The sequence below is a fragment of the Malus sylvestris genome, chromosome 5 (genome assembly GCF_916048215.2).
Source record: "Malus sylvestris chromosome 5, drMalSylv7.2, whole genome shotgun sequence".
NCBI classification, from domain to species: domain Eukaryota; kingdom Viridiplantae; phylum Streptophyta; class Magnoliopsida; order Rosales; family Rosaceae; genus Malus; species Malus sylvestris.
The window spans coordinates 8,823,939-8,893,322 of record NC_062264.1 but is presented as its reverse complement, the minus strand read 5'-3'; the positions used below and the strand labels follow the sequence as shown (position 1 = coordinate 8,893,322).

Here is a 69,384-nt window from a genome sequence, read left to right as displayed (position 1 = left end):
CTTAATATTTATTCATTAAGAATAAAACTCCATGTTAAATTCTGATAATTTAATTGTAATTACAAAATAAAACACAACATTACAAACAAGCATAATTAATTAAAGATAAAGAATTTTTTTTTAGAATTATTTGGTATTTTATTTATATTTTTTAATGTTGAAAATCCAACAATCTAGATGTGTACAATGACTACATCACCTTGAAGAAAACCCTTGTGTTTGACGTTTGTTTTTTTTAATTTTTTTTAATAATTAATTGACTTAATTAGTTGGGTGTAAAGAGAAATTTCGATAAATTGGGTTGAATTTTCAATAATGATAGATAAATAAAATAAAACATGGGTATATATTGAGATATGATACCTTCAAGGCAAGTTTTATCAGCAACATTCAGATCTCATAATAGAATTCTTCTGCAAGTACTTAAAAGAGAAAGAAAGCGATTCATTTGGCTGAAATCCTTCTCCTTCATTCTCGCATGAATAATGAATGCCATAATTCTAAAAGCGTTAGACGCTAGACGGATGGCGAGTAGAGGCCAAGCCCTTTGGAACTAGGCAAGGCTAGGTGGTTTTTTTTTCTTTCCCTTTTGGGGTGTATTCAATTAAGATTTTAAGTGATTATCTGAAATTCAAGGTGTAACAGTCCGTCTTGAATGTGTATATTATTTTGTCCTCGATAGCGTGAAATGACCATTTTGCCCTTGAGCGTTGGATTGTGTTTTGTATTAGTGGGCTAAGGAAAGTGACCAATTAATTTCTTTCCTAGCTAATTGGACCCAATTAGAACTTAGGACTTTGTTTGTTTTTGGTTGGTGACCCAACTAGGACCACACACCCATACATAAACTCCCGTTGACAATCTCTCTCTCCTCCCTCTCGAACCCCATTCCATTTCCGTACAATTGTATGGATAGATTTCAAACCAACCTTTGCAGGCACGGATCGAGATTGGTTGAGAAATGGAAGAGATATTAAGTTTAAAGTTTTTCCAGTTTCCGGCGACACAGATGGCGATGGCGACGGAATCCGGTGACTCGCCGAAGAAGAAGGCGAATATTCCGTCACTTTGATGGAATATTCTAACGGCGTCAGGTATCTTTAACGACATATGCTTTTATTTAACGGAATATTCCCTAACGCCGTTAGGGAATCCATCAGTGTGCTAGGCATGTGCCTACGTGTGGGACGTTGGAAAAATTTTCTAAAAATATGGGGATGTTCGTGGGGTTGAGTAGGTCACGTTGGTATATTCAAACACCCCAATTGAGCAATGTATGAGAAATTATTACCTAGTTTTGGTTATGTGTTTTAAATAACATTTACATAGTTGTTTCATATATAGGTGAGATCTATCCTGAGGACGAGCGCAGTCAAGCAATGCTCGGGGGTTACAACCCTTCCACATATCAGTGAGTGGGCTTTTGGTTTTCAATGTATACTTATATACTTGGTATTTTTCCCAGAAAATGTGTTTAAATGAAATTATATTTTGAAATGCCATGCCAATTGATTTATACTTAGACTATGAAATTGTATGGTATGTACATATGTGATTCGACGCGGTGGACGCTCAGGTAAGTATCAGGTGAGTTGTAGATTATTATTGTGAATTGATGATCTTGTGAGATGTGTTGAGAGCTAATAAACTTGCACTCCGGTGTTAGTGCTCCCACTCGTGGTTAGGGCACAATCCTTCACGTGATGTTCAGCTTCCGCACCATACGCTTACCTTGAATCCAAGTTAGGTGCATAGTCCTGTCGTACATACCACTATAGATGGTTCCACTCGTAGGTGACCTGCGATTATTCGCACAGTCTTCATGTGATCGTAGCACTAGAGCGTATTTATTTACACCCAGTCCTGACGTCTAGACCACATTAGGTGGTTCCGACTCGTGTGCATACATACTTTTTGAGCTATAGATTCAGCCATACAGGCCACTTTAGGTGGATCCGGCTGATATGTTATATTTCATGAGATTATTTCACCTTAATTACTTATTTTGTTACTTTGAGATATATGACATGGTATACTATGATTTTCACTATTTTGAGTGTAGTTTTGAGATATGTCTATATATTTTATTTTATGGGAATTTATACAGGTTTTACGGCGAGGGATTAGAACTTTTGATAAATGAAATGGTTTTGAAAAACTTTGTTTTTGCTCACTCACACTTTTTGTTTTGCGCCATTCCAGGTTTTATGTAGGAGTGCTTGTTGGTGGCCCACGAGGAATTCACAGCAGCTCTGACAGATTATCACTAGTGTAGGACCATCTTTAGTACTTTATAATTAGTATTTGTCTTGCTAGACTGCACTTAGGCTACTTATGCTCTGGTTATGTGTAATCACACTTATTATCGTCTTGCACCTTACCTTATCTAGTACTCTAGTTGGTTTGGTTTTTATTTATTCGCATTTCTGTATATCATTATTGCTTTCGCACTGTGCACATGGCTACGTCACCCTCATGTGACGCCCAGCATGCCTTGATCTAGGTCGGGGTGTGTCACAAGGTGTATTCAATTAGAATTTTAAGATAGTTTATTAAAGTCCTTAGAAATCCAGATGTATTTAATTAGGATTTTAAAGAAGTTTATAACATTCCAGGTGTATTCAATTAGAAATTGATTTTAAAGAATTTGAGAAAGTTGAGAAATTTGAGAGAATTTGAGAGATTTCATAGTGTATTTTAAGCATCCACAAATCTCACATCTTCCCATGAGATTTCGAGGGAATTGAATCAAAATTTTATATGAAATCTCTACAAATCAATTAAACTTCATAAAAATCCATGGATTTATAAATCCATTAAAGTCTTTCAAATTCTCAATTGAATACTCCCTTAGAGCAACTTCAGCGTTGCTGGTTGCTCGGGGGACAGGCGAGGAGAAAGGGCCTGAGCAACAGGCCTGACGGGGATTACCAGCTTGAGAGCCTGAGGGCTGTGTGACGTATGGCTGATGTGCGGCATCGGTGCATGCACTCGGTGTCTTCTGCGTCCTCCTTCCTCCTTCTTCCTCGTCATTCTTCCCCTCTTCGTCCTCCTTCCCTTCCAGCTTTGACGAGGATAATAACGAATCTGGGCCGTTCGATGGAGAGCACAAAATCGCGAGGGTTGTAGACAGAGATCGGAAACCCTTTCTCGGCGATGTTGAAGGCGAGATTTTGCCCCATGACGGCAAGGCCTGCCAAGCCTATGTGCGACAGAGCTGGTGAAGCTTCCATGGCTGCTGCTGTGAGAGAGAGAGAGGACCGGTCAAAATTAGGGAAAAATAATAATATTTTATGGATTGGGTGAGAAAAAAAATATTAATATTTTATTACTAATTTCCATGGAGAAGGGTTCCAAGGGTGGAGATGCAAATGACAATTACTGTTTATTAAGGGCAGTTACTGTTCACTAGGTGGATTGAATAGTGGATCGTCAGGGGGAGGGCTCTAAGGGTGGAGTTGCTCTTAGTATACTTATACTTAAAACTACCTCAACTATTGGGTCAATCATAATTTCATACATCATCTTTAAAAAATGTCAATGTCATACCTCATATACGAATTTGTTACAATTTCATACATTCCGTCAATTTGTCTATCAATTCTTCTGTTAAACAGTGACGTGGCTTGAGAAGGGGCCCACCTTCAATTCCAACTAGATTAAAAAATTAACTAAATATTACAATATTAAAAAAAAATGAAAACCAAACCAAACCCACACCTAGATCCTATTCCTTCCTGCTCACCTCTCTGCAACTCCCGCCTTCTCTTCCTCAATTTGCACCTCTTTCCCATGGCGCTCCTCCCCTCCTCCCCTCTTCCCTTCCTACACACCCATCACCCTCACCACTACCCATCACCCTTTCCACAACGTCTTTGATTGGGCCAACCACCATCCCGGCGGTGAGTTTATGAAAATGGGGCTCTTCAAAAACAGTGGACACGACGTCCATTTCTCTCTGTTTCTGGTGGCAATGTTGTTTACTCTGAGCATCTACAGTGTCTTGTGCTCCGATAGTGGCTGGGTTCATTAGGGTTTCGGTGTATTGATGGGTTTTCTCTAGATTCAAAGCGGGTGGCTCAGCCACGATTCGGGTCACTCCCAGATCATCATAAGCAAAAAGGTGAACATATTCGCCTAGATCCTCACCGGAAACTGCCTCACCGGCATCAGTATTGCGTGGTGGAAGCATAACCTCGAATTCGATCTAGATCTCCAGCCCATGGGTAGTAGGCGTACATGGATAGGGTGATGGGTGTCTAGGAGGGGAAGGGGGAGGAGCGCCATGGGAGGGAGGTGGAGATGGAGGAAGGGAGGGCGGGAGTTGCAGAGATGTGAGGGGGAAGGAATGGGATCTGGGTGTGGGTGTGGGTTTTTATTTTTTATTTTTTTAATATTTAGTTAATTTTTTAATCTAGTTGGAATTGAAAGTGGACCTCGTCTCAAGTCACGTCACTATTTAACGAAAAAATTAACAGACAAATTGACGGAATGTACGAAATTGTAACAAATTTGTAAATGAGGTATGACATTGCCATTTTTTAAAGATGGGGTATGAAACTGTGATTGATCCAATAATTGAGGTAGTTTTATGTAATTTACTCTAAAAATATATATAATTACATCCGAAAAACACACAAATTGTTGTAGTCATAATTTATTAAACAATTATGGAGGCCATAGAGAGAGAAATGTGCGGCAATAATAGAGAGAAGAGAGAGATGTGTAATTGTGAGGTGTGTGTTATTCCACCCCATTGTGCCTTTATTTATAGTAGTAGGATAGGTAAAAACCTTTCCCTTTAGGATTACAACATTTAATAGGTAATCAACTCATAATAGGAATATAAGAGATATTCCAAGATATACTACGATTTACACAATCACATTTATAATCTAATAGGACTGCAACACTCCCCCTTGAGTGTGTAAATACTCAAGTAAATGGCACATCAGGTCTTCAGTGATGAAGCAAGTATAGTTGATGAAGTCGTTGGCACAATGAGTGAATGCGAGTCTTAGATCAACAGAAGAATGCATAAAAAGTAAAATTCACAAAACCTCACTATGGTAAAACCCAAGGCGGGAGAAAACCCCATAGACTAAAGAGAAAAGTGAGAAGTTGCATTAAGTCAAAACTATACGTCTTTTGGATGCAAGTAGAATAGCTCACAAGGGTATGATCAGCCCATGATGGGTGCCTCGTTAAATCTAGTTAGGTAGCAAAAACCTAGTGGGAAAAAATGCTCCTAATTGTAGGAAAAAAGAGTACATTAAGATCAAGTGAGTATACTTCTGGATACTCCCCCCGAGTTTGACATAACTTCCAAATGAGAATTACAAACATTTGCATATGAATAGTTAGGCATACCAATTCCTCGGACAAGCTTCTAGAAGGTTGACTTCTGCAGTGACATCGTGTAGAGGTCGGCAAGGTTGTCTGGATCGGCTTGCATGACTTCAATCTCCTGATGCTTTGCTGATGTAGACATAATATGTCTTGGTGTTGACTTTGTTGATGTATCATGGCTTGGTTGGGTGGATACATGCAGCGTAATCTTCATGGATCGTTGTTGGGACTCAACAATAGATGAAAGCACAGCAAATACTTCGAATATGCTTAACAATAACTCCTAACCATGTCTCACTTATGGCGTAGTGAAGTGAGGTGAGTCTTGGAACGATTCGAAGATTTCGCAACTAAGGTCATTGTAGACATCGAAATTTTGGTGAAATAAATGTTGACCAATAGTTACAATTTCAATGCTCACGTGTCACATAAATTTTACATGTAGCATGTGACTAAACAAAAAATCAAAATAAATCGGAAAAATCATCAAATAGGACACATGTCAACACCTGGCAGAAAACGATTTATTTCATCTGCATATTATATTCAAAATTAGGCCTTGGAAAATTCTATAAATAGAAGCCATTTCATTCATTTTGGAAGGGATTCAAGACCAATTCATAACCAATTGATATTACACCAAAACCTTGAAGCTTTGAAACTCTAAAGCTCTCAAGCAAATTGCGAAGGATCGAGAAAACTCTCTTCGTTCTTCGCCAAATTCGCCTTCAAGCCCAAGCCATAACAGCCCCTTGAAGAAAGTGTTCATCGTTCATCAACTGTTCATCATCAAGGATCAAGCCCCAACGGCCCCTTTGGATCGACAACATCAACGAATCCGTTCATCAACTGTTCATCAAGCTCAAGCCCCAACGGCCCCTTGAAGATCCGCTCATCCGCTGTTCATCAAGCTCAAGCCCTGACGGCCCCTTGAAGAACTTCTACCAATTCAAGATCAAGCCTCGACGGCCCTTGAAGAAAGTGTTCATCGTTCATCATCCGTTCATCCTAAGATCAAGCCCCAACGACCCTTTGGATCAACAACGTCGACAAATCCACACATCCAACCGTCCTTCAAGATCAAGCCCAAAAGCCCTTGAAGATCCGTTCATCATTGTTCTTCAAGATCAAGCCCAAGCCCAAAAGCCCTTGAGGATCTGTTCATCACTGTTCTTCAAGATCAAGCCCAAAAGCCCCTTGAAGATCCGTTCATCACCGTCATTCAAGATCAAGCCTCAACAACCCTTGAAGAAACTTTCAACCGTTCATCCAAGATCAAGCCTCGACGGCCCTTGGATCAATCGCACATCCATAAATACACACCTTACGAAGATCGAATCTGAGGATCAAATTTGAGAGAGATTGTAACCCAAAATCATTAAATACAAAATATTATTTTGTGCACGTTGTTCTTGTCTCTTTCGTTTCAAGAATTTTTCATGTTCACAAATTTGGCACGCCCAGTGGGACTATCTCTACCTCTCATCTTTTTCTCCGTTCAAGGAATCCAAACACACCTCAAAATCAATGACATCAAGCAAGGGACAAGCCGTTCTCGCAACCACCAAGGGAAGGATCCTGAGCACTTCTGCCGCGAACGGACAATCCATTGGCGCCACAACCGCTCCTCAACATGCCACTTCAAAGTTGGTGCTGCTAAAGGAGCAAGGGGAGCATCAAAGATTTGAGTCTGTCATCAACCTGACCTCGCTGGGGGCACCGAAGCATGCTGCTGAGGCACACAAGATGACATCCCAAAGCAGCCAACGACGTTCTTCATCAGCATCCTGGATGTCTAAAGGAAAGTCACGTCTATTGGTTGCATAAGTCATGACTATCAGCGTTACCTCTATCGAAGAACAACTGGCTCAAATGAATGAAGCGATCGCAAGGCTAACACGGATTGTTGAAGAAAAAGACTTGCAAATCGCTGCACTTGTCAGCCGATTGGAGCCATAGGATGGCGAGAACCCCGACCCAGAGGATGATCCACTAAAGAGAGGAGCTGGCGAAGAAGAGGAGCCTTCGGTGGAGAAGATCGATGTGAAGCCGGAGCCAGACTAAGCAGCGGCACTCATGGGATCTCTTTCTATCCAGCAGCTGCAAGAGATGATCACCAACACCATCAAGGCGCAGTACGAAGGGAGCTCACATACCTCCTTGTTCTACTCAAAGCCTTACTCGAAGAAGATTGATGCCCTAAAGATGCCAAGGGGTTATCAACCACCAAAGTTCATGCAGTTTGATGGAAAAGGAAACCCAAAGCAGCACGTTGTACATTTCGTCGAAACTTGCAACAATGCGGGGACGGAGGGAGATTACCTCGCCAAGCAGTTTGTACGCTCGCTGAAAGGAAACGCCTTTGAGTGGTATACGGACTTAGAGCCTGAGTCTATCAACAACTGGGAGCAATTGGAAAGAGAATTCCTTAATTGCTTCTACATCACCCGCCGTACTGTAAGCATGCGGGAGCTGACAAGTACAAAGCAATGGAAAGATGAGCCAGTCGTGGATTACATCAATCGATGGCGCACTCTAAGTCTCGACTGCAAAGACAGACTTTCGGAGACCTCATCGATCGAGATGTGTGTTCAAGGCATGCAGTGGGGATTACACTACATCATTCAAGGCATCAAACCCACAAACCTCTGATGATCAAGTAAAATCTGACCATCAGATTCCTGCATCTGGTCAATTTTCCTCTTCATGTTTGTAGTATAGTTATGTGCGAGCCTGTGCAACTGTTTATTCTCATGCTTGAGCCCTCTAATCTCCTGTTTGAGACTCATCACTTCAGCCGCCAATGATTTAACTTGACGGATTCGAGCAAATAGACGTTAGGCCATATTAGACACAGAACCTGCACACTGCACACTGAGAGCCAGAGAATCCTTAACAGCCAACTCATCAGACCGTTTGGAAAGTAGTCTGCTATCTTTGGGAGTGACAAGGTTCCGGGCCACCACCGCAGCGGTTATATCATTCTTCATCACCGAATCCCTAATGGTAAGAGGACCAGTAAGGGATATGAAGGATGGGCGCCATATGTTGTCTGGAGAAGGCGGGACTGCCTCTTCACCAAGGTTCAAGTCAAAACGATGGTCGGAGGGTCCAGACATTTTCAAAGGTGTTGAAGAAAGAAGAGGTCGGACAAATCAAGATCTTAGAAGTGCAAGAATGGAGTTTCTACAAGCGAAAATTCAAGTGTGCTTTGAAACGAACTGCGTGCCTCTATAAAAATCAGCACTGGACGGGATTTCAAAGATCGAAGAGGTGAGCTCAGAATTCGAAGAGGCCAATTCAAAAATCGAAGAGGTGCTAGCTTTCTCAAAAGCTGGGCTTGCTCAGAAACCACAGGCCAATCTTCATTTCCAGACTTGTCCGCACTTGTCACATGCAACCTCTGCACTCGACGGAGCTCAAAAATTAAAGAGGCCAATTCAAAAATTGAAGAGGCAAGCTCAGAAATCGGAAAGGTATCAGCTTTGCGGAAATCACGGGCAATTTGTCGAAGCGCCGATCCCAGATATCGAAGAGGCGCCAGTCTTTTTCAGCCTCGTTAACACCTGTCACATGCACATTCAGCTTGGCGGAAATTATGGACAATTTGTCGAAGATTTCTGATGAAGAAGAAACCACGTGAAGCCATACTGATCAATCACTCAATGGTTGCCGACACGAGTGAAAGAATAGTACCTCTACAGGTATTAAAGAACTTCCTATAACTGTCCACATTCACCCTCCATAGCAAGGCAGACATACAGAACCTTTCTTCATCTCCGAGAATGCCTTCCCAATGAAGCCTCTCGAGTCACTCAGTGTTCCCTATTCCTTGGGGTACCTCTGCAAACAAATGACACCAAAGTAAAAGTATCTCATATCACCAGGGTAGAAAGCAAGAATATATCATATCATGCTTTCTCCATGTCCTTTCCTTTGTCCTTGTTTTTACCTGCAAAGACAAGGATAAAGAAAGTAATATGCCAGAACCTCCACTCAAACTCGGGTAAGGAATCGACCACATGGAACCTTTGCCTGGTTGCTTACCTGGCATTGCTCTCGAGTACTCGTCTTCAACTGCTGATGTACTTCCGAAGAAGATGCCACATTTGCCTGGAGAACAGATAAGGCAAGTGAAAATGATACCTTGCAGCATGTAGTGACAATGTGCAGAAGAAACAAGCAGAGAAGAATGCAGCCTGCACAGTCAACTCAGCAGAAGGAGTCTGAGTTGAGAAACTCAAGAAGCTGCCATATCTGCCTAGAGAACAAATAAGGAAATGCAGCATGCACAATCAACTTAGCAAAAGGAGTCCGAGTTGAAGAATTAGAGTGAAAAAAGGGTCTGAGTTGAATCCAAGAGCTCGAGAAGCTTCAACAACATATTGACGGCACCATCGCCGAAGAGCAAATCCTCGATGTGCAACGCTGTCAAATCGCCACCACTTCTTCGAAAGCAAGAGTATTTCATATCATGCTTTCTCCTTGTCCTTTTTTTTGTCCTTGTTCTTACCTGCGAGACAAGGAGAAAGAAAGCAATCAGCCATCACTTGGTATCAATCTTCCGATCTGGAACTGACTGCCTGGAACCCCTTCCTGATTGCTTACCTAGCCGTGCTCTCGAATACTCATCTTCAACATCTTATACTTCCTCTTTGTCTACCACATCTACCTGGGGAACAGATAAGGGAAATGAAAATGATACATTGAAGCATGTGGAGACAAGCACAACAAAGCACGTGCCGATTCATCTGCTACTTCTTCAAAATCAAAAGTATCTCATATCATCAGGGTTGCAATCACTCTGGGTGGAGGACTCGTTTCGACCCTCAAATTCTTGGGTCGACTCGCTAGGCGTTGTGGGTTGCACGTGCCGATTCACCACCCTTGAATCAAATCCTTAAAGATCAAGTCACCAACTAGAAGAAGAGCCCATCAATCTTGAAGATCATACCATTGACCAAACTGCTCAGGTGTGAATTAGAAAGATTGAACAAAGCAATAAGTCGTCACTTTCACCTTGTGCCTGCTTGCCATGTGTTCGAGTCAACCTTCAAGAATCAAGCCTCAACGGCCCTTGAAGAAGCTTCCAGCCAAATTCAAGATCAAGCCTCGATGGCCCTTGAGGAAATCATAAATCCGATTCAAGATCAAGCGTCCACCATCCTTGAATCAAATCCAGTTCAAGAATAAGTTGTGGAAAGTCAACAATTGGAGGAATCTAGAAAATCCTCCAACCCAGTTCAAGATCAAAGCTGTGGAAAGTCAACAAGCGCAAAAACAAATACGTGCCAATTCATCCAAAGCCAAAGATCATCTACCACATGAAGCTCCTTATGGTCCAATTTCAACCTTCAAGATCAAGCCTCGACGGCTCTTGAAGAAATTTTCAGCCTAATTCAAGATCAAGCCTCAATGGCCCTTGAAGAAATCTCAAGCCCAATTCAAGATCAAGCCTCGATGGCCTTTGGATCGACATCTACACTAAGAGACTTCAAAACGCATCTCTTGCACGTGACAAGCACATGTATACGACGCGCCTTGAAGTGGGGGCATTTGTAGACATCGAAATTTTGGTGAAATAAATGTTGACCAATAGTTACAATTTCAACTCTCACGTGTCACATAAATTTTACACGTAGCGTGTGACTAAACGAAAAATCAAAATAAATTGGAAAAGTCATCAAATAGGACACATGTCAACACTTGGCAGAAAACGATTTATTTCATCTGCATATTATATTCAAAATTAGGCCTTGGAAAATTCTATAAATAGAAGCCATTTCATTCATTTTGGAAGGGATTCAAGACCAATTCATAACCAATTGATATTACACCAAAACCTTGAAGCTTTGAAACTCTAAAGCTCTCAAGCAAATTCCGAAGGATTGAGAAAACTCTCTTCGTTCTTCGCCAAATCCGCCTTCAAGCCCAAGCCCCAACAGCCCCTTGAAGAAAGTGTTCATCGTTCATCAACTGTTCATCCTCAAGGATCAAGCCCTAACGGCCCATTTGGATCAACAACATCAACGAATCCGTTCATCAACTGTTCATCAAGCTCAAGCCCCAACAACCCCTTGAAGATCCGCTCATCCACTGTTCATCAAGCTCAAGCCCCGACGGCCATTTGAAGAACTTCCACCAACTCAAGATCAAGCCCCGACGACCCTTGAAGAAAGTGTTCATCGTTCATCATCCGTTCATCCTAAGATCAAGCCCCAACGACCCTTTGGATCAACAACGTCGACAAATCCACACATCCAACCGTCCTTCAAGATCAAGCCCAAAAGCCCTTGAAGATCTGTTCATCACTGTTCTTCAAGATCAAGCCCAAAAGCCCCTTGAAGATCCGTTCATCACCATCATTCAAGATCAAGCCTCAACGACCCTTGAAGAAACTTTCAACCATTCATCTAAGATCAAGCCTCGACGACCCTTGGATCAATCGCACATCCACAAATACACACCTTACAGAGATCAAATCAGAGGATCAAATTTGAGAGAGATTGTAACCCAAAATCATCAAATACAAAATATTATTTTGTGCACGTTGTTCTTGTCTCTTTCGTTTCAAGAATTTTCCGTGTTCACAGTCATATCGTGGACCTTCAAGATATTGCGATATCCCTAACGGTAAAGACATAACCATTTGAGGATTTTGCCTTGTGCGGGTTTGATAAGTAACCTGCGTCAGCATAACAAACAAGGTAAGCATCATTCTGAGGATCAGGGGGGTTGGATCCACTCGAGATGCGTTGGGATTTACCCTCGTAGTACCTTTAGGGTACATCTTTAATACCAATTCAGTGGTTGCATGTAAGCGCGATGCTGCATCTTTACCAAGATCAACAACGAGTGAGATGTCCTGTCTAAATGCAATGAGCTAAGTACAACGAAGCACAAAGTTGAACTCAGATATGGAATTTTGGATTCCATAACCTCTTCAAGGGTCTCATTTGCATATAACGTATGGACGATCAAAGGTATACTCAAAGGTGATACATTCGGGGTGTAGTTCGATTGGTAAACCAAAATATCATCAAAACAATGCTTGAACTTCAGGTCAAAGCATAAACGAGTTTTTCCAAGATCCTTCATCTCAAATTCCATCTTCAGGTGAGAGGCAGTTTTCTCAAGCTCTTCTGGAGTCTTAGTAAGATTCGTGTTAAAGACGTAAACTGTAACTCTAGCAATTTTGAATAAGACTTTGTTTGTACCATACTTGACCAATCCTGAAACTACTGAGCACTGGTCAACGTTATACCGTCAAGGACACAGAAGAGTTTCCCTCCAACCATGGAGGCCAATCATAGTGCGACATGTGTCAACATCAGAAGCCAATCACAGCGTGACACGTGTCAACATCAGAAGCCAATCATAATACGACACATGTCAATGTCAGAACAAAACTAGAAACTCTTCTATAAAAGGAGATCATTCTCCCACAATATTTCCTAATGTCATTTGTACTAAATCATTCACTTGTACTTACTAAAGGAGAGCTTGAACCTATGTACTTGTGTAAACCCTTCACAATTAATAAGAACTCATCTACTCCATGGACGTAGCCAATCTGGGTGAACCATGTACATCTTGTGTTTGCTTCCCTATCTTTATCCATTTACATACTTATCCATACTAGTGACCGGAACAATCTAGCGAAGGTCATAAACTTAACATTTTCTGTTGTACCAAAGTCCTCACTGATTTTGGGCATCAACAGACTTCATCGTTTAACACGCAAGGGCATAATTCATATCCCTGACTGATCAAATAATCGCTTAGATGGGTATATCACATATGTAAGATTGTAAGTGAATGCCTTAAACAAGTTAAGAGGGTGTTCCATGGTTTTGGAACTATTTGAAACAGTCCATGTAATTCTTCGGGAATTTACATGTAAATCTTCGTATCTATATCCCTATGGAGAAAACACTAACCACATTTCATAATGCTGCTATCAATCACATGACGTTTTAAGAGAAACCTTGCGCCGTAAGGCGTGCATCATATCGCACTATTTCATTCATCTCAATACGTTTCCTTTCCCACTTGTAATACAATAGGGTTATCTTGGGCAGTGTAGGGACAACAGGTCAAATACACACTTTGGTAAGGAATTTGACCTAGATTGTAATTTCAGTTGTCCAATCAGTTCTACATTGTCACTTAATCAACGGAACACGGTTCGATATCGTCGCTTTTCATTTATGTTGGTAACTACCATATAAGTGAAAACATCATCGATGGTAATCTCATTTCAATTCCATTTAGCTCATCCAAACTAGTATACTGGACTAAGAACTTTAAGTCTCAGGAGTAATCCGGATTAATCTCATGAGATGGAAATGATTTGAGATAGCGATCGTGTTTAGATTCATTGTTGTGCCGTATCTTCCTTTTCTAGGGAAGTGAATCCTAAGAACTGAACGATTTGTCATGCTCCAGGCCAAGATAAATTGATTGGCTATCCACTGGTTTACCGGATCGTCCAACAAGGGCGGCACACCTTCCAGGGATGTTGACTCGACGTCCGTTAAGTACGTCTATCCTTGCAGGCATGTTTGCAGCTGGTATATTATCTCGTCACTTTAGCTAGATCAGAGGAATGCATTTGGAGCAGCATTCTGAAATCTAGAATTCATCGCACTTGTTTATCATACTTGTGCGGTATGGGGATCGAGATGAGACATAGTGGGCAACGTCCACGCAAATTTGCGTCGTTCTACAGGAACGTTAATGTTTTTATCTCCCCCTAACGCAAATTCGCATGCAATGGCTCGAAGAGAGCTAGTGTGAAGGAGAATCATAATCGACAAAGATTCACATCTTTCTTTGAGGACCCATGGTGGCACGTTGCGGCGGTGCAACTTGGCAAATGGAATGCACACCCAAATGCGTAAATACGAAAATCGTCAAGTTCGTACCTAGTAACCAATTGTAACGTTATATAGGTTGGGTGGCAATGGGCCTCAAGGTGGGCCAAAATAATTGCGTACAAGGATTGCATAGCCCTAGGTAGAAACCGAAAACTTGGTACGTTTACCAAATTTTGGGCGATCATTTAAATTGCAATTTATGATCACTAGGCGAGGCTATTTGGGGTGAATCATGGGAATTCGATGTTCAATTATAAACCCAAAATACATGCAATACTTTATCGAAAAACTGTAGATATAAACTCTCCGGCATTATCCAGTCTCCCAAACCTTGAGGGATAAGTAGGGTGGTGAACCCTTAATCGGCCATGAGGTTTAGCAGGAATGTGGGTGGACAAACATGTGACCAGTTTGTTGATTCATCAACCAAAACCTTAAGTATTTATATGGTCCACATTTTGGTTGGATTAGTCCACATATATTCCCTTGAATCCATTGTGAAAAAGGAGTCGTGTCGTATCTTTGCAAGGAATGATATAGAAATCAATTTCCCAAATGAGCGGGCTTTGGCTAAGTGTGCTTGTAGGCACAAGATCCTTACTTCGGGTAAGGAGATGCGTCATAGCATCATTGTTTGACCTAAGTGTCCCAAATGGTCGTGCCAAAACAAGTAAACTGCTCAATCACCGAACTCTAGGCCGGCCACCTGTGGCGTGTTCCCAGTTGGGAAACAACCCATTGGCCCCAAATCAAAGCTTCAGGCTCATTTTTGGAGGTAGTGCAAAGATATTCCACTCTATTTTCTTCAGTGGTTCATTTATGATCATTGTCATCTCGAATATCCTTAAAAACTCAACGACAGGGAGAATTTAAGGTCTCTTAAATGGTGATTTAGTACCATTCATACAACGAGGAGCATGCCAATGCTCTTAATCAGGTTGGATAGACTTGAAGTCGTTGTTAGAAATGTGATTTAGGTGTAAAGTTAGTGTGCGTAGTACGCATTCATCCAGACAACTAACTTTCCCACATTCCTACCTAATCATGTGTTTAATTGAATTGGTCACATGTATGAAGAAACAAGATTCAATTAACTTATATTCGAGGACAATATCAATAAGATTATCCATAAGTAAAACATACACCAAACTTGAATCCAAGAACATGGAAAAATGTTCACAAAGTAAATGGTTTACCAAGGGGATTCGGCCAACAAGGCCATCCATGTCAAAATTCTGCTTTTCCAATGATGTTTGGTGAAGCAAAATTAGTCTTACATATTGACTACTAAAATGGCACTCCTCAACAACATTGGTAGGGGCACAAACAGGTGCATAACTAATGATCTATTCCATCAAGACGGAAGTAGATTCTGCAGGGTTGAGGTTTGGGAATATTTTCCCTTATTCTTGAAGTTTTAGATCTTATGTACCAAAGATCATGCTTCGGGTATGATGCCACACCTTGGTAGGCCCTGATTCTACCATATGTTGTAAAAACAAACTTGAAATTGGATTGTGAGAGAATATGTCATTCGGTGTATCCCTGCTGAAGCAGTGCATCACCATTCGGTAGGTTTTGACTGAACTAGGTCGAGCTATTCGGTAGACTCCAGTCGAACTGGGTCCATACCTTTCTCTCACGTTTGTGGTAGTAATTAGATCCGAGAATCTGGTAAACTTCCGCTTTCTACACTGCTGTTTCAGGGGTGAGTTAGAAACAAGGAACGACGAGAAAAGTATTCTCTAGTCAAAATTCGATCGGATTTATAAACTTCATAATTGTACTTATTCATGGACGTAATCATGGTGTGCTTCAGGCAATGTCTTTCATGATTAGACAATCTGTATAAGTGAGCCAAAGAGCCATGGAATCCTCGATCGGGAGGTATTTCCATTTGTAATGCTTTGAGCATAAGTCTTCGAATAAAGATCATGACGGAGGCTTATTCAGCTCTTCCATGCCATTGTTGGCTTCGATGGTTTCTCAGCTTCTTGATAGTCAAGTGGAGATTCACGTCTTGTACCCCACATAAAGTGGTTTCTAATAGAAAACGTCCAAATCAGGAAAATCAAACTTGTGACGGTTCGACAATCCACTGAATTGGAGGGAACAAGATTGTTATTGTTGCTATAAGAAAGAATCATCCATAAGCATCAAAGTTAGAACATTTGAGTTCTAATACATGGTTTTCATGGGTGTATTGTTTTATGAAAACTTCGGGTTTCAAAGGCATTAAATTTGAAACTACAGGTTCGATTTAGTTTATGAACGTTTAGTTCATAAAAGAGAGGTTCCTGCAAGAATGCAGAATGCAATATACAACTAAGTGTAGTGGATTTGAGGTTTTTCGGGAACTCAAGTGTGAGAGCTTCGGGACTACGAAAGTAAGTCAACGGTTTAAAGTATAAAAATAAATTATTGAATCATTAATGTCCAAAAGTGATTTTCAGGTCAATAATTTTGGATTCATTATCAGATTAATGGACTGTAGGTCACTTTTAATTAATTTAATAGATCGGGACCATTCGGGGTCGATCGTAGAAGCAAAATATTACAAAGTTTCAGGCCATATTTATGGGCTAGATAGCTGTAGGTTAAACAAAAGAAACAACCTAAAATCGGTTAAGGCCGTGAAATCGGACACCAAAAATAAAAAATTTATGAGTGCGAGCTGAAAAAATAAAAAATAAAAAAATAAACAAGCAAAAAAAAAGGCTTTGGGCCGAGAACTAAAGGCAGCCTAGCAAAGGATTGCTGGCTGCTATCCAAAATAGGGTCCTGGAGGCATGTTGGGCTCATGACCAGGCTGCACAGAACAGCCCATGCAAGTTAGGCGATCTGTAATTGCAGCAGGGAGTGAGCCAGTCAGCTGCTGGCTGATAGAAGACGGGCCGAGAAGGCCCAGTAATGTAAAAAGGGTTGCTGGTATGCGGACTGAGACCTAAATGCGGTCAGATGCAGAAGCCCATATTGTTTTGGGTACGCCCCTTGGCTTGGCTTCAGGCCAGTGAGGCGTAGCACAACGACTTTCCCCTTATTTTTATTTATTTATTTTTTTTAGATTTCTAGGGTTTTCAGAACCCAAAAAAAAATCATGCTTCTATTTTATTTCAATTCTTTGACTCACAAATTTCACATAGCGATTTTATAATGGTGTAATGCATGAAACAAATATCTATATATATATATATCGGAAGGAAAATATAAACATAGGGAGGTTCATGTATCATGGGGAATGTTTTCATGCTTCAAGGTCGTTTCAAATATCTTACTTTATTTTAAGCGTACTTGATTGGCAGAAAACAACAAAAGCCTTTGAATTTGTAGAAGATCCTTATCAGAAAGCCGGAATTGCATCTCCAATGCGTTGTATCACGTCAACACAGAAAAATTCAATTGAATCAATAACATGTAGATCAATTCAAAACAATTAATTAATCATAAAAATAATGATTAAAACGTAATACTCCCCTGATTGAAGATTAAACTCTCTTTAGCGCAGTGTCAAAAACGTGCTGATAGCGTGTTGTAGGCATAATTTATTAAACAATTATGGAGGCCATAGAGAGAGAAAGGTGCGGCAATAGTAGAGAGAAGAGAGAGATGTGTAATTGTGAGGTGTGTGTTATTACACCCCATTGTGCCTTTATTTATAGTAGTAGGATAGGTAAAAATCTTTCTCTTTAGGATTACAACATTTAATAGGTAATCAACTCCTAATAGGAATATAAGAGATATTCCAAGATATACTAGGATTTACACAATCACATTCCTAATCTAATAGGACTGCAACACAAATTACAAAATAAAATGATATATAAATTACTAAATATTAGTACATATTGAAAAATGGAAAACAAGTATATATTAAATGAGTATCTTTTACAATTTATTGAAAACATAAAAAATGCAAAATGCAAATTGAGAGTGGCGACTCTAAGGCATTCCTTAAATGAAAATAATAACAAAAAATGTCACTAAACCACCACCAACATATGTCCACCTAGCGGATAGGTGGCACTTAGATGAGTTTAGAAGGCTAGGGGGGCGCCTAGACTAGTCTAGATGCTCGTTGTTATTTTTTAAAAGCATAAAAATTAATCACGACGATGACCAACTGCTTAAGCATGGCCTTTTAGAACATTGGTGGGTGTTTAGAGTCATACCCCCAATGAATACCATAACTTGTTATCACATAAAGCTCACATCTTGAATTTTTTCTAAAATATAAGCTGTTATTTTTTTTTGTTGGGCACAGGCACAGATTTAAATATCGATATTATCGGCGATATTTCGCCGATAATATCGATTTTTCGGGACATGGATATTTAAACTGGTTTCCGTGGGGTTTTCGGCCAAATATCGCGATATTATCGATAATATCGCGATATTTTGGAAATATCGAGAAATGTCGGCAAACGCGGCAATCGGACTCCGATATCGGACGCCGGAGAAGAACGCCGGAGATGTGTGCCTGTTCCCGAGCCCATTTCGTCCCAAAAACCTTGCAAAAACACGAATTTTAACTTAAATTTCACATATAAGCCTCAAATTTCATGCATGCATCAACGATTCAACACATCTAAGTTAGGGTTTCAATGGAATCTTATCTGAGACGACTGAGCCATGTTCCACTTCGCCAGACCCACGATCAACGGCAGCGAATGATCGAGAGAGTGGGAGAAGGGGGAGATCTGTGTGTGTGTGGGTCGAATGGAGAAGGGGGAGAAGAGAGGTCAGGCCTCAGAGAAGAAGAGAGAAGGATCGAGGGCAGAGAAGAAGAGAGAAGGATCGAGAAGGGGGAGATCTGTGTGTGTGTGGGTCGAAAGGCGAAGGGGGAGAAGAGAGGTCATGCGCCTCAGAGAAGAAGAGAGAAGGATGGAGATATGTGTGTGGGTGTGTGTGGGTCGAATGGAGAAGGGGGAGAAGAGAGGTCCGGCGCGACTCAGAGAAGATGAGAGAAGGATCGAGAATGAGAGAGAGAGAGAGAGTGCGGTATGCGTGTGTGATATGTGTGCGTGTGTGATGGCACGTCTGTGTGCGTGTGTGCCTCTGTGATTGAGTGACCCATCTGACTCACCTCATGAATTATTCAATTACTTTTTACATTTGTAGACAATGGACAACGAATAATAGCATGTCTGTGTGTGTGCCTCTGTGGTTGATTGACCCCATCTGACTCACCTCACTAATTTTTCAATCACTTTTTACAATTGCAGACAATGGACAACGAATATTAGAACTTTAATAATGAAACCGTGTATCACTGTGAGTCTGTGATATGCTTTCACAGGCAAAACCATGTTCCACTCTCTGTTATATACTTATATTCCCTCAGAGGATGTGCAAAACCTTATGAGAGTTGGAGTATCAGAGGCATTCCCTCAGAGCAATTTCGTTTATTCTTCTTCCCTTACCATTTTCAAAGTCATTCCAGATCCATTCCAAAGCTTGAACACAAAGGGTTCCATATTTAAGGTAAGTTTACAAATTTATATTTATATTATTGTAATGTATACAACAACAAATAAATTTGTATGGACTCGTATGTTAATTTTTTTAACTAATTAATACTTGCATGTTAATTTTTGTAGGTAATTAAGTAATGTTAACAATTACATGTTAATTTTTTTTAAGTAATTAAGTAATGTTGTATAATTATTCCCTAGGATTATTTTAATATGTTTAATGTTATTTATTATTTTATTTCCCTTACCATTTTCAAAGCCATTCCAGATCTATTCCAAAGCTTGAACACAAAGGGTTCCATATTTAAGGTAAGTTTACAAACTTATATTTATATTATTGTAATTTATACAATAACAAATAAATTGGATTATTGTTAAATTGGATTATTAATCATTAAATTGGATTATTCATTAAATTGGCTTATTATCAAATTGGACTATTCATTAAATTGGATTATTATTAAATTGGATTATTATCAAATTGGATTATTATTCATCACTATGTTTTATATTAGGATTAATTTTTTTTCAATTTGGATTATTATTCATTAATATTAGGTTTTTTATTATTCATTAATATTAAGTTAAGACCAAAAAAATAAAATAAAAAGTAAAATAGAACATGGGGATCTCAGTTGCATGTTTGTGAATTTAATATGAAATATATTAGTTAGCCTGGTCGGAGGTTAGATTAGAAAGCATGTGTACAACTTTTTATTAAGCCCTTCCTAACTTATATTTATATTATTGTTATTCTCAAATTGGATTATTCATTAAATTGGATTATTATTCATCACTATGTTTTATATTAGGATTATTTTTTTTATCAATTTGGATTATTATTCATTAATATTAGGTTTTTTATTATTCTCAAATTGGATTATTCATTAAATTGGATTATTATCAAATTGGATTATTCATTAAATTAGATTATTATTCATCACTATGTTTTATATTAGGATTATTTTTTTATCAAATTGGATTATTATTCATTAATATTAGGTTTTTTATTATTATCAAATTGGATTATTATTCATCACTATGTTTTATATTAGGATTATTTTTTTATCAATTTGGATTATTATTCATTAATATTAGGTTTTTTTATTATTATCAAATTGGATTATTCATTAAATTGGATTATTATCAAATTGGATTATTCATTAAATTGGATTATTATCAAATTGGATTATTATTCATCAGTGATTATTTTTTTATCAAATTGGATTATTATTCATTAATATTAGGTTTTATCAAATTAAATGTAGGTACGTTTAAGATGTCTAGTGGAGCTAGTAAACGTGATCCAGCTTGGGAACATGGCGACCCAATAGACGGAAACAAACATGGCACAATTTGCAAATATTGTGGTCGGGTAATGAAGAGTGGTGGAGTGACACGACTTAAGTACCATCTTAGTGGATTAGATCCAGCAAAAAATGTCCAACGATGCGATAATGTCCCCCCAGAAGTGAAGGCATTCATCAGCACATTATTAAAAAATAAAAAACAGCAGAAGGAAAAGATGACACAAGGAATGGAAAATATTCGAGCTGGGCTACGGGGAGAAGTCTATGGCCAAGCGGTTGACAGTGATGATGATGACGATGAGGACGAATGTGATGATGACATGGGACCTGAAGAACGACGCAGTTTGAAACAAGCATTACGTGCCTCCAAACAGTCAGCATGGGAAAGAGAACACCTTCATAAAATTCCTAATAGGGGACAAGGTTCCGGGACAAGTGGTGGTGCACAAATGAGACGGGGAGGCAGTCTTAGAGAATCACAACCAACACCACCAATAGCCCCAAGTTTATATAAGTCATCCAACGCACGTCAAAAGAGTGTTTGGAGTTATTTCAAGGGAGGTAATGTGAAGGAGGGAATGGGGCGTCTAATTAGCAAGTTCTTTATCTATGAAAATGTCCCTGTTGCGAAGGCTTCATCACATCATTTCAAAAATATGGTAGTGGGATGTCAACAGGCCGGTGTTGGAGTACAACCTCCCACTCCCTATGAGATAAGAAACAAATATTTGGATATGGAGTATAAAGACATTGGCGAGTATGTTAACAAGTTGAGGTCAAAGTGGGAAACTAATGGTTACACAATCATGTGTGACGGATGGACCGGCCCGACCAGATTATCTATCATCAACTTCATGGTATATTCCAAGGGCAAGACAATTTTTTTGAAGTCTGTTGATGCTTCAGACCATATAAAGAATTAAAAGTATATTTACAAATTATTGAGGGATGTAATCATGGAGGTGGGAGAGCATAATGTTGTCCAAGTCGTGACCGACAACGGTTCTGCATTTGTCAAAGCTGGAAAAAAGTTAATGAAGCATCATAATGTGTTTTGGACATCATGTGCAGCACATTGTATTGATCTTATGTTTGAGGCAATGGGGAAGAGAGAGAATGTTGCTACTATGGTCAAAAGAGCTAGAACGATCACTAATTATATTTACAATCACGGTTGGTTGTTGGCAAAGATGCGTGAATTTTGCAGAGGAGAAATTATTCGTCCAGCTACCACTCGATTCGCCACCAACTATATTGCATTAAACAGCCTACTCAAGAAGAAAACAGGGTTGAAGCAACTATTCACTAGTGACGATTGGGCCAACCACAATTTCAGCCGCTCAAATACAGGTCGTATGGTGGAAAGTATAGTGCTTGATCATGTTTTTTGGAGTCAAACAGAACATGTGTGTCAAGTGTTTGAACCTCTTTACAAAGTTTTACGGATCGTTGACACAGAAGTGTATCCTACTATGGGGGCTGTATATGAGTTGATGTGTGTAGTGAAGGATGAATTGGAAAGAAAACATGGTGCAAGGTGGGTCGTAAAAATAATTGAAGACCGATGGTATAAAACATTATACCACGATTTGCATGCAGCAGGTATAAATTATGTCATAATTTGCAATTCATTTCTTTAGTTGCATAAGTATTATTTATCTTATTAGAGTATGTGTTTCTTTGAACAGCATATTATTTGAATCCCCGATACCAATACAGACCCGGTGTTGGAGATGATGGTAACCTTATACGTGCTGTACATAATGTATACTCTAAATTAGACCCTGCATCACCAGCAGTTGGCCAATTTGGAAATGAGGTACACAATTACTTAAATTATAATAATTACTTTGTTGGATTAAACTAACACAATTTATTGTATTCAGCTAACATGGTGTAAAGATGCAAGAAGAACATTTGGAGAACCAACATCAGTTGCTGCTCGAACAAATATGTCTCCTAGTGAGTATAAACATATTTCACTATAAGTTTATAATAGAATTTGTTGGAGTTATTAGGCTTATCAACATTATTTTTCATTGTAGCTGAATGGTGGATCATGTATGGGACCGATGCACCAACTGTGAGAAAGTTAGCAATAAAAGTATTATCACAAACAGCTTCCTCATCTGCTTGTGAAAGAAATTGGAGCACATTTGCACTCATCCACACAAAGCAAAGAAATAAGTTGGCTCATAGTAGCTTGGAAAAATTAGTTTATTGCTACTACAACATGAAGCTTCAAATTCGAGATAAGGAAGCAGAAATCGATCATGTCGACCATGGTGACCCATTAGATGTGTTTGATATTGTTGGTGAAGATGATGATACGGAGGGTAACCAACTTTTTCAATGGATTAGACCTCTTCATTTAGATGATGATGAAGGCAACCCAGCTCCCAGAGTTGCTGAAGAAGCACGTAATGAAGGGATAAATGTAGAAAGAGTATTAGAGGAGGAGGTGGGATCTAGCAGCGCTGACTCTTTCGAAGAACTTTTGCACCCAAGACCAAGCAACACTGGAATTCCACCTTTTTCCAATCCTACACAACCACAACATCGTGCTGATACTAATGATAGCTCTAGTACAAGATCAGGAGACTCACCTACCACCGGAGGTGGGAATGATGAAGGACATAGTGGAGCTGGAGGTAGTGGTGGTGGATATGGAAACTATTATGGACCACCACCTCCCGGATATATGAGCCCCTTCACTGGTGAGGCAAACTTCACGCATGCAACCCAGGATGATGACCATGGCAGTAGGCGGGCAGGACCAGGAATTGGTGCCATAGGGAATGACTATACTCGCAGAGAAAGAGGCAAAGGGATTTTGTCAAGTCAAGAAGATGACTCGTTGTCTAGAACTTCAGACTCTGTTGGATTGGGAAGTACTAACTATGGTTTTACTCATAATCAACCATTTCCCTACCCTTCATATCCCATTCCTGTTGGGATGGAATCGAGCGACTCATGGAATCAATCCCAGCCTCAATCTTCAAATGATTTTTCTTATGGACAACCTCAACCAATCTCGGATCCATATGGGTGGCATATTAACAATTACATGCAAAACTATTTTGGGGATTTATCATTTGATAACTACTCTTCACAATACACTCATTCTACACATAGAGATGATGAAGATAGTGACAAATTTGAACCTCATAGGAACTCTATGTGGTTCTAAAGTGTAAAATATTGTACTAATTCATTATATATAAATGATTATGGTGTGTTTAGACTTCTTTCATTAATTACTACATATTTTCTACACTCATAATGTTTGTCAGATCGCTATATAATCAACTTGATAATGTTAAATCCATCATGCAATGCATTTCCTTCCAATTTTTTGTGATAAACTAATAGATAATTGACTAAATAAACATCCTACAAAGTTTCAATAAAAATTTCCAAGTTTTTCTTACAATTTCCGTGGTTTCCATGTAATTTTTATCGATATCGATATTTTACCGATATTTCCATCGATATTTCCGTGTTTTCGGACTACCGATATTTCCGCTATCACCGATATTTTCTTCCTTGGGCACAGGTAAATGCATTACCAACAAAGCAAGATTGCAAAAACATGAGGCCTAAATACAAAAGTAAGCACAAGGCATAAGAATGAACCTTCCTTACAATCAAAAGTCAGAGCCTAATACAAGAGATTTTTTTTTTATTGTGGCCGGAATACGGGTGATACACCACGTGTTTTTATATAAGTGGTGAGAAATTTTTATTTTTTAAATGATTAACTTTTTAACATACATATGCCACCATGTGTACCGGTCACACTGAAAAATCTCATACTATACAAACTGGAGCCCACAACTGAAAAAACAAAACACAAAGAACCCTAGGAACTTGTGCTCTCCCTACCTGGTTTGGTATTGTTGTGCTTTGAAAAAAAAATTGTTTCTGCTGTGCTGTGAGAATAAGCAGCTGTGAAATAAAGCAGCATAGTGTTTGGTAAACTTTTTTGTAAAAGTGCTTTAGAAAAAAAAAAACAGTATTATAGTGTTTGATAAACTTTTATGTAAAACAAATGTGAAAAAAAACTGGTTTTTTAAAGCTGGGTTTTGCAGCTTTGTGTTTTTGACTTTTTTTTCATCCAAAATTGTGAAAAAAAAACTGAAGCTGAATGTTTATCAAACATTAAAAAACTCCCAGCTTTTTCTGATAGCCACTTTTTTTAGAATTATCTTAGTAACAAATCAAGGCTAACGCTGCCGCTTGAAATCTGAGCACCAAGGAAGAGACTAAAGCCTCGACAGGAGATTCGGAGAGGATGGTGTAGTAGCATCCTTTCGGAGCAAGCAACTGACGTCATCCTCAAGCGTTCAAAGGACGCGTTAAACGTGACTCACGAACTCTACAACCCAGCATCGCATATGCGAAATCCATAGATGTGGTAAGTTGAGAGAGGGGCACCAGCAGCAAAGAGATACAAGAAGACATCAAAACCAGTAGGCTCAAAAGTAAAACAGCCGGCAAAATCATAATGCTGATTAAATAGAAGATGACGCCACATGTATCTGGCCAATAACCACCAAAATAGCCGCCGTGAAGCCACCAAATTCAAAGTGGATCCGCAAAGGCCAAGGCACAGCCAAATCAACCCAAAAATGGCAAGTATATCCACAGCAAAAATCAAATCTCAAGTTTCATTGATCGAGATTGTCCAAAGCTGTAAGATGTAATTTTTGGTTAAGGGACAAGGGTGGGAAAGAAAACAATTGACATGGACTGATCTGGAGGTTCGTGATGGAAAACTGGGTTCATTACTCTCGCTGTTCCTGTGCAATTTTGTCGTTCAAAATACATAACCTAGATTAGAATCGAACCACAAGGACGAAATGAAGTGATTTTAAGTATCCCGAGGCTTACCCCAATCTGGAAGACGAGGAATCTCGCCGGAGTTCCTCCTCCGCGCTGTAGCTTGGTGGTTCGTGAGTCTCCATTCAAGTTCCAAGGATACAGAAGAGGGTTGATGCTTGGTGACATGGTTTTCTGCCATGGAAAAATGGCAATGATAGTGTTGTCTCCTCGGATTTACAGAGGAGGGTAAACCTCTCACAAACGGGGAGAGTAGACTTTTACTAATTAGCTTCACAAAAATAAATGTAAGCTGTTTTTTATTTTTAACAAATAATATGATCTACATTACAGGGTGAAAGTGTGAGCAAAGCCTTTCAATAAGATAGCAATAATATAATTCAAATTCGCTTTTGACAACAATTCAACCTAAGACGGATATTAAATATAAGCTGTTATTGACACTGATAGAACACATCCTATGCAGAAGCATTCTGAATCTATTTCTTTATTCAAAATACGATGAACAGTGATAAGTCCGGACAAAACTAGGCATAACTTACCAGAAGAAAAATCCGCCCACTGACTCACCGACTACAAGAAAATCTCAATTAATAAGTCTACTTATGGGCAAACTAGATTATGGCTATCCTAATACATTTTAAAACTCCAACACTTGGATACAAAAAACACCCACATAAATGACGTCTTACGCCTCGACAGTGAATCAGAAACCACCCGTAAGGAAAATTCCGAGTTACCAGCTTCAGCCACCTCACTTCTTCACTTCTTCGTAATCTGCCTCAGGAGCTTGGTCTCCTCCACCCTGTGATCCACCAGAAGACGAGTCGCCACCAGAACCCTTTGACATGTGTTCCCCAATCTTAGAAACAGCTTTGTTTGCAGCTTCAAGCTTGGCCTTGATTTCATCGGCATTGTCCTCTCCCATTGCCTTCCTCAAATCTGCTACCGCATCCTCAATTTCTTTGGCAACTTCACTTGGAACCTTGTCACGATACTCGTTCAAGCTCTTCTCAATACTGTAGATGGTTGTATCTGCACTATTTCTGAGGTCAATCAATGCTTTCCTCTCCTGATCCTTCTGAGCATGCAGCTCCGCTTCCTTCACCATCTTTTCAATCTCCTCGTCACTAAGGCCCCCAGATGAGCGGATAGTAATCTGCTGCTCTTTGTTGGTGGCCTTGTCCTTGGCAGAAACAGTGACAATACCGTTGGCATCAATATCAAAGGTGACTTCGATCTGAGGCAGGCCTCTTGGTGCTGGAGGAATTCCTACGAGTTCAAACTCTCCCAACATCTTGTTGTCAGAAGCCATCTCACGCTCTCCTTGTAGCACCTTGATACCCACTTGGGTTTGGTTATCAGCTGCAGTAGAAAACACCTGCAATGATACAAATACAAATTAGGAACACAAGATGCACAACAAAAGGAAAGAATCCGACACTTGGGCATAATATTTAGTCAGATCAAACTCTAAGGCCGACGGAGACAAGGTCAAAACCCATGACACCGATCCAGCCGTATTAATTCTAATTAGAAAAGATGCAATTAACTCTAGCTAGAAGATATTAACAAATAAAATGCTTCCTCCAAAAATTGCCCTTTGACACAACACACCTAGTCAATGTAATTTGAAATATGTTTGGCCTTAACGACTAACCTGACTCTTCTTGGTTGGAATTGTCGTGTTGCGACTTATCAGCCTGGTGAATATTCCACCTAATGTTTCAATACCTAGTGATAAAGGAGTAACATCCAAAAGAAGCAACTCCTTAACATCACCACGAAGGATACCGCCTTGGATGGCAGCTCCCATAGCAACAGCCTCATCAGGGTTCACTCCTTTGCTTGGGCTCTTTCCAAATATTTCTGTAACGACCTCTTGCACTTTGGGAACACGAGTCATCCCTCCAACAAGCAGAACCTCATCCACATCCTTAATGGATGTATTAGCGTCCTTCAAACAGTTCTTACACGGGGCCTTTGTCCTCTCAATCAAGTGATTGACCAGACTTTCAAATTTGGATCTAGTCAATGTGATGTTCAGATGTTTAGCACCCGAAGAATCAGCTGTGATGAAGGGAAGGTTTATCTCAGTTTGAGATGTTGATGAAAGTTCAATCTTAGCCTTCTCAGCTGCCTCCCTAAGCCTCTGCAAGGCAAGCCTATCCTTTGACAAATCAATACCCTCCGTCCTCTTGAATTCACTCACCAAGAAGTCCAACAACGCATTGTCAAAATCCTCTCCTCCCAAGAATGTGTCGCCGTTTGTTGCTTTCACCTAGATAAGACAAAGTTGTTGACAATATTGTCCAAAATGAAGGAAAATAAAAAGATTTAAGTTAATGGGAGTAGCAAACCTCAAAAACACCATTGGATATCTCGAGAATGGATACATCAAATGTTCCCCCACCAAGATCAAACACTGCTATGAGCCCTTCCTTGTTGTTCATACCATAGGAAAGTGCAGCAGCAGTTGGCTCATTGATGATTCTCTGCACATCTAGACCTGCAATTCTGCCAGCATCCTTGGTTGCTTGTCTCTGTGCATCATTGAAATAAGCTGGAACTGTAATCACAGCTTTTGAGACACTCTTTCCAAGGTAAGCCTCTGCAGTCTCTTTCATCTTTGTTAGAACAAAGGCTCCAATTTGGCTTGGGGAGTACTGCTGTCCGTTGACTTCAACCCAAGCATCTCCATTTGGAGCCTTTACTATCTTGTATGGAACCATCTTCATTTCTTTTTGAGTTTGGGGATCCTCAAAGCGTCTACCAATCAGACGCTTGGTTCCAAAAACTGTGTTTGTGGGGTTGGTAACAGCTTGACGTTTTGCTGGAGTACCAACCAATAGTTCTCCTTTCTGGTTGAATGCAACTACTGATGGTGTGGTTCGAGCTCCTTCGGAATTCTCAATCACTTTAGGGTTCTATAACAATTTCACACAATTAGACATAAGCCACATGTGCAAAAAGCTTAAAAAATAGTAACATAAAAAGAACTTGTAAAAAACCCGTACCTTTCCTTCCATCACGGCCACGCATGAGTTGGTTGTACCCAAGTCAATGCCAATAACATCATTTCCGGCAGGTTTGGAACTATTCATATTACAAAGATACAATTAGAAACAAAATCCAAAGTAAGAAAACAAAATGACTAGTAATGTAATGAACTAGGGAATGCCCAAAATACCTGAAAGGTCTTGCCAAGCTTGCCCATTTTTGAGCAAGATGGGATGACTTAGATGCGCTGTTCAACTGCAAAAACATATATACGTAACTAATCACCGCAATATCGAACTATTAAACCGAACTTCAATTCATCTATATTTATAACCAAGCTTCCTAATCCAACCCATTTCATCAATTAGCACAAATAATCAGAATAAAAAGGCAAACTGCAACAGGGGAATTGCACTAGTTTATGCAAGATAAAAGAAAAAAACACAAAGCTCTATCAAACGATTGTAATCCGAATTAACAACAAAAACAACAATACGCCACCGCCGTACATAAAAGATTAGGAAAAGGTAACTATCATTACCCAATCAAACCGACAAAATAATACATCAGAAGCCCCACAAAATCAAATATTGAATTATAAATCTTTTACTCGTTCAATTCTATCGAATTACAACAAACAAATACACCATCAAATCAAGAAATTATACGTGAAGCTGAAAATCTCAAATATTCCAGCCAAAAAATATATCAAACGGAGAAATGATCGAATTGGTAACTTAAAAAAGGAATCTAAGAAGATGTAAAAAGACGTACGGATCGATAGGCGCAGAGAGGAGCCGATGCGACATCACGTCGGCGCATCGAGCGGAGCAAGGCGGCGGTGGCCATGGCTGGCTAGAACAAAGAGAGAGAGATGGAGAGGTCGAGAAAAGACGAGAGAGGGTTTTGAGTTAGGGTTTAAGGCTTTTGTTGGGAAGCGGGTGCTTGCTTTATGAGGCGGAAAATGAGCGGAGGATGATTGTGGAAGGTTCTGGATCCTCTACTTACATGAAACGGTGCCGTTGCAGCGTTTTTGTCATTTGTGGTTTTTATTGGCGAAATGACTCGGTTAAGTGACTTTGTTAATATTTTTGTTGCGTGCCACTCAGTACTACGTGTTATTTCTTTTTAGTTGAAAGAGAGAGGTTTTTTGTTGGAATCTTGTAGATGATGAATTTAAGATCAAATTAGACTGTCCATTAGGTGGTTTTGCCATACTCTTTTTGTCTTTTAATGTAAAAATCTCGATATACTAATAAATAAATAAATAAAAGTTTGCTATGTGGCCAAGGAGGAAGTCTGATCCGACTTTTCCCTTGGTCATGTGACCGTGTACTTTAGTGGGAATGGGATAAAGAAGCTTTGTAGAGTTGCAATCCGGATTTTCCAACTAGATGTGCTTTTAGATTTCTAGCCAACTTAGTTAAAATTAGTGTGCTTCGCATTTAAATTTGAATCTTATTCTTCATAGTTGAAATGAATTTTGTGTAATTGTTCGAAAAATTAGGGTTCAATTGTTATATAAATCACGTAGAAAATTCAAGAATTATTATGCAAGTAAATATACAATTGAACGAATGCACATAACATGATCAACCAATATTAAATGAAACTTGAAAATACAATTCAATCAAGAACTTGATTCTTTTTCTTAAGACAAGTTTACGCCCTACTATGGTGTTCATTTTTGTACTGCACTTGTTCTCAAGATATGACATGTCTTTACGATAGTATCATTCCAAATCATAAAGCTTCAGTGAATCATTTTTTTTATTTAAAAAAGCAACGATAATAGACTATGATTGAGGACAGTTGGTGAATTGTTCCTTCAAAGTCGTAACGATCTGAAGTGAATTAGACTTGTTAGGACCCATCCCTGATTTTATAGATTTTAATACTAAAAGTGTGAAATGACCAAAATGCCCTAGAAGCAGGAGTGTTGATGTCACGCCCTGATCCCGACATACGTCTATGATCGACACGTGACGTCACCAAATACCCGTATCTATATCATACTCCACCTCCGGGATATGGGCAAAGCACAACTCGAGATCCAACTGCGTAATAATTTTTCATATACTTTATGGCTGCATCTAACCTCCCCATTAGACTGCCTATGTACCCTAAACAAGGATCAAGCCATTCGTAGTCTGTCCTTTCACTACACTCCGACGTTTATCGCAGTACGTTCAAGCAGAAAAGCATAACATTTCTCAATCATTTATTAGAACTTGACAAGCCTGAGATTACTAGGTCTAGAGCTACATAACAAACCCACATGACATTCAAGATTTCCATTCCATCCATCACATAAATCACTATGTTTTCATCATGGTACCTCAATCCACAACATGTAACATATCAAAGAACCAACGAAGCACAATATTATTCTCTCATGCCACATTAATCTACTAATCTATTCATAATAATAACAATCATATCCAACAACACTCCACAATCACATCAATAAATCAAATCCATGAATCAAAGATGCACAGTATTAACGTCTAACTACGTTAATCAATCATTGAAATAACATATCATTTCACGAATTTAATTAAAGAACTCTACATAAATCCCCACTTAGATTATAAGTAATAACATGGTGAATTCCATTTATATTCACAAGGTCTACTGTGGTTACTCCCATTCACTTGAATCTAGGGTCATACTAACCTTATGAAAATGAGCAAGAGCAAGGATTCCAGACCACTAAATGGAATCCAACTAAAATATGGCACCTACCGAAATGTTCCAAGTACAACCAATCCTCATCACTCCTAGTATGCATATGGTCCCCTAACACATATATACCAAGCATAACCATATGCATAGTCTAATAACATAGGCAGTGATCACCCAACGCGGATATACCAAGCATGATCACCCCTAACAGTCTCCCAACACGGATATACCAAGTATGACTGTATCCTATAGCTCTAGGTAGTGATCACCCAACGCGGATAAACCAAACATGATCACTCCTATAATGCGTATGGTCCCCCAACGCTGATATACCAAGCAGAACTATATGCATAGTCTAATAACATAGGCAATGATCACCCAACAAGGATATACCAAGCATGATCAACCCTAATAGTCTCCCAACACGGATATACCAAGTATGACTATATCCTATAGCTCTAGGTAGTGATCACCCAACGCAAATATACCAAGCATGATCACTCCTAGAATGTGTATGGTCCCTCAATGCGGATATACCAAGTAGAACCATATGCATAGTCTAATAACATAGGCAGTGATCACCCAATACGGATATACCAAGCAGGACCATCCATGTACCACTGCTACATGGTGCAGTAATTTCAACACACAACCTACCCACAATTCAACCCCTATGAGTTACAACATAGTCACCTACACCATCAACTGCCCATAGCCACCAACTATTATGTCAAACAAGCATATAAGTTCCACAGAATACTTCCAATAGGATTCTAGGATCACATTGTCATAACATTTATCATACTTATCATTCACATTATTAAGAAGTTAAATAGACACATATATATCACAATATGATGTTCCATACACAAACTGATGTATATATTATCTGGGATAACTCACCAACCAATATAGGCCCACTAAGCCCTACATGGTCCCTAGTAATATTGATTTTAATATTTAAGATCAACTTGTAACATATTGACCAAAAGTCAAGTCTCTGTCAAATGCGGGGTCCACAACCCTATACAAGTCAATCTGGAACATCCGCACATAGATTTTCGATCCATAACTTCCCAAGGGTCTCATTAATCTTCTAGAATAATATTCTAAAATTTCGAAACGATCCAACGGTCGAATCTCCTCCAATTGCTAGAATTAGGTTGCTATCAATGTTTGATTTTATAAACTTAGAATTTCAATTTGGGAAGATCTGTATGTCGGATTCCCAATTCATTAGTTCCTATGGTCCTCAAATATTACGTACTATTATGTATTTAAGTTTGGTGCCGATCCAACAGTCGGATCGTCAATTCATATAATGACCCAATGCCGGCCAACTAGGTGGCCAGCTACAAAACTATATTAAAACATCATAATTTCACTAAACGGATGTCAAATATGGAATAAGGGCATCAAAATTAGCCTAGGATGGTCAGGTGGGGTCTCGCCCCACGCGCCGCCGCAGGCGATGGCCGACCGTCCCGACTTGCTCGAAAATTCAACTATTTCCAAAAATTACCAAATTTCATAGAAATGTAGATCTCGATGAGTGGGGCAAGTTTCATACCTTTGACTAAGCACAATTTGCTTGGGAGAAGCCTCAAATCGCCACGAACCCTCAGGAAACCCTAGAAATAGGTGGCTTTGATTTGACTTCTTCGGTGATCCGCCGCTTCCAAGGTTGTTTGGGCTTTGTTCCTGGCCTCAAGGATAGTCTAATGGTGGTGGAGATCGATGTGATTGCATTTCAAAATGCCTGATCGCCGGAGTCGTACCACCGCACCCACAGGTGCGGTTCTTCCTAAACCCGAGCCAAATTTTGTCAATTTTTGGGTGAGATTGGTAGAGGGAAGGTCGTGGAACATTTTCCAGGTGGTTAGATAACGTGGTTCGCTGAAAAAATCAATGAAAAATCGCCGGAGGTGATGAAGAGGATCGGGTCGGGTTGAAAAAGGGAAACGGGCCGAAGAGCGGTCCGAGTTCCCCTCATTCTCTCTTCTCTCCTTTCCCTCATTTTCCTCCCTTTTTTTCCCTTTCCTTCTGATTGGGCACTCTCCCCCTTCTTCTCTCCCATTTCTCTCCTTCTCTCCCTCTTTTCCGCTGCCATCTGGCAGCCTCCTGTCTTTTTTTTTTTTTTTAACAATTAAAACGTCTTTAATTCATTCGTTTCAATTCCGATTCGCGAACGGTTTTCACCTACGCTCTTGTAGGGTCGAGCTCAATCCAATTATACTTAGTGTGACTCGTAAGTCCACAAATTTTTAATGGTTACTAATCAAAATTCAGACTTCGTAATTAGTTTAATTAAAATCTAAATTTAATATAAATTCCCAAAAATAATATAAAATCTCCTTAATACAAATATGTAGTTTGCAATAGTGAAATCCAAGAACAAGATTTCACAGTTGACTTTCGTTGACCATCGAGTAGTGACACGTTGACTCATTCTTTTAGTATATTATGGTGGTATTTGTCACTACAAATGTGTGGACGCAAGCGGAATCGAATTTGGAGTTACGATGAACATTTTACAAAATTACGAAGTCGAGAGGCAAAGTAGTTAATTCACTATTCTAGATATTATGGTTCGATATTTGTATTATTTTAATAATTTTTTTGGGTGGATTTTTGTGGCCCGTGGGGCCCGCATCCCACTTCCCCTTCTTCCCCGTGTCTCTCTCTCCCCCAGTACTCGCGGACTCTCTCGAACTGTCTTCCCTCACTATCTTTCTCACTCTCTCGAGCTTCTTCTTCCTTGTCGAGACGAAGCCCAAAAAACCACCAACTCGCCATCCTCTCTGGCGAGCACCGCAAACCACCACCACCATACGTGGGCCTTCTCTCTCCCTCTCGTGACTCTCATTCTCTCCCTTAGCTCTCTCTTTCTCTCTTCACTCCCAAACTCTCTCTTTCCTCTGTAAATCCGAGGAGACCACACCGTCATAGCCAATTTTCCATGGCAGAAAGAAAACCATGTCACAAAGCATCAACCCTCTCCTGTATCCTCGGAACTTGAGTGTAGACCCCCATAAGGTATAAAGGACTGGTTAAAACAAGAAGAGTAGATGGGGAAAGAGGTAGCAAAAGGAACGAAAGGAGGAAATAGAAAGAAAAAGGCCAGATCTTCCACCGACCCCGGCCACGGCGAGGGCCGGCGACGACGAAATGAACAGGTTGGAAGCAACTCACACTAATGGTGGGAATGACTCTCAAGAATAGTGAAAGCCTCTCACACTCGGAGATGAAAGTTTTTACAGATACTACTATTTTGCTCTATGATAACGGCTAATTTAGTCACCAACATTCTCATCATTTGTAATTACTAGATTCTTTCTTTCTTTGTTTTTTGGTCGAAAAAGAGCAATTCGTGTTCGAAATGAAACTGGCAACAGCTTATTACCCAAGTCCCAAATCCTCACTACGGTTGAAATGAGCGTTTTGCTTATGATAATGAGACAGTTGAAAAGAAGCTGTTAAATCTTTTGAGTGTACATTGTACAGAAACCATCTGCAACACTATTAAACATATGATACAAGAGAATACATTTTACAAGCTGACCTCCAAGGTTAAAAAATGGGGGAACTATAAACCAAGTAAAGAAACAAAACCATCAGAAACCTCTACCTTTTTCCCTTGGTTGTCCGTAAGTGCTCAACCAAAATCTCCGATCTAGGGCAAAGTGCCCATGAACTTAGAAAGCAATACAAAACAAGAAAGTGAAAGGAGATACTGCAAATCTAGATGCATTCCTCAAATGCGGAGGTAGCCCCTTCTTTCTTGAACTCCAATTCCATGGGTTCTCTTTAGGAATGACTTCCTATTGAGGGACCAGCTCCTCTTCATGACCCTGCTTCTGTGCCAAGCAGCTATTCGGGTATAAAGAACAGGAAAGCTGAAGCAGAGAAGTGCCAAAAGAAGCATAGCTACACAGAGTAACATGACATTACGGAAACCATCTTTCAACGTTGGGTCTTTTTGTCCTGTCCATGGAACTCCCCCCACATTCATGCCAAACACTGCAAGGGATACAAAGGTTTGTTGTCAAATGCTTCGTGCTCACAGTGGAACATATAAGGATGCCTCACAAAAACCTGCAAATGAAAATTTATGCTAACAAACAACTTTACCTCCAGTAATGATGGATAAAGGAAGGAATATTATAGAGAGGAAAGAGAGATAATACAGTTTCCTGTTTATCTGCTCAGCTTGCCAGCTGTCTAGACCAGCCTGTATTGCCGTGACACGATTTGCTATAAAGCCTACATTCTCCTTTAGCCTCCTCAACCGTCCAATCAGCTCTTCAAGTGAGGCAATATCTTCACTCGAAAACCATTGCTTTGAGGAACATCTTTCTTTGACACGAGGAAAAACTTGCTCCCCATGAGCAATCTCCTGAGGTCAGTAAAATTAAAAGGACAATCAAGAAGGTTTATCCCACATGGTCATTCCTAGAATGAGAATTTACATCAGTTAGGAGTTACAATTTCTACCCCGTTCACATTCTTCTGAACAATCAAGGAGCATGTATGATATGACACATGTCTACAAACTACGATGTTTATGTGCTATTAGGCCCAGTCTCCAAAATTGCTGGTGGAAAAACAATCAAACAACAACAACAACAACAAAACCTTATCCCACTAAGCAAGGTCGGTTGTATGAATCCTAGAACGCCACTGCACTCGGTTTTGTGCAATTAAGTATTTTAAACTCATGGAATTAGTTCCAGTGAAAGAACGGAAGAGCAATATACAGTCACCCTCGTCCTAATAAGCAACCCACCGGAAGCAACCAAAATATTCCTTGGTGAATAGGGCGAAAACTCAAACCACGCACATACATACTTTAGAAAAAGGAAAAGCCAACAGACATAAAACAGGTGCTATTGCAGCAACACCTCTCGCTTTGTCAGTATACTACGAAGAATGGCATGGATTGGTAGGAAATACCATTCCGGCACAATATGAGGCGGTGGGCATCGGATTAGCAAGTTTATAATTGTCGGGATGCTCCAAAACATTAGGAGCATAAAACATCCAAATGGAAGAAGTTTGTAGTGTGCTAGTTTCTTTGATTGGGTTGTTTGCCATCGTAAAGGAGAAATAACCTCTCAAAATATGCAGTAATGCTTTACTTGGTTCCTCTTTGTTCCACATATTAAGAAAATGATGGACTGACAAACTACCTGTAGGAGCCGCTGCAGATTTAGATGCATTTTGGGAAATCTCCTGTCATCCAGCATTTGTTTCTTTAAAGCAAACCCACCTGTTACAAATCAGAACACCAATGCATATTGTTTGATCAAATAAAGTTCTAAATATACATAGAAGACTTTAGAAGTCTGCCTCTTTAATATAATTTTATTATTTTATTATAGCGCTAACTATGTACATTATTTGAAGGATATGCATGGTACTACATGCCGGTGGAATTTGGATTCGATCATAAACTCATCGTTGACATGCATGGCACTTATAAACATCATGCCAGATTGATATACTACAGAAATGGGATGATATATAACTGACCTGTTGGGTTTTTCCAGCCCATGATGAGTTGTCCTAAGTCCATTAGGAATTATAGTCTTGGAGGATTAAATTGTTTACCTAATTGAAGTTGTTTTCCAATTGGAGTTGTTTTCGATTGAAGTTGTTTAGCCAGTTTAAATTGTTTACCCAGTTGAAGTTGCTTTCCAAGTGGAGTTGGTTTCTCAATTGGATAAGGATTCATAACCAGATTCCAACTAGGATTAGTAATCCTTATTGAGGACGACCTTTATTATGTCTAAATAAGGGGCTATTGCACTAATTTTACATTAGGAGCAAAATCGTTTGTTGTATACCACTCAAGGAGTTGTGAGAGAAGGGCAAAGTGTGTGTGAGAGAAAATAAAAGAAATCAAGAGTGTATTTCTTGTTCTTGTTCTTGTTCTTTCAAGTCTTAATCCTATTCCGTTGTACTCATTATTGATATGGTGAAGATTGTTGTTGCTGCTCTGTGGAAGTAGGCACATAAAGCCGAACCATGCTAATTCTTAGAGTTATTTATCTTGATTATTTTTGTTTGAAGATTTCTGAGTTTGTTCGTTTTCCTATTCTTAAACGCGATATTCACAACACGACCCTTTTTGTTGTTTTTCTTTTATGAAATGTATGAATAATGTATGAATCTATGATACATCCTAATCAGTCATTTTTAAGCAACTACATTTAACAGATAAAAAAACAAAGGATAGAATTGTTAGTTATTGTATATGGAATTTCACCAATTCCTAATGTCCATTCTCTTTTTAACCTTTCCTCAGTGGTTTGTTACACGAAGTCAAAGTCCTAATTACAAATGGGAGACAATACAATTACTGAAAACATCAGCAGTTTAAAATGGTGTCTAAGGAATATATATCTTAGCAGTTCAAGATTGCATCAGTTAACTAAAAGGACAACGAAGTACGTCCCACCAGTTACTGAAGGTATCCCAAATCAACTGAAATTAGAATTGCTTATAACAGAGAACAGCACTACCAATTAGAAATATGAGGAATGAAATATGAAACTAGTAAGTTTTATAACATTTTCTGCACACTGGATGAGAAATAAGAAATTGACTAGAATCATATTTTTTTTCGGTTACAAAATTGACTAGAAATTTGTTAGAAAAACAACATATGCTGGGATAAACAATGAATAGACAGAAGAATGCGTTAAAATGAAATCTATTGGAGGTGCTTAAACGTAGTAGATGAAACTCACCCTTATCCATCTGAAGCTCAACGGAATCCAACTCTATCTCAAGTTTAGTCACAACATCCTGGAGGTGATCCACATGCGTGTCAACAATATGAACTACAAGATTTGAGACAGATTTTGGCACAGGATTATCGGCTTCCTCAGAGTGATTCATTGTCAATAAGAACTCAAGAACATGCTCCCCTATGACAATCCCGCTCCTTTCCCTCTGCTCTCCTCTATGATACGAGGGACTCTCCACACTAGGAATCTCTGAGAGAAGAGATTGACCCACCGGTGAGAAACCCAATCTGGGAACGCGGCCCAAACTCACAGTGATCACTGAATTCTCAGTAATTCTTGCGGCAATTCTAAATGTGAAATCACTAGAGGGAGGGCCGGGAGAGTTGACTCTGAAGACTAGAGCTCCATCAACATACCCACAAAATGGTCCATTGCTGACAAGAGAGAGAATATCCTGGAGTTTCAAAGGAGGGCACAGAACACCAATGAGGTCTTGGGCAGACTGACAAAGCTTCTGATGTCCTTTTGGAAGTTCAACATGGTACCAACAGAACTCATTGCCTCTACCTTCTGTCAGATCCCATTCCTTATTGTAAAACTTTCCAGAACCATCAAAGATATAGGCTTTCTTTCTCACCATCCCCCCAAAATGACTCCGGTAGGAGTGGGGCTCCCGGAGAGGAGCCTCCGCAGAGGGCTCTCTGTCCATTTCCTCCGCCTCTCCGTTGGTGACGGGTTCCTCTTCAGGTAGCTCCATAATTGTATAGCTTTTATAATATAATCAACCCAATACTATCAATACAAGTCCACAATTATATCAAAGTAAATTATAGGCAGATAAATCCTGAATCCACCTTCCCACCAATCATATAAAACCTCTAATCAATCATTTTTCAGGTCCAACAAAACATTGCAGGCTTCCAATTACATTACAAATGGCAAAGATGGTGCAAGTCAAATCAATACAGGAAAGGCTCTTTAGATCCAACAGCGCCAGAAATCAATATTACTAATCAAACTTGAACAGCCCACATATTCAAATCATCCCCAAATCATCAATCCCTGAAAACACACGACAACTATTATTCAAGTCACCCCAAACAATATAAACAAATAACCCAGATGGAAAATTGGGGAAATGAATAATCTTTTTACCTCATTGGGATGCTAGCAATCCAGCACCGCACCAAATGAGAGGCAGCAGAATCCATTAAAAAGCGGCAGAATACAGAAAACCCCAGAAAGTTTTAGAGCAGCCACACGCTGTTGAACAATTCCAAATGAAGATTGTGACGTATTGGCAGCTTGTTTATGGACCCTTTTTGTTTTATCAAGACTGACTCGTGAGATTATGGGATGTTTTGGGAGATAAAAAGGCGGAAAGAACAAGAAAGATGACACAACACACGTTCTGCACATAACGTATAGTTTCCGGGAAAGTTCCGCCTCTCCAACTGAAAAACTACCTTCAAACAAGGAATAAATATTTATCTATATATACTAGCATATGGGCCACGAGAAAATTTTTTATTTTTGTTTTTGAAATAGAATGAGAGAAGAAGAGAGTGATAGAGACTATGAGAGTGAGAAGTTTTTTTTATATTTTTTTTATGAATTACAGCAAAATTTGATTGTGTGAAATTACATTTCTGCTTCATATTTCTTATTCATGTTCTGTTTTAATTACATGGTTAAACTAGTAATTTCATAGAATTTTGGTTGATAATGAATGTTTTATTAATTAGAAGAGATTTATATAATAAACAAAAGAAAAGAAAAAAATAGCAAAAGGGTAAAACATGGTCAAATTTGAGAAATATTTCGCATTTTTGTTTTAAGTTGAGATTAGGAAACCCACATTGATGAACGAGGGATTTTGCATGGTCTTTTTTTTAGTGTAATTTATCTACCATTTCAGGTACTATATATTCAATTTTTTTTGTTAAAAAGTATAATATATTAATCAAATCACTTATTACTATTATATTTATGTTGTTCAAGTATTATTTAATTATTCATATAATTGATTCCAATTGTATTCGTTTGATCGTGGAGATAAACACGGAAAGATGGATTTGTTGTATAGATTCTGTGAGGTGAAAGAGTGAAAAGAGGGATTCACCAAATTACCAACGTTTTATTTCTTGTTAATTTTTTCCTCTTTATTTGGCTACATTTTATCCCTTGGCTATGAAGCCATATCCCATATATAGTGGCGAAGCCAAAATTTTCAAATCATGCGTTAGGATTCTGACCAAAAAAGAATTTCATTGGACCATTTTGTCAAGCACCTAGTGGGCACATGTCAATTGCTATCGACATTTGCTGAAAATTTAGGTCAATGTACGGCGACTACTACTCTGATCTATACAAGTTTGTTGACGGTAGCAGCAGAAATTGTAGAGTAATGGTTATGACTGTCAAGACTTGTAAACTGAGGCATTTTATCGAGCACTTGGTGCACATAATAGGGTTGCACACAAAAATAAAAGAAAAGAAAGACAAAGATGATAGAAGAAAATAAAATTAGAAGAATGAGAAAGTTGTAATTTAGTTTGTCATAACTGTTTACAGGGGTCAAATACAAATACAAAAATAAATATACATAGGAACTAAAAAGTTGAGGTCATGGGCAACCAATGACCCAATGCTAGTTCAGTTACTGCCCATACCTTTACAAATTGTTATTATCATTCTAAAAAAGTCGTTATATGTTATTGTATAAAATACATAAATAAAAAAAAAGCAATTTCTAACATATATGAATATGTAATTTCTTAAAACTAGCACATGTAATTATATGTAAAAATTGTTTGTCTCACGCTCTTTTGATTGAGTGCAAGTAAAATCGGAGGCATCCACTAAGGTAAATATGTCATACACATGGATTCATATAGTTTAAGTTTGTGTTTAGAATTATTTGTTTTTAATGAGCTGCTTTCGTTTTGGGTTTACTAATTATTATTTTTAATAGGTTGTTTTGGTTATTTGAGTTTGACTTAACAGTCCATTTTTACTTAATTGGCGTGGTTGCTTGGTAAATATAGTTACTTAATTAGGCTTTATTTAGTTAATGCTTTGAACTAGGGATGGACAAAATACCTACGGATATAGGTAACCGCGGTTATTCACTTATTTAAACTTAACGGTTACGATTATGGATATAACTGTTTATTTGTAAAATATAAATAGGCCAACATGGGTATACTCACGAAGACAAACGGGTGCCCATTTAACCATTTATATTATTTGTAAATTTTAAAAACAAAAATTGAAAATTTGAGGAGCGACTCGTTGTCGGATGAGAGAATGCTAAAAATTCAAATTCATAATCTTACCAGATGCACGAGGAAGAGGAAGAATTGAGAAAAAAAAATTGCTTTTGTCATTGCGAATTTCTAATTGTTTGGACCTGGAAATTTTGAAAGTGGGTGGAGTTAGCTCATCGTAAACTAATAGTCCTTGTGTTGTCACTCAGTGATCTGATAGTATTTCTCTTCACTTGAAAGTGAGAGGTCTTAGGTTCGAATCTCTTAGATAACAAATTCAATACCAAATTAGGCTATCCATTGTGTGGTTTAGCCGAACTCCCTCTTCCCTCATTGTAAAAATATCGATGTACTCCAAAAAAAAAAAAAAAAATAGTCCTTCTGTTTGGATTTTCCACTTTCGGACTATGGTTTCTTTCTTGCATATATTTTTTCTGTATCCACCAAAGTTGGGATTAGGATTTGCAATGTTAAACTTAAAAGTGAAGCCAGAATGATCTGCCTTGCCATTGGTTTATATCAAAAAAGGATTGGTCTTTCTTGTTGATCTGCAGCTACGGGTTGAGTTTCACAACGAGTTTAGCTATTTCGTGATACTTAGAAAATATTTTATGTTACCTTCATTGTTAATAGCTAAAAATATTGTTCATTTACAATTATATAAATTTCTAGAGTGATGTGAGGGCTTAAAGGATTAGAATAGAGAAATGCATGTTAAATGTACTTATAACATTAACAGCGTTCAATTATCAGAAAGAAAATGATGACAATTCGTTTTTTAACTTTCAACTTGTTCAAGAAAAAGAAAACGGGCAAAAAAAGGGTAAACGATTATGTGGGTAAGAACTCAAACAGTTATAGATAAATAACCGCAGTTACTCGCCCACCATAATCGTTGCACATCCTTACTTCGAGCTCAAATGGTAACAAAACCTAGCAGATATATCATCCACTATTATATGAATATTTTGTAGATTGGTTGTATTGTACTGCACAATGCGCATGAGTATGTGTTTGTACCTAATTTTGCATCATCGGCCCGAGCGATCAAGATCGTAAAATGAGCGGAATTCTAAACTGTTGGATAGAGAGTTTTTAAAATAACTTTGTTATTATGAAAGGATAATATTATGGTTTTTAATCATAATAATTATTTTTGGTAATGAATATCTTTGACATTTTCTTGTACAAGATAAATGGAATACAAACTATATCTCCAACTCGGAAGCAAGCAGCACAGTTGAAACTGATTTGGGATGTTTGACGTGTGGACGTGTGGATTTGATCAGTTCAGTTTGGTTGACAGATTCACGTGGCATGTTATAATCATTATCATTTTAGTGAATGTTGTTTGTTTGCTCAAAGTCACTTGGAAGCTGTTGATAGGATTGGATTTATAAACGGCGATGTGATCGTGGAATTGCAATTAAGTCGCAATTGGTTTGCATGGGTATATCTGGACAAAAGGGGGCCTTTTGTTTGGAATATAAGGCATTACTTATGGCCATGGAGGATTATTGTACTTACAGTGGAAGATTATCTCAAAGAAATAATTTCAAGTGCATGAAGATAGCAAGTTTCTGCATTATGACATCTCACTCCTAGAAGATTGGCTTTCACTGTGGTGCACGTTTCTGCATTATGACATAGCCATCCACAACTGTGAAACAACTTTGCTAATGCGGTTGTAATCTGTTGAAGAATTTGAAGAGATGTTAATAGCATAATCAAAATAGTGAGCTTTTCTTACTATTTATTTTTGGGGTTTTTTGTCCTTTGGAATGAATATGGTATGCAAATAATATGTTAACAGTCTTTAGGAGATACCCTAATTTGATTGCTTTGTTGGTACTTCATTGTTCTGAGGTGGAGGCCCAGGCAGAGTTTGAATATGTGGCTGGCTTAGCTGCAGATGGATGGGTGCATGCAAATCATATGCATTACTGATGCTATATGGAGGCTGGGAAGTTTTGTTTCCTCCAATCATATCCCTTACTTCATAAACCTGAGATTAAAATATTCTGTGTTAGTGTTTGCCAGAGAAGACATCTTCACATTCGCTGATGAGTATAATTAACATAATGGCTTTATGTTTTAAGCTCATTTGGTTCCTCTCACTTTCCCTTTACCATTTCCTCTCTCCACCCCTTTGATGAATTATAATGTGTTAAATAGCAGAGCTTAATGTATAAACAATACCTTCTTTTGCAGTTCCTCATTCTCTTTACCTTTGAGGTCTAGCTTCTTATAGAGTTCTATATTCTCTTGATGTATGAAATTTGTCTAAAAATAAAGTAAAAAACAACATTAATAAGTATCAATTAACCCCCAATAAAATGAATTAATATTAATCAACTGGGAAAAATCTCAGCCAGTTTACCTTCTGGTTCAATTCTTTTATTTCATCATCAAATATCTGGTTCTGCATAATAGAAAGAAAAAAAAACCAAAATGAGTGCCATGCATGTGCTATATAAAGAAGGGAGCATGAAATTATTAACTAAGACTATAATCAGGGCTAAGGCTTTTGATACCTTTTTTGTCCGGACACCTTTCAAACTCATCTCCAGCTGGCTTTCCAAATTCTGTAGATCTTTGGCACTCAAACCAGAAAGTTCTTCCCCCATTAACTGCCTGCATAATTTACAGAAGGTGTGGGGGTATACTCTAATTGTTCTCACAAACTAATTCATATTTACTAAATGTTACTTTGTGGTGTATGAGATACCATGTTTTCCCCAATAAATCACTATCTCACATTTCATGGGAAAACCTCAAGTGTTTTAGCAATATTTAAGTAATAGTATCAGGATATTGTGAAGAGATTTTGCATTTTAGTTGGTTTAAAACTTGGTCTCTGGCAAAATCGCTTAAGGAGGAAGCATAGGGAACACCCAGATCATTTAGGAGTAGGACAATGTGTTGTTAGGCTTCATTGGGGACCTCAGTTATTGGGTTGGTATTTGGATGAACCGTGATTAGTTTGATACCTTTTGAATAAGCAACATGAAATATGCATTGTTATGTTTTGGTACTTGAATCAAATTGTTAGGCTATGTTGAAGATTCAATATAAAGCAATTATTGTACCTGTGACATTCTTCCAAGTACCGCAATTGTTGCCTCAAGCTTGCTACCTCCCTTTGCCAAAACTATTAAGTACAAATACAATAAATGTTGTCATGCATGAAATATGGACTCACTAAATGAGCATTTATTGGAGCAATAGAAAATGTTAGCCATTGTAAAAGCACACATCAGGAATCTGAATCATGCATATTTTATTTTATCCGTAATATTTTTAGGAATGAGAAATTAGGTTCGGATCTCTTTTTTTGCTACTCCATTTATTAAAACCTTATTATTTTTCAATTTTTGATCAAGGTCCTTAGGTTTTAATAAACGTCATTAATTATTTCAATAATAAAATATTTTTTTATTTCTAAATATATTCATTTAGTGTTAAAAATGTTACATTTGATATATTTCTATTTATGGCTAATTTTTTTATTATATATTTTTATTTTTAGTTTGTACCCATTTTTAATTTGCAACCCTTTTTTAATTTGTACTAATTTTCTTTTCAATTTTAATTTGTACCCATATATTAATTTCTTTTTGTGCCCAAATTTTTTAAAGTTTTATTGTATTTGTACCCATATTTTTTAATTTATTTGTACCCATTTTTAATTTTGCTAAATGTACCCTTACTATATGTATTTATTTTATGTCTTAAAATATATAAGTAGTTATTTTTTAAATATGTTAATAATTTTCTGGGTACAATATTTTCTTGCTATAATTTTATGAAGAACAATATTACTGTAATATTTATTTTTAAGTATTTATTATATTTTAAAAATATTATTTGACTTTGTTTAAATTTCATAATTTGTGGGACATTAAATGCATAAATACATGAGTTAAATTTCTTAAACAATGTTAATGACCTCGATCAAAATATTTAAATAAACAAAATTTTAGTCTAACAGTTAGGTTGATTAGGAACTAGAACTAAAATGACCCTTTTAGGAAATATATCTCCTTGCATGTTTACACAGACATGCGCTTGATCAAATGCTTTCACACACACACACAAACAAAAACATGCATATAGACAGATTGGATTAATTCTCAAAGTTCTCTAGCTTATGGCCATGCAAGTGTATCCCATATAGGCAGATATGAATTGTTTTTGGGGCCATGCAAGTGTATCCCATATATGCGCTCTTACTTTTATCATTCGTGAGTATTATTATCCCTTGTTTGATACCAAACGTGCATCTTATGTCTGCTCTGAAGGTTGTCTTTTCACTTATTTAAGCTACTCGGTGACTAGTATTGGTACAAAGTTGTCGAGAGCAGGTATCTACGTAATTCTATTGTGAAACAGCAAGAACATTACCGATAATTTACCCTTTATTGAAATTGAAGGATGTGTTACTTGCCATGCATATTATCTTCCCCACTAAAGAAAAATTGACGACAATATTCGCCCTAAATTAAGTTGTTCAGAAGTACGGCAAAGTTGTTTGTTGAGTGCATAAAGTTACACTTTTATGCCCTCTTTTACTTATGTTTTTGACTTAAAATCTCTAGGCATTACAAGGTATTTTGTTATTTGTATTATATTTCAGGATGAAAGTAAGGACTTGAAGAAATCATTTTATTTTGAATATCTTAAGAGCCTAGAATGGATAGTTTGAAGCCCAACTCACCCAAGACCGGATCATAGCCCACAAATGACCCAAGATCCGCCAGAAAAGACCCTTGCAGAACAGCCAACTTGCGAGCTTTGCCCCGAAATGCTCAGAACGAATTAGAAAATGGGCGATATATGGCTGGAAAGCCCTGGAAGTCTTCTTTCTGATGGTATTTAATCTTGTGATTTGGAGGTTTGACAAGAAGTTATGACAGAATAAAGATGAGCTGTTCAGATACAAATTCTGATAACAGCTAGTTTTTAGTTACTCCTATACTAAAAGCTGTTTGTAATGAGCTAAATGAGAGTCAATTCAAGGATATAAATGTGTCACATGTTAGAAAAACTCGTAAGCCTTTTAATAGGAGAAAAATACACATAATCAGAAGGAGAAAGAAGAGGAGAAAAAAAAAAAAAACAGAAAAAACACAAAATCTGGAGAGAGTAGGAGTCTTCAGCCTTGAGTGGTTTCTAGTTCTAGCTTTCCAAACTTTTTATGTATTTTGTTATGTTTTTAATTTAGTTTATGGATATTTAGGGCTGCTTTGAAGCCCTAGACATGATTGAATTAATGTTATGATGCAGTTTTAGTTTATCAATTTCATGTGCAAGCTAGAATCAGTTTTTTGTTTCAATCATTTCAAGCAAATATTTTCAAGCTTAGCTACCTTGTTTATGTTTGCTTTTTGTTGAGAATGATACGGATGACTACCATATCTTCTTTCATTCATTAGCAACATGTGGTTAGGTTCAGAACTAATTATGTAAATTAATTCCATGAAGTTCTAGGATAAATGCCATGTTCTAGGGTTCATGTGATGTTCATAATCCTCTTCGTTCTTAATGAGTTTCTAGATGCTAAATTTGAGTATATGCCATACTAGGTTGCACCTATAAATATAAGTTTTATGTATATGTCATGCATCTAACATGCAAAGTAAGAGAGGCATACAATCTAGTTATATGCCATGCTAGATATGTGAACATCTTAGTTGTGCATTTGAAAAGGATAAGTTAAAAGATCATATCACTGATTCATGAATGTTCAGGGGAAGGCCTTAGCTCATTTTAAGTCAAATTTATGTCCTAAAAATGTTTCTAATCTATTTCATGTATTAGGTTTATTTTTAGATAGTTCTAATTTTTCCCTTTTCTAATGGTCTTTATTTCTTTTCCAAAATTACTCAAACCCCCCATTTTAAGTCATAGGAGTCTTTAACTAATGCTAATTTGTAAGAGTCAAAGGTTTTACTAAGTTGTTTCTCAGTCCTTGTAGTTTTACACCCTTACTTGTGCCGCTATACTATCCTTATATTTGCACTCGAAAGGAACTTCAACATTGTTTGGTAAACTCTAGTAGCTTCCACATTTTACTGAAACCCTAGGATACAACTATGCCGCCTTTTTCTCTTCATCGTTATTCATGGATTTCACAAGATATGAAAATTGCTTGCCCACGCCATGTGGGTTCAGCTCAAAGATTTTCTTTGTGCACTTGATTCTTCAATTTTTCTTCCCATCACTCGAGGAATGCTCGTGGGAGGTCTTGATTTACATTTCCCAAAACCATATGTTACCAATAACTATGGAAATTGAATTATTCCCTTCCCTCGTAATGCAATCCTGCCCTAAAGTTTTTTCATTACATGGGGCATGTCCGTCCATAATGCTATTTCAAACTATCTAGACTAATCCTATCATGTACTTTTCCATACAGTTAAATTTGCGAATAAGGAAGACAACTTTCTCTCTATTTCTATGTTTGCTTTTCTATAATCTCTCCGAAAGGATGTAATCCAACATTGCTCAGGACGGATTATGGTTGCTAATTAATGTTTGTTACTATACATAAGCAAAACCATAGAGCTACGTAATTAAACAAGTGGTATGCATGCGTATAAACATATATGAAAGTACCATTGTCCAAGAAGCTTATTACTTAGTGTTTTGATGAGTAGATTTTATACTATATATTTTCTCCTATTCTTGGTATGTTTTAGTGAAATTTTGATGCTTTGTTATATATTTCAATTATAGTACATGCGAATCAACTTTGAGCAAAAAGTAGTCAAACGATTGAATTTTGGAGTAATTCCAATTGGAGTAGATTTGTGAGTCTTTCACGAAGATTGTATCATAATTCCAGCATTTAATATCAAGCCGTTTGACCGTAGCAAAGAAAAGAAGGCCTAGCGCGTATCTTTTCCAGATTGACATTTTTTGACATTTTAGGTATTTTGAAGGTCAAGATGACATATTTTGAGGAAGGTTTCTTCTGAGGATTTGGTGGGGACATCTTTAGCTTTCAAAAGAGAAATTCTGGGTCCAAATCAGAGTTGATATGGTCGGTCAAAAGTCTGATTTTCTTACAATCCGAATTTGACTTTAAATAGGAAACCTTTTTATTTGCTAGTTTATTATTTTATTATATTTTCTAGTTTTATTCTAAGACCTTTTCTAGGTAGGATTTTATCTTGTAATAATATAAATAATGCTATTTAGCCATTAGTGTTCTCTACGCATTATTCTGGAGAACTCGGTTTGGAAGGCTTTTGACAATTCAAGTTTATTTACAAGGTGTTTTCTTTCCTTTTTCTATTTCAATAAAATTCCTTTTGTTTTATGATTATTTGTAACTAATTTCTTTTTCTAGGGTTAGGCCACGAGCCTTAGCATGGCTATGTAGTCTTTATTTAAATGCTTATGATAATATTCATGCATACTTTGAATTATTAATTACCGTGTTTAAATTGTCTCTATCTTAATGCTTAGCTACTATTAGAATGTTTAGATAAGTAGTTGGATGCAATTCGGTTGGAATATCATCGAGGATTGAGTATTGCTTCTTGTGGTTAATAATTGTAATTTCATTTAGGATGAATATCACATCTTAGGGGTTGCATGGTTTTTCAAAGGGTTTTCACAAAACTTAATGAGTTTTGTATGTTCATATTTGATCTGAGTATCACCGACGGATTGCATGTTAGATATACGTTCTTGCTTGAATATCAATAGGAGAATATGCATTAGGAAAACCTAAAGTTGTGTGTGTAATTTATAAGTAATTGACAAAACTATGTAGGACTATTGAGGTGATGGCGGAACCCTAGTGTTTTCTCAATTTGATTTTAAAAAACTATTGAGATTAGTTGGCACTTTTGAAAATATGTTTTGATTTTTAATGTTTTCTATGCTGGCAACTTGAAGGAGAAAGTTTTTGTTTCAAAGTTAATTTTTTGTTTAAGTTACTACTTTGTTAGATTTTATTTTTCTTTTGAGTCTTGATTTGCTTGAGGACAAGTTAAAAGCTAAGTTTGGGGGTACTTGTCGAGTCGATTTTATACTATATATTTCCCCCTATTCTTGTTATGTTTTGGTGAGATTTTGATGCTTTGTTATATATTTCAATTGTAGTACATGCGAATCTACTTTGACCAAAAAATTAGTCAAATAAGGAATTCTAGAGTAGATATGTGAGTCTTTCATGATGATTGTTCCATAATTCCAGAATTTAACTCCAAGCCGTTTGACAGTGGCGAAGAAAAGAAGGCCTAGGGCGCATCTTTCCCATATTGATGTTTTTTTTGACATTTTGGGTATTTTGAAGGTCAAGATGACACATTTTGAGGAAGGTTTCCTCTAAGAATTTGTTGGGAACGTCTTTAGCTTTCAAAAGAGACTTTTTGGGACCAAATCAGAGTTGATGTGATCGGTCAAAAGTTTGATTTTCTCTGCAGTCCGAATTTGACTTTAAATGGAAACCTTTTATTTGCTAGTTTATTTTATTATGTTTCCTAGTTTCATTCTATGACATTTTCTAGGTAGAATTTTATCTTGTAATAACAGTATAACTAAGGGTATCTAAGGGTATTTAGCCATTAGGGTTCTCTACACACTATTTTGGAGAAGTCGGTTTAGAGGGCTTTTGACAATTAAAGTTTATTTACAAAGTGTTTTCTATCATCTTTCCATTTCAATAAAATTCCTTTTATTTTATGATTATTCGTAACTAATTTCTTTTTCTAGGGTTAGGCCACAAGCCTTAGCACGACTATGTAGTCTTTATTTAATTGCTTATGACAATATTCATGCATACTTTAAATTATTAATCACCATGTTTAAACTGTCTCTATATCTTAATGCTTAACTACTATTAGGATGTTTAAATGATTAATTGGATGCAATTTGGTTAGAATATCACCGGAGGATTGAGTATTGCTTCTTGTGGTTAATAATAGTAATTTCACTTAGGATGACTATCATGTCTTAGGGGTTGCATGGCTTTTCAAAGAGTTTTCACAAAACTTAATGAGTCTTGCATGTTCATATTTGATCTGAATATCATAGACGAATTGCGTGTTAAATATAAGTTCTTGCTTGAATATCATGACAAGAATATGCATTAGGAAAACCTAACCTTCAAAGTTGCATGCGTAATTCATAAGTAATTGATAAAACTAGGTAGGAAATTGATAAAACTATGTAAGACTGTTAAGGTGACGGCGGAACCCTAGTGTTTTCTCAATTTGATTTTCAAAAACTATTTTCTTTTATGTTTCTTTGCTCTTGCCGGTTTCTTTAATCTTTTTAATTAAATTCATTTTTAATATTTTAGGTCAAAAAATCAAGCTTTTCCAAACTTTGTTTTCAAATAATTAATTAAGACTTGATTTTTACATAAATTATTCATTCAATTCATGCAGAGAACGACATTGCTAGAGTCGACTATACTATGATTACCTTCTCTTGCATGTATTTTTATGCTATTTTTACAGGTGGTAAAAATCCTATCATATTGGACGGTATCATATATATATAAAATGTCTGTATATAGTATAATTGCAGGTATTCAGCATAAAGAAGACTGGAGCTGTTTTTGTTGAGTGGTTACCTTGAGTTCTGAAGCAGGATTCAGCAGTTGATGGTGCTCCTCTCTCTGTTTGTTGAAACGATCGATAATTGATTTCATGCTGATAAGAAATTCATAGTGTATGGCAATTAGATGCAACAATCAGGTATCTTGTGAAATATTTTTTTAGTAAATTCATAGCGTTATGGTTGTTAGTTTATCAAGCATATAGGGGATATACTTGTAATCCTTGTTAACATTTTGTTTTAAACGGGCTTGTGGAAATCTATAAACCTGCTTTTCTACATAGATAATACTGTGGGAGGGGCAAATGCTGTTAGTGTTTGTGTGTGGTTTTAGTATGTGTTTCAATGGAGGTTGTCTTCAAAGATGGAGAGAGTTTCAGAGAGAGGAAGCTGCACAGAATGTCTCTTCTAATTTTTATAAAAACATTTCACACAATATAATCTAACCGTTGTATGAAGAAGGAAGGGAGATCCTTCACTCTTCAACATACAATACAATCTTAGCCATTCATTGCTATCATCCTATGAGATGATGCCACTTGGCTTATTCTATTACTTAGGCTAGATACAAGATTAAAGTGCCATGTGGACTATGATCCAATGGCTCACATTTAAACAGAAACAAAACATAGAGACATGATTCTTGCTGCCAAGCTTCAGCTAAAGGGTTATACACCAACACTCCCTTCTAACCCTTTGGCTGATTTAACTCCAAGTAGCTCCCTTAGATACACAAATCGATCTTTAGGTAAAGCCTTAGTAAGTATATCTGCAATCTGCTCCTCTATCCTGCAGTACACTAACTCAATCTCTTTGGCTTGAATTACTTCTCGGATGAAGTGGAACTTCCTGTTGATGTGTCTTGTCTTTTGATGAAAGACTGGATTCTTTGCCATAGCAATGGCTGATGTATTATCACACAAGATCTGAGTTCTTTCCACTTGTTCTTCTCCAAAGTCTTCTAGAACAAATCTCAGCCACTTTGCTTGTGATGTAGCCTCTGCTGCACTAACATATTTTGCTTCTGCAGTAGACAGTGCCACAGTGTTTTGTTTGATTGAAGCCCATGAGAACATACCAGATCCTAGTGTGAATGCATACCCTGAAGTACTTCTCATATCATCCTCACTTCCAGCCCAATCACTATCACAGTAGCCGATTAGGGTAGTAGCTTTTTCCCTTTCAAAGACAATACCAAAATCGACTGTTCCCTGGATGTATCTCAGTACTCTCTCAGCTGTTCCCATATGTTTCTTAGTGGGATTATGCATGAACCTTGCCAATATACTTGCTGCAAACATCACATCAGGTCTAGTTGCAGTTAAATAGAGCAGACTTCCAACAAGCTGCCTATATTCTCTTTCATCCGCAGGTTCACTTCCATCAACTTTGCTCAACCTCTCATTCATTGCAAGTGGAGTAGCAACTGACTTGCATTCTTTCAGACCAAACTTCTCAATTAGTTTCTGTGCATATTTCTTTTGGTGTATAAAAATGCTGTTCTCAGTTTGCAGCACACCCATTCCAAGGAAATGATGTAATAAGCCCAAGTCAGTCATCTCATAGTGTTTCATCATGTCATTTCTAAATTCTTCAAGCATTTGTAGACTGCTACCAGTATATACAATGTCATTTACATATAGAGAGACAATAATGATACCTGAGTCCTTACTTGTCTTAACATACAAAGTTGCCTCACTTGAACTTTTCTCAAACCCTGCACTATTGAAGTATGCATTAATCTCGTCATACCAGGCTCTTGGTGCTTGTTTCAAGCCATATAGAGCCTTGTTCAACTTGTACACCTTTGTTTCTTCACTTTCCTTCACAAAGCCTTGAGGTTGCTCAACATACACTTCTTCTTTCAGTACCCCATTGAGAAATGCAGACTTTACATCTAATTGATACAAGTTCCATTTCTTCTGTGCAGCAAGGGCAATTAAAGTTCTAATCGTATCCAACCTTGCCACAGGGGCAAAAGTTTCATTATAGTCGATTCCGGGCTTTTGTGAATAGCCTTTAGCCACCAGCCGAGCTTTATTCTTCTGCACAGTGCCATCCAGATTAAGTTTGGTCTTATAGACCCATTTAACACCAATAACAGGCTTGTCATATGGTCTCTCAACAAGCTGCCATATGTTGTTCTTCTCAATCATGTCCAATTCATTTTTCATTGCACTCCTCCATGAATCATCTTTAGCTGCATCCTCATAACTTTCTGGTTCAATAACACACATGTTGCATTGAGCCATGATTTCATTGATACTTCTCCATTTCTTCGGTGTATCATCATAAGTTGGAGATCTCTCAGGCACATTCTCACTTTGAGAAACATTGTATTCTTCAAACTGAGAATTTTCATCAACTTCACAGATTTCATTAGCATTCTTATGTTCAGTGATAACTGGAAATGTCACTCCAATTTCAATATTGCAGTTCCAATCCCAAAAATTATCCTCATCAAATGTGACATCCCTTGAGAGAACAATCTTTCTTGAAATGGGATCAAACAATCTGTAGCCCTTTTCACTTGAACCATAGCCTACAAAGATACACTTGTGACTGTTTTGTTCCAGTTTATGTCTGAGATTGGAAGGTATATGCACATAGCATAATGAGCCAAATATCTTCAAATGAGTTATTCCAGGTTTTCTACCACTGTAAGCTTCAAATGGGGTTGACTTCTTCAAAGCTTTGGTAGGACACCTATTGATCAAATAGACTGCAGTATTCACTGCTTCTGCCCAAAATGCATATGGAAGGTTTTTTTCATGTAGCATTGACTTTGCCATCTCCACCACAGTCTTATTCTTTCTTTCGGACACTCCATTTTGTTGAGGAGTGTAGGCCATAGTCAATTGTCTCTGAATTCCTTGTCCATTACAGTATTTGTCAAACTCTGCAGAAAGGAATTCTCCTCCTTGATCACTCCTGAGACATTTAACCTTATATCCACATTGTAACTCAGTCATTGCCTTGAACTTTTTGAAACACTCAAATGCTTCAGACTTGTTTCTCAAAAAATACACCCATGACATCCTTGTGCAGTCATCTGTAAACAACAAAAAATATTTGTTTCCAGAATGAGACTCTACTTGCATTGGACCACAGATATCGGTATGAATCAACTCCAGTGGATCTTTAGCTCTCCAAGTCGATTGAGAAGGGAATGAGTCTCTGTGTTGTTTACCCAACATGCAACCTTCACACACACTTTGGGACATTTCTAGTTTAGGTAATCCATGCACCAACCCCTGTTCTTCAAGTACCTTGAGACTCCTCTCATTCAAATGACCCAACCTCTTATGCCATATCTGAGAACAATGTGTGATACCTGCTCTTAGTGCATACTGTGTTGCAGGCAACATTGTCAAAGGAAAACATCGATTGTTGGTCATATGTACCCTCACTACTAAATTGTCCAGTGACCATCCATAAAAAATATTCACTACATCACCTCCAAACAACAAATAATAACCGTTTTCCATCATTTGTCCTACACTTAGAAGGTTTTCCTCAAGTCCAGGAACAAGCATTACTTCTTGTATATGTTTTCTTCCCAATTTAGTTTCAATCACCAAGGTTCCCTTTCCTGCCACTTGACAAATTTCTCCAGTTCCCATCTTTACTTTGGAGGTCAAATCTCTCTGAACATTGACCAATAATCTCTCATCTTCTGTCATGTGGTTACTACAACCACTATCAATGTACCATGAGTTATTGACTTGCACATCGGTCACTGCATTGCAGGCATAAAACAGTGATCCTATTTCTCCCATTTGCTTCACATAATTAACTTTCTGCACTCCTTTATTCTCATGATAGTCTCTCATAGAATGACATGGCTTACCACAGCCTGTGCACTTCCTGAGCATTGTTTTGCTTCTGGACATAATTAGGCCTATGATCCCAATTCCTTTGAGTATTGTTCTGTCTCTGAGGATAATTAGGTTTTTGATCCCAATTCCTTTGAGTATTACTCTGCTTCTGAACATGGTTTGGTTTATAATCCCAATTTTCCCCCTTGATTTCCAACTCTCTTGAGACCTTTGATTCCCAGAAAATCCACCACTTTTGACACCCTTAGATGCTACATTTAAACTTGCAAATGCCCTCTCAGTCGAAGACTCAGTATGTAAATCAAGCCTCTGTTCGAATCCTTTTAGAGAAGCTACAACCTCTTGCACCTCAATAATTTCAAGATCTCTAGAATGCTCAATTACAGAACAAATTGCATCATATGTTTTCGGAAGACTGATAAGTAATTTCTGCACAATTCTCTACCTTGATAGCTCTTCTCCATAACTTTTCATTTGATTAATGATATCAAACAATCTAGAGAGATACACAGATAATGATTCACTATCCTTCATACGAGTATATTCAAAATCTCTACGTAAACCTTACAATTTTACATTTCTTATTTGTTTATCTCCTCGGAATTCACCCTTTAGAACATCCCAAGCTCCTTTGGATGTCTCTTCATTCACGATTCTGGGAAAAATCTGATCCGATACTGCACCTTGTATCATTCCAAGCGCACGAGCATCCTTCATCAGGATCTCACTGAACGACACTCCATCCGTCGTCTCCTTCTTCGTCTCATCGACCACAGCTTTCTCAGACTTCGGATCTGGTGGTTCAAACCCATTTTCTACCAGCTCCCACAAACCATACAATTTCAGTATAGTTGTCATACGAATCCTCCAAAATTCATAGTTCTCTCCATTGAAGACGAGAGCTCTAAGCTCGACATTGCCGGACCCAGCCATATGAGACTTGGATACACGAAATCACAATTTCCAGATTCGATTGAAGCTCAAAGATGTAGCTCAATCGCACAGATTTCACGCCCAGATTAGACGATGAAACCAGGCTCTGAGGCCATGTTAGTGTTTGTGTGTGGTTTTAGTATGTGTTTCAATGGAGGTTGTCTTCAAAGATGGAGAGAGTTTCAGAGAGAGGAAGTTGCACAGAATGTCTCTTCTAATTTTTATAAAAACATTTCACACAATATAATCTAACCGTTGTATGAAGAAGGAAGGGAGATCCTTCACTCTTCAACATACAATACAATCTTAGCCATTCATTGCTATCATCCTATGAGATGATGCCACTTGGCTTATTCTATTACTTAGGCTAGATACAAGATTAAAGTGCCATGTGGACTATGATCCAATGACTCACATTTAAACAGAAACAAAACATAGAGACATGATTCTTGCTGCCAAGCTTCAGCTAAAGGGTTATACACCAACAAATGCTACAAGCCCCTTTTGATTATTAAACAATCTGGCAATGCTTTTTCATGCTGTTATATATTTTGGTCATTCGGTCATTTCAGTTGCTTAAATGATGATCTCTATTGGCCTTGATTTGCATTCACCTTCATAAATAATTAGTAGCTTTTGGTTTAGAGATATTTTTCTTCCCAAAAATAGAAGAGGCCTCATGTTAGAATCTCCCTCGCACTTGGTTAAAAAGAAAAACAAAAGAAAAGGATGTCTTCCTATATCCTGGGTAGATCCATTAAGGGTGTGGGGAGGGGGGGTCAGCTGACCTCGAAATTCCGATGAATCTTAATGGACGACTTGGGTACTACTCTTAGAAGGTTTTAGCTGTCCTTTGTATATGCCCTCCAACTGTTTGTTAAAATGCCTCTAAGAGGAGTTGCCCTTGTCATTAATTTTTTTAATGTTGACCAAAACGACGTCGTTGTTGTATGAAAAAAAAAAAAAAGAAACACAAGCAACAACTTAAAAAAAGAAAAAAAGAAAAGCAAACCCTGCCCAAACTCAACCAATTTTCAAATCCCAATCCTGCCAAACTCAATCCATAACACCCAAACTTCTACTACCCCACATTGACTTTGATCTATGGGGTTGCTACTGTTTCAGTGGAGAGAGCCTATTTCGCTATAAGTATTGTGAAATGTCTATTGTGTAACTGATGATAAATCAATGGTTGAGTAATATCATGGTGGTTTGTATTGAGAGCAATATTTTCTCTTCCATTGATAATGAAGCTATAATGCAGCATTTTCAAAATATGAAAACGTGTCATGGACAATTTGTTAAAAACCCAATCCATAATTATTTGAATAAAAGAAATTTACTGGACTAATAAGATTACAATTCAACCATTAAAAGTGTACAAATCTAACGGTCTCAAAATTTGTGTCTTTTTTATGTCGCCACAGAACCGCCCCCTATATATATACTTATGCAATTGAGTGAGAACTTGTAGGTAGAGAATTCTAACATCTAAAAACTCCGCCTTCCCCATCATGCATCCTCCTTCGTACGTACCAAGAAAAGAGCATTTCCTAAAGCTCGAGCCTGCATACTATTCCTCAGTTTAGGCCCTAAAGAAATGTGATATTCATAGATGACTTGTTTTTAAATTGTCAAACTAACTACAAACTTCTCATTCAAACTTTGATGAAGTGCAACATGGAGGTGACGCCAGTTGAAGGAGGTACGATCAAGTGAACTTTGTCTTTTTAAGAGCTGTGTCCTCATGTGGACAAACAAAGCAATTGAGGAGGCAACATATATATATATATATATATATATATATATTAATTAAGACGTCTAAGTAATTAAGGAGAAGCATGCATCTACTTATTTACAAATTCTCATCGTTCATGCCTCAGAAACCCCTCTTCGTGAACATTACTAAATAACTAAATTCAATGTACTTCTTGTAACATGCATTAGCTCCATGCTGTCTATTTATCACTATATGTAAATAATCAGCTCTTACCTATATATATCATAGTTGAATCCTCTCTCTCTCTCTCTCTATATATATATATATATAGAGCACAATGTGAGAAGCTTTCATATGTTTATTTGTAACTTTTTTTTTTTCGTTTGGAAGTTTTTTAAAAGCAATTTCTTATCAGGTATAATGTCTTTCTGAATTTCTATGCATATAGACAAGGAAAGGTTCTACACAATCCATGACCACAAAACAGGAGGCAACCAAATACCCAAATAACATCTTCGGTTAATTCCACAGGCTATCTATAGATTCATAAAAATAAAAAAAGTATTTTATGCAATAATAACATCTTCGGACAAGCAAAAATCTTCACATGAGAACAATGTTTAGCTCCAAAGAAGATTAAAAGGACGCAATAGCTAATATGTGTTGTCTGAATTAGTACAATATAACAAGTCTACCTCAAATATTTTGCTAGAACGTGCAGCATATATATTCTGTGTCTATATATATATATATATATCGAACAAGTAGCTCTAGTTCCATTGCAAACTCAACCCAACTAAAAGTTCACAGGCAATATACACACATATATAGATAGATTGATTGAGAGAGAGAGAGAGAGAGAGAGAGAGAGAGAGAGAGATCTAACCTAGTGCTAGCATAATCGTAAAGCCTGCCGGTGCTAGAGAAGACAATCAATCCAACCTCAGCATCACAAAGGATTGATAGCTCCTTAGCCTTCTTAAGCAACCCATTTCTTCTCTTCGAGAAGGTCACTTGCCTGCTCGTCGGATTGTCAATCCTTCTAATCACAATCTTTCCTCTCCCCATACCTTCTTCTCTATTAGATCGGTAGATACATAGAGAAATTAGTTACTCATGTTCAAGAAAATTGTCCCATTTGCCTAAATTGGTAATCAAAACCTAAAGCAAACAAGACCAAAAGCATGCCTGAAATAACAGTAATATGAAGCAAAAGGAGATCATCAACTAGAACCAAAAAAATCCAAAAGAACAGAGATCATATTTATCCCAAAAGAGAAGTCTTTTTTCCCTTTCGATTTTTTTCCTCAAAAAAGCAAGGCTTATAATAAACTGTAGAGAGCTTACATGGAAGAAACAAGCTATAGAGAAAACAGTAGCAGATCCCCTATTTCCTTAATTTCCTCAGATGTATGTACCTATATTTATAACTATAAATGCTTTATGGAAAGCCACAGAGTCATTTTCTGTACAAGTGGAAATCCAGTTTATATGACAAAACGTGGTACTGTGGAAGGAAACCGCCAAGTGGTTTAATGGCTTAACCGCGCTACCCACTCGCTAGAGTAGAGACCACTCTACTCGCTTTGTGAGGCCAACATTTCGTCTGTTGAATCAAACAAAAGTCAGTTGACCAGCGTAAGAGAATCGGAGGAGGTGCTCACGTTACAAAAGGCAGTTCAGAATGGGCACCTGTAAGAAGAGAGAGAGAGTGTTGGCGAGTATAACGAAGAGCGTGGGGAATTGGGAATCCCCGGACACTCATGATGGACAAGAAAGAGATTTTGCAGTGTAACCGGTACATTGGTTGATACACTATATATTATTAAACAAATGATAAGATATGTGTGCTAAAAAGTTAATAACTTAAAAAATAAAATTTTCCATCGTTCCTATTAAAATATGTGGTGTACCATTTATGTTCGATGATTGACACGTTTTGTTTGGGAAACCAAGCGCGCTCTCTTCCATTTTGGGAAGTGAGGTTTGGCTTTCTTTCTCAATCCTCATTGGTCTGCTTTCCGGCAAAAAAAAAAAAAGAAAAAAAAAATTCTCATAAAGAAATTTAAGAAACACAAATAAATATTTTGTGCGAAAATTATTTTGCTAAAATTAATAGGGTAAAGTACAAAAGACTACCTCAACTATTAGTGTTACAACATTTCCATACCTCATCTTTTAAAATTGACAATGTCATACCTCATCTTTAGAATTTGGTCTAATATTATACCTTCCGTTACTTGACCGTTTACTTTTTAGTTAAATGCTGTGGCTTGATTCGAAGCCCACTTTCTATTAAAAAATCATTAAAATATTATTAAAAACTAAAAAAAAATTATTTAATATTTTTTAAATATTAAAATAATAAAAAAAAGTAAAAAAATAAAATAAAAAACAACCCTCAGTTCGTCCCTCCCCCTCCCCTCCTCTCTTCTCCCTAGCTTCATCTTCTTCCCCTTGCAACCCCCAACAAAAAACAATAAAACAAAAAAAAAAATCCAATTTGTCTTCCCCCCCCCCACCCCACCCCACTTCTCCCTCCTGCAACCCAGAAAAAAAAAAAAAATCCAAATCCCGTCGGCGGGAAGATGGGTTCGTGGAGAAGGTGGAGGATGTGGAGAATGGATAAGGTGGTGGATTTGGGATTGGCAGGGGGTTAGTTTTTTTGGTGGCGGGGGGGGGGGGGGGGACGAACTGGGTTCGCTTTGGATTTTTTTTTCTTTTTCTTCTCCTTCTTCTTCTTTCTGGGTTCCTGGGGGGGGGGGGATGAACTGGGTTGGGTTGGGGGTTTTTTTTTTCTTTTTCTTCTTCCTCCTTCTTCCTGGGTTGCAGGGGGTTGGGGGGGGGGGGCGAACTGGGTTGGGTTGCATTTTTTTTCCTCTTCTTCTTCTTCTTCGGGGAGAGAGAGGGGGGGAAGGGACGAACAGAGGGATTTTTTTTTTACTTTTCTTTATTATTTTAAAAAATATTAAATAATGTTTTTTTAGTTTTTAAATTTTTTTAATAGAAAATGGGTCATCAATCAAGCCACGTTAGCATTTAACTGAAAAGTAAACGGCCAAGTAACGGAATGTATAACATTGGACCAAATTCTAAAGATGAGGTATGACATTGTCAATTTTAAAAGAAGAACTATGAAAGTGTCGTAACACCAATAGTTGAAGTAGTTTGTACTTTACCCAAATTAATATTAGTTCTACTATTGTGATTGGATTTCTTATCTTTTAGGTAACGACTTGTTCACTTAAATTTTGTGTGTGATTGTTGGTCAGTTGTTGATTTATATGAATTCTATGTAAATGAATGATTGATAACTGACAACCATATAGTGAAAGACGATTTGAATAGAGATGCAAAGCAAAAGTTTATTTTGATCTCTATGTTTACTATATATGTACCAACTTAAAGAAAGTTTGCACACTTAATTAGTTCAAGCGAAGACTAGCGTTGGTATCAACTTATTTTAAGCATGAAATCATTTTTAGCTATTCTTAAGTGATGATGCATATATATAAGTAATTGTGTTTATTTGACATTATAACTAGATGATTATTGTTCCCGATGTTGATGTGTTTGATTATATATATATATATATATATATATATATGTATGTATGTATGTATATATATGATTGCTTGAATTTGATTTGTCTGGCTTATCACCGATTCATACTGAATTATGTTTAGAATTGAGTTTATAATAGTTATTTAGAATCTTGCAAATTTGAAGATACAGGCTGTCTCTATATTATTCTAGTTATTATTAAAGAAAAAGAATAATGTTGGAATCTGAAGAGATCAATTTAGATTATAATAACACTATATGTATACACGCATGTGTGAGTTTGAATGTTGTCACATTTGATTATTTCATTTTTTGTTAATTAATTTCACATATACTAGTGGTTGACGGGTACCACGCACTAATAAAATGTGAAAACTACTAACTTATGTAAGATTCAAGCTAGATTACGCTTCTAATTGAATTATTTAATGCATTACTCACTAACACATTTGAACATATAAAGGTTGAATCGCAATAATACAAGAATAATAGGAGGGGGAAGATAGAACCTAATTAAGAATCTTATCGTCGGTGTTCACACTTTGTCTCTGTACTGTTCAAATACTCTCACGTACTATTTGTTCCATGTGAAATTGATATATGTGCAGTGGTGAAGCCTTTTTGTAATATATAATTTCCCGTTCACACTACCTTTTGTTTAAGTATGTTTAAAAATGATTTGTTTGACAAACCTAGGATTTGACTTCTACAAATCACGTAGAAGATACAAAAGGATCGAGGTCACTGGCCAAATGCCAGAACCCCTAAAGCAAGACCAAACCATAGGCACAAAGGATAGACTCGGTAATTAAGAACAGGTAAGAAGGACAAGCAGCGGAGCTGAAGTCGGCACCCTTAAGAACCAAATATCCTTACAAATCATCGGTGAGGACATGAGAGGCCATCAATGGAGAGGATGTGAACTAGAGCGGACCATATTCTAATGTATTGTTACAATCTTAGGATTTGATTTCCTGAAAATATAACTTTAGCCCCTGAAACTCAAGTTCTTTAAATAAAACCCGACATAGTCTTTTTATTTGAATAAAACCCAATGACTAGGCTCTACATAAGCAAATTCATTAATTTTGTTTGCCTTTACACATTTTGCATTTTTTAGATGCTTAAAATACCCCTAATTACAATTTTGATGTAGACATTTAATTCTATGCAGATTTGAAGGGAGAGATTGATGAAAAAAATTGTAGTAATGTTTAAAATCATTGCATTAATATATCAAAACAAATTGTATGTTAAGGCAAAAAATAACTAATAATGTTATACTTTCCTTAAGATTTCGTAATTGTTTTTCAAATTTGCATAAAATTAGACAATTTTAATTTAATCTTGTCATTTTCTTACCAAATGAAAATCTGAAAGAGCACTATAAAATAATTTACCTATATTTAAAACCTATAGGTAAATTATTTGGACATGTGTATTAGTAATAAATTTGCCATGTATATGTTATGATACATGCAAAATAATTTACTCCAGGGTGCCCTCTTGGATGATTGTATGTCGTCTTCTTGACATTAATAAAATCGCTATCATTTCAACTCAAAAAAAAAAAAAACTTATAAAATAAAAAATGTTATTTGATTCAAAATAAATTTATCTATATTTTATATAAAAATATAGGTAAATTATTGCACAAATATATATTAGTAGTAAAATGTGCCCAATATATATAATAATACATGAAAATAATTCACCTACAAATAAAGGAAATTTGATTAAAAAATAATATATCTACTACTTTTTGTTTATGAATTTCAATATTTTTTTTATATTACAAACATAATGTACCTACAATATAATTTACCTATTGTTTAATCTTAGAAGAAAATAATGTATCTACTGTTTTATTTTTATTTTTTTGTCAAATACGTACTGTTTTATTTTAATGGAGATAATTTGTCTTGGTATAATTTTTACGAAATAATTTAGGCACTACTTAACTTTACCAAAATAATGGAACTACTATTTTAATTTGCCTACAAAATAAATGCTATTTGATTCAAAATTAATTTTCTTATATTTTACATATAAATATAGATAAATTATTTTTAACAAGCATATATGATAACAAACAAAAAAAACGCCTAATGAATGTAATAATCTAGGTAAAATAATTTACTTACATCATTAAAGAATATTAATTGGTTCTTTGTTGTTTTTATCAAATAATATTATTATTTGATGCAAAATAACTGATTGTACAAAGGATTTTTTTTTTCCATACGAAAAATGTGCCCATAATTGTTTATGAACATGGCTAAATTTATATATATATATATATATATATATATATATATATATGTATTCCTAATATTTAGGGGTGTGATATCCACACACTCTTTTTTACTTCTCTCACACCCTTTTAATTTTCGGCCGTCAGATTGGATGAATTAAAGAAGATCAAATGATAAAAATTAACAAGGGGTGTGGGAGAAGTAAAAAGGGGTGTGTGGATAGCACACCCCAATATTTAGCATACAAGAAAGGTAAAATTTCCATATGGGGTTAATTGCTAATCATAATTAGGGTGAGTAATAATATTTATTGACATAATTAGAGTTTTGTGGCATAAGTTGTAAATATGTGATAATAATTGGTTACATATTTGTCTACATGGTACTCTATTTGAAATTTAGGTTTTATTTGGATGTTTAATATTATGTGGGTTTTTGTTTGGAAAATAGGAGTTTCAAAGGCCTTTTTCTAAAGAGCCCTTTCATTTATTATTTCTTCTGGCTTCTATGAACACTTTCGTCAAACTTTTATGTAATTTCAAACATATATGAATATGTAATTTCTAGCATATATGAATATGTAATTTCTTAAACTAGCATATGTATTTATATGTAAAAATTGTTTGTCTCACGCTATTTTGATCGAGTGCGAGTAAAATCGGAGGCATCCACTAAGGTAAATATGTCATACGCATGGATTCATATAGTTTTAGTTTGTGTTTAGAATTATTTGTTTTTAATGAGCTGCTTTCGTTTTGGGTTTACAAATTATTATTTTTAATAGGTTGTTTTGGTTATTTGAGTTTGACTTAACAAATCCATTTTACTTAATTGGCGTGGTTGCTTGGTAAATATAGTTACTTAATTACGCTTTATTTAGTTAAAACTTGGAGCTAGGGATGGAAAAAATACCTGCGGATATAGGTAACTGTGGTTATTCACTCATTTAAACTTAATAGTTACGGTTATGGGTATAACCGTTTATTCCTAAAATATAAATGGGTGAACATGGGTATACTCATGAATACAAATGGATGCCCTTTTAACCATTTATATTATTTGTAAATTTTAAAAACAAAAATTGAAAACTTGAGGAGCAACTCGTTGTCGGATGAGAGAATGCTAAAAATTCAAATTCATAATCTTACCAGATGCACGCGGAAGAGGAAGAATTGCTTTTGTCATCGCGAATTTCTACTTGTTTGGACCTGGAAATTTTGAAATTGGGTGGAGTTATTCATCGTAAGCTAATAGTTATTCTGTTGCCACTCAGTACTACAATTTGATGATATTCCTCTTCACTTGAAAGTGAGAGGTCTTGGGTTCGAATCTTGTAGATGGCGAATTCGTTACCAGATTAGGCTGCTCATTGTGTGGTTTAGCTGAACTCCTTCTCCCTTTATTATAAAAATATCGATGTACTAAAAAAAATGGGTAAAAGACTGTTTACTACCCTTATATTTCATAGTTTTCAACATTTAGTATGTTTGTACCATACTTAACCAATTCCAAAACTACTGAGCACCGATCAATGTTATACCGTCAAGGACCCATAAGAGTTTCCCTCCAACTAGGAGGCCAATCACAGCGCAACACGTGTCAACATCAGAAGCCAATCATAGCGCAAAACGTGTCAACATCAGAAGCCAATCACAACACGACACGTGTCAATGTCAAAACAAAGCTAGAAACTCTCTTCTATAAAAGGAGATCATTCTCCCACAATATTGCCTAATGTCATTTGTACTAAATCATTCACTAGTACTCACTAAAAGAGAGCTTGAACCTATGTACTTGTGTAAACCCTTCACAATTAATGAGAACTCCTCTATTCCGTGGATGTAGCCAATCTGGGTGAACCACGTACATCTTGTGTTTGCTTCCCTGTCCCTATCCATTTACATAATTATCCACACTAGTGACCGGAGCAATCTAGCGAAGGTCACAAACTTAACACTTTCTGTTGTACCAAAGTCCTCACTGATTTTGTGCATCAACATTTGGCGCCGTCTGTGGGAACGACACTTATTCCCACTCTCTTCAGCTTTGCCAAGCTGGTTTCCAGTACACTTTTTTTACTAGGCATCCCTCTCCAACATGGGGAGCGAAGGAAGCCACAGCACACAGAATGACACCCCTCTTGTACCTAGTGCGAAGCAAGGAAAGACGGAAGGAAAGAAGGCTGCTCTTCAAGCTAAAGTCGATGAGCTAAAAGCTTAGAACAACAAGATAGCAATGAAGAATGAGGTCCTCCAAGAGCAGTATGAGAAGCTCTTTGAGACGCTCCATGAAACTAGGCGTACTCAAACATGCGAGCTCGTTGCCCCTATGGACATCAACCATCATTTGGGTGCCCCCCAACACGGAGGGTCACCTCCCTTCGACATGGGTATCCCTGGTGAGGAGCGAGCTAATCATCAAAACATTGATCAACATGAGACTTCTCTCAACCCAGATGCTTCGACCCAAAGCAGAAGAAGTGAAGGAAGACACCTCATTGTAGAAGGGTTGGAAGGATCGAAAACCGTTTATCGTGACTGCCGAGACTTCCTAAAGCAACGTCGAGAGAATCCCCTCCACATATGCTTAAAGATCAATGACCCAAGGGTTTCTGAAAGACTCAGTCCCCTCTCACGACCCAGGCCAGCTACCAATCTAGGGAAGGAACGACATGCCCCAGAGGAACATGAAGGTACATGGGACTCTGAGGTATTCTGACAGACTCGCCTTAGAAGTAGTACGATGAGTCCAAGAAAAAACCACAAGCCCTTGCTCAAACTTTCCTACTTCCAAGAGGTGATGGAGACTACATAAGAAAATTCCAGTGGTACATGACTCTACTCAGGACCCCCTTGTCCTACAGCTCCTTGAGGAAGTAAACAAGTTGAAGGTCGAACGTTAGGCCGAGATACCTGACTGGAACCAACCTAGGCTTGGCCCTCTCACAAGAATGATCCTCGACACCCCCTTCAAGTGAAGACAAAACAAAAGCTTGGTTTACAACTCTATACTGGAAGGGAGGACCCAATTGAATACCTTAACCTCTTTGAGTCCACCATGGCATATCGGATGCCCACCGACGAAGAGCGATGTCTTCTCTTCCCCTCCACCCTCTCTGGCGGAGCTCTAAACTGGTATTGCCGTCTTCCACCTAAGACAGTAGACTCATTTGAGGAACTGAGGAAACTGTTTGTCTCTCAACACATATTCCAAACCGATCTCTTGCATTCTACAGATGACTTGTACACTATTTGCCAGAAGCCGGACGAGTCACTACGAGAGTATACCGGTCGCTTCAGCCATGAGTATTCTCGCTGCACTGAGGCAGATGACAAGACCGTCCTCAAGGCCTTCACAGCAGGCTTACGTGATTGTTTCTTTGAGTACATGATCAATGCCAACACTTGGAAGACTTACTCTGAGGTGATGGCACATGCTTACAACCACGCCTTCGCCGAAGCAAGGACATACCAAGGGAACCCCCATATGGTTAACCCTTATCAACAAGTAGGAAGTGGAAGTTAAGTTCTACCAAGTGAGGAGATATTGGCCATTTAGACACCCATTACATCATCTCCTGTCTCATTTAGCTACTCACTAAGTCACCAAACGTATCTGTCTCTTGGTAAGAGGAAGGATTTTTACTCTCAGCAAGCCCATTACAACAAGAGGGATAAAAGTTCGTATCAAGATAACCAGGGGTGAACGTACCGTCGACTATTATGACTATGGGGCCAAGCCTCACTCTTTCAAAGTGGAGGACTATGTATTGAATGAAATGCTATTATAAGAAGGCATACACATTACAAATGTTTTGACTCTCAACTGTTTGAGATCTTTTGTCACACAAGCCATTCGACAAATATTTAAAGAAGATGGAATTCAGACAACTTCTTCTGAGTCTTTTGCGTTCCTAGCACTGAAACGCTTGGTCTACACTGAACTACCCTTATACTCCAACTCAAAGCTTCAACATGCGTACTTTGACACAAAGTATGTGATACTAAGTGTTACAACCAACATGATTCACATATCAAAAGCATGGATCCCTTCAAGCATAGCAAAACATTCATAAGTATCACTCATATCAATCAACATAAACATTATACATTCCAACATATTCATACATAAACATCATACATTCCAACACATCCATGCCTAAGCCAACTGTGCTTCGAAAGGGTTCAACATACTTTGTGTCTTCGACACTTGCTATAATGTACCTCGACACCTTGCCCTTATTCTCACCAACCAGGTGATGAAATGTGAAGAAGGAACTCATCTTTATGCCATTAACCAGGTGATGAAATGTACAACCCGTACTCTAATATTATTTGGCAACTTGCCACTCATGCCACCAACCAGGGGAAGAAGGAACTCATCTTCATGCCACCAACCAGGTGATGACATGTACAACCCGTACTCTCCTTCATGCCACCAACCAAGTGATGAAATGTACAACCCATACTCCAATATCATTTGGCAACTTGCCATTCATGCCACCAACCAGGTGAAGAGGAAACTCATCTTCGTGCCACCAACCAGGTGATGAAATGTGATGAAAGGTGATGAAGGAATTCACATTCGTACCACAAACCAAGTGATGAAAGCAATTCACCATTCATTCCACCTACCAGAAGACGAGTGGTACAACTTGTACATGTGAACTCCTAGCATTCACAAATAATAAAAAACCCTCAAGCTTGACAACTCAACTAATGGAGCACTTATGCCCAACAAGAGTTATAATCACCAACAAAGTCTTATTGCAAGCCAACAACAACTTCAGTGCATGGCATACGAAGATCAAGCTATTCAGCCCTCTTGCATCTGCTTCAGACATTTCTCCTCTGTATCAATGCAAACATTACTACTCATAGAAAGCTTCACACGCTCTTGATCAAGACAATGTGAAGCAAAACCAATTTATGGTGCTAACAAGAGCTTCATCAATGGAGGGCAACCACAATTCTCAAAAGCTTCACACACTCTTGATCAAGATAGTGTGAAGCAAAACCAATTTATGGTGCCAACAAGAGCTTCATCAATGTAGGGCAATCACAATTCTCAAAAGCTTCACACATTCTTGATCAAGACAGTGTGAAGCAAAACCAATTTATGGTGCCAACAAGAGCTTTATCAAAGGAGTTCAACCACAATTCTCAAAAGCTTCACACACTCTTGATCAAGACAGTGTGAAGCAAAACCAATTTATGGTGCCAATAAGAGCTTCATCAAAGGAGTTCAACCACAATTCTTAAAAGTTTCACACACTCTTGATCAAGACAGTGTGAAGCAAAACCAATTTATGGTGCCAACAAAAGCTTCATCAATGAAGGGCAACTATAACTTGCAGAAAGCTTCACACACTCTTGATCAAGATTGTTCGAAGCAAATTCAATTTATATAGTTCATCCAAACCTTCGACTACTACAAGGTGTGGCTTGTATCACAATCTCTTGCTCAACAGTGTGGAAGCAAAATTTGTATATGTTGTCTCTCCTACATATTCAAATTTCTAGTTTCCCAAAAAAAAAAAAAAAGAGAAATTCAACAAAGCTTCATCAATGGAGGACAACTACAAATTCTCAACAGCTTCACACTATCTTGATCAAGATAGTGTGAAGGAAAATCAATTCATGGTACCCTACAAAAGCTTCACCCTCACCCACCACAAAAGCTTCACTTACAAAAGCTTCACCCATAAAAGCTTCACCCACAAAAGCTTCACCCACCACAAAAGCTTCACCAATAAAAGCTTCACCCACCATAAAAGCTTCACCTACAAAAGCTTCACCCACCACAAAAGCTTCACCCACCACAAAAGCTTCACCTACAAAAGCTTCACCTACAAAAGCTTCACCCATAAAAACTTCACCAACAAAAGCTTCACCAACCACAAAAGCTTCACCCACTAAGGCTTCACCTACAAAGCTTCAA

General features: G+C 37.6%; 3 protein-coding genes across 4 annotated transcripts; all 3 read right to left on the bottom strand.

Annotated features, from left to right (window-relative positions):
* Positions 1-26,312: 26,312 nt before the first annotated feature.
* Positions 26,313-29,790, bottom strand: LOC126621607 (heat shock 70 kDa protein, mitochondrial). The gene is made up of 6 exons (XM_050290146.1): positions 29,626-29,790; positions 29,042-29,106; positions 28,869-28,947; positions 28,212-28,778; positions 27,512-28,132; positions 26,313-27,232 (listed from the first exon to the last, which is right to left on the bottom strand). The coding sequence occupies exons 1-6, from the start codon at positions 29,698-29,700 to the stop codon at positions 26,606-26,608; spliced, it is 2,034 nt and encodes a 677-aa protein (XP_050146103.1). The 5' UTR covers positions 29,701-29,790; the 3' UTR covers positions 26,313-26,605.
* Positions 29,791-34,990: 5,200 nt separating this feature from the next.
* On the bottom strand, positions 34,991-39,743 carry LOC126621608 (uncharacterized). Its single transcript, XM_050290147.1, has 5 exons — positions 39,444-39,743; positions 38,289-39,350; positions 36,726-36,805; positions 35,668-35,932; positions 34,991-35,556 (listed from the first exon to the last, which is right to left on the bottom strand). Exons 2-5 carry the CDS (start codon positions 39,043-39,045, stop codon positions 35,291-35,293), a joined length of 1,368 nt encoding a protein of 455 aa, XP_050146104.1. The 5' UTR covers positions 39,046-39,350; positions 39,444-39,743; the 3' UTR covers positions 34,991-35,290.
* Positions 39,744-43,012: 3,269 nt separating this feature from the next.
* LOC126621609 (MADS-box transcription factor 23-like) lies at positions 43,013-59,083 on the bottom strand. Of its 2 annotated transcripts, none has more exons than XM_050290148.1 (9): positions 58,973-59,083; positions 58,512-58,703; positions 51,150-51,228; positions 44,647-44,708; positions 44,092-44,191; positions 43,938-43,979; positions 43,757-43,840; positions 43,385-43,562; positions 43,013-43,249 (listed from the first exon to the last, which is right to left on the bottom strand). In XM_050290148.1, the coding sequence occupies exons 2-8, from the start codon at positions 58,691-58,693 to the stop codon at positions 43,386-43,388; spliced, it is 726 nt and encodes a 241-aa protein (XP_050146105.1). In that variant the 5' UTR covers positions 58,694-58,703; positions 58,973-59,083; the 3' UTR covers positions 43,013-43,249; position 43,385. The 2 variants fall into 2 exon arrangements, with proteins under 2 accessions (XP_050146105.1, XP_050146106.1); XM_050290149.1 differs by having other exon boundaries at positions 58,512-58,698.
* Between the last annotated feature and the right edge of the window lie 10,301 nt (positions 59,084-69,384).

Excerpts from the sequence above, each read along its gene's own strand:
- LOC126621607 (XM_050290146.1), bottom strand. The coding sequence starts at position 29,700 with ATGGCCACCGCCGCCTTGCTCCGCTCGATGCGCCGACGTGATGTCGCA. Across the intron at positions 28,779-28,868 it reads TGGCCGTGATGGAAGGAAAG|AACCCTAAAGTGATTGAGAA; the intron begins GTACGGGTTTTT and ends AAATTGTTATAG. Across the intron at positions 27,233-27,511 it reads TTCCAACCAAGAAGAGTCAG|GTGTTTTCTACTGCAGCTGA; the intron begins GTTAGTCGTTAA and ends GTATCATTGCAG.
- LOC126621608 (XM_050290147.1), bottom strand. The coding sequence starts at position 39,045 with ATGGAGCTACCTGAAGAGGAACCCGTCACCAACGGAGAGGCGGAGGAA. Across the intron at positions 36,806-38,288 it reads TGAGCTTCAGATGGATAAGG|GTGGGTTTGCTTTAAAGAAA; the intron begins GTGAGTTTCATC and ends GATTTGTAACAG. Across the intron at positions 35,557-35,667 it reads TTTATCCATCATTACTGGAG|TGTTTGGCATGAATGTGGGG; the intron begins GTAAAGTTGTTT and ends TATCCCTTGCAG.
- LOC126621609 (XM_050290148.1), bottom strand. The coding sequence starts at position 58,693 with ATGGGGAGAGGAAAGATTGTGATTAGAAGGATTGACAATCCGACGAGC. Across the intron at positions 51,229-58,511 it reads TACGATTATGCTAGCACTAG|CATGAAATCAATTATCGATC; the intron begins GTTAGATCTCTC and ends ATTTCTTATCAG. Across the intron at positions 44,192-44,646 it reads TACTTGGAAGAATGTCACAG|GCAGTTAATGGGGGAAGAAC; the intron begins GTACAATAATTG and ends TAAATTATGCAG.